The sequence below is a fragment of the Anolis sagrei genome, chromosome Y (assembly GCF_037176765.1).
Source record: "Anolis sagrei isolate rAnoSag1 chromosome Y, rAnoSag1.mat, whole genome shotgun sequence".
In the NCBI taxonomy this organism is placed as follows: domain Eukaryota; kingdom Metazoa; phylum Chordata; class Lepidosauria; order Squamata; family Dactyloidae; genus Anolis; species Anolis sagrei.
In genome coordinates, this window is record NC_090035.1 from 71,706,557 (window position 1) to 71,776,266 (window position 69,710).

Consider the following 69,710-nt stretch of genomic DNA (forward strand, 5'->3'; position numbering starts at 1 on the left):
CTCAGTTGCAGTAAGTTGCCAAAGAAAGGCAAGGGCATTGGCCCAGGTGGAAACCTCCCCTCCTTGTGCCTCCACTTCCATGCAGCAATGATGGCCAGGCAAATGCCCAACAAGATGGTCAGCACACCTTCGAGCTCCATACTAAATGGTCTGGGTGTTCAACTGGATGCTGGTATTGACACACGTGTAGCTTTCCTTGAACTGAACTAGTCAGCTTGACTTCTAATGTGCAAGAAAAACTAGTTCTTTGGTATCTTCACCCTTAAGGTAGCAAGAACAAGCTCTTTTTTGTGTTAAAAATTGACATTGCGGAATCAGATTATTTCTTGCCTCATAACCCGAAGGCTCCAGATCCTGTCTGATCTTAAAAGGTAATATTTGTGGAATTGATGAGATTACCGTAAGTCAACAAGAGACTTGAAGACAAAGCCAGACATGCATACATCTAATACAAATATATAAGGGTCAGGTCGAATTGGTACTTGGATGGGGAAAACAAAGAAAACTAGGAGCAGTAGGTTATATTCAGAGGAAGGCAATGGCAAAACCACCTCTGAGTATTCCTTGCATAAGAAAATCCTTTAATATTTATGGGAGCACCATGGGTTGACAGGCAATTTGAAGGCTCACACACTCAAACCCACACAAAAAAGATCTCAACCTGGCCCATTAACCCCAAATGTGGCAGGATAGACCTTCTAGAGCAAATAGTGGAAATGTAGGCTCCATTTCAGAGCCTACATTTTGTACATTACCTGTACAAAAATAGCACAAAAAGGTACAAAAGAGAACTCTTACAAAGGTTCATATGAAAAATCTACAATGCTGATCTGAAGTCACCAGACACCATTGCTGACCAATGTTTTGCATTTACCTTTATGGCATCACTACTATTAATCTTTTATTGCCTTGAGAAATTGAGGTCTAGGATTATTAAGACAGACACTACTCTTGCTAAAATGACATGGTAAGGAATTGGGATTACTCTATCTCAATTACTGTTTTTCAAAGTAGTATCTTGTATTTCCATCTTTATTTTCAGTGTTCTTCTTACAATCCAATGTCCTACAATTATTTTTTAAAGTTTTTTCAGAGTTCTCCATTTATTCATCCAGGTACCTTCTTATTTTTCTTGTACAGCAGGCCATCTAACTGTCAGGACAAAAGTTTAAAAATAAATGGGTAGATTTGCCATATACTGTATAGAGAAATCAGAATGGCACTCCATAAGTTGCAACCTTTCTTTTCCAGCAAGCTTTGGACACTGATTTTAATAAAAATGACTTTTACACTACTGTCTTATTTTTTAATCTGTTTGAAGTCATTATTTTTAATTCAGCTGTTATTTGATACCGTTTTAATTTGGATTAGGTATCTTTTAATTTTCTGGCAATCTAGCAGTTCGAAAACATGAAAATGTGAGTAGATCAATAGGTACCACTCTGGCGGGAAGGTAATGGCACTCCATGCAGTCATGCTGGCCACATGACCTTGGAGGTTATATGGATAATGCCGGCTCTTTGGTTTAGAAAAGGAGATGATCACCAACCCCCAGAGTCAGACATGACTGGACTTAATGTCAGGCAAATACCTTACCTTTTAATTACAGTACAATCTTTATTTCTGGAAGGGACTGATCCCCAAATTTTATGTGGATATGCAAAATTGTGAATTATAATGAATTCTTTTGAAATGAAGGACTTCTGGTCCAAGGATACCATAAAATTGTGCTGGAGGATGTGGAAAATGCCAAAAGGGGACATATTTTATCTTATGTGGATGAATGAGACCATAGATACTGGTCCCATAGATGCAGGTCTCATTGATATGGAGCTCATACTGGAATCATGTAGTTTTGCAAGGTCTTTAGTATTCTCTGCCAAAGAGTGTTCTGTGATCCAAGCAACAAATCCCTAGCTCTAAGCCATGGAAAGTAAATTCAAGTAACCCATGGCTAAACACTGGGACATCCTAAATACTGTTAACATTTCTAATAGGCTTGTGTATAGATTCGGAGTGGTTGGTTCCCTTTGGCCAATCTGGCTTGTTCGGCTTGGCTGTTACAATAAGGGTCCAGTCGTCACATTTTTTCCGTCCATTGTGATAACATATGGTTTATTCCACACCATCACTCAAACAATCATATAAAGTATAATCTTTCTTGTAGTCAACATTTTTCACCTGGTTTTTTCTGAAATAGTTACAATGACTTTGGTATTGATTGAGAAGTATCTGATCAATTATCAAATTTCCAGATAAAGTAGACGTCTGAAAGTAAATTCCATTTATTATTCCTTCCCATTTGTGCTCCATTCTTAAATTTGCTATAAATGTATGTTCATTCAGTATTTAAAAGGTTTTTCCCACACCTGTATCTAAACTGTCTTTCAGTAGACACGAGAGACAGTCATTGGTTCTAATGTGAGTTGCTGCTTTGAACAGCAAAACCAACCAGGTCATTTTCCAGATTATTTTGGGAAAAGATCACCTGAAGAATTAGAATCAGGGAATTGTAGAGCTGGAAAAGATCCCAATTGATGCAGCACAATCTGCAGTGCAGGAAGACACAATCTAACCCAGTGTTTCTCGACCTGGGGTTTGGGACCCCTGAGGCGGTCATGAGGGGGTTTCAGAGGGGTCGCCAAAGAGCATAAGAGAACACATATTTCTGATGGTCTTAAGAATCCCTTTGGCAGAGAAAGCTGAAGATCTCTCCACCTGTCCTTCTCTTCCTTTTTGGAAACAGACAGCAAATCCTCCCATCAAAAGCCCTCTTCCTCCTCTCTGGATGTAGGTGAACTACAACTCCAAAACTCAAGGTCAATGCCCACCAAACCCTTCCAGTATTTTCTGTTTATCATGGGGGTCCTGTGTAGGAAGTTTGGCCCAATTCTATTGTTGGTGGGGTTCAGAATGCTCTTTGATTGTGCCAGAACTATAAATTCCAGCAACTACAACTCCCAAATGTCAAGGTCTATTTTCCCCAAATTCCACCAGTGTCCACATTTGGGCATATTGAGTATCCATGTCAAGTTTGATCCATCATGGTTTGACTCCACAGTCCCTGGATGTAGGTGAACTACAACTCCAAAACTCAAGGTCAATGCCCAGCAAACCCTTGGTGGTCATGGGACTTCTGTGTGCCAAGTTTGGTTCAATTCCATCATTGATGGAGTTCAGAGTGGTCTTTGATTGTATGTGAACTATACATCTCAGCAACTACAACTCCCAAATGACAAAATCAATCCCAACAACTCAAGTAGTATTCAAATTTGGGCGTATTGGGTATTTGTGCCAAATTTGGTCCAGTGAATGAAAATACATCCTGCATATCAGATATTTACATGAAGATTCATAACAGTGGCAAAATCACAGTTATGAAGTAGCAACAAAAATAATTTTATGTTTGGGGGTCATCACATCATCAGGAAATGTATTAAGGGGTCGCAACATTAGGAAGGTTGAGAAACACCGATCTAACCAGTCTAGGTTAATGGCCATTCATCCTCTATTTAGAAACCTCTAAATAATAGGACTCTACCATACTAAAAGGATAGATCATGAGAACTATCCAATTGAGCCATGTTTAGCAGGACAATTGAAACCGCAGTTCCATTTACTACAGTGCATAGCCTGCAGTAGAGGGAGATAAGGCACAACCCAGAAGGTTTTGTAATGCTTAAAACAATGTGAAAACACTGGTTGTGAATAGTTCTCAAGAAAAATGGCCAGGGGATAGGTTACTACCAACGTTGTTGAAAGACCTTTCCTGCCATAAACCTCAAGATGGAAAATGGCAGTAAATAAATAAATAAATATCAGCGCGGCACCAAACACAACTGGTAGACAGGAGGAATTTTTGAGAAGCCACTGAGTTGTGGAGAGATGTCAATGTCCTTTGGGTCCAGAGACGATTTCACAAAGAAGTTTTGCAGGATGGTAGTGAAATACAAAAAGAGCTCCATGCGGGCCATGGATTCTGCTACGCAGACACGTTTTCCTGGGGACAGGACAAAAAAAAAAAAGACAAAGGTTTAAAGGTCAGTAAAAAGACCACCAGGTCAGGAAAATGGCTGTTATGCAGAATGAATGGGAAAGCATCAGCAGTTATGGGTCATGCAAAAAGAAGGACCTCCCATTAAACTGCTTTTGAATTTGTAAAATGTTTGCAATCAGACTTCAGAGTCAAGCTGTTGAGGAGCAAAAAGCAAATAGAACATGGCAAAGAATCCTACCTGAGGAGAATGGCACAAAGGCATCATTCTTCTTAAAGTGTCCTTCTTCATCCAGAAAGTGCTGAGGGTTGAATATCTCAGGGTCATTGAAATATTTGGGGTCATGCAAAGCTGAGCCAAGAAAGGTAATGATGTTGGTGTCCTGGAAAAACAGAAGACAGAGAAGTGAATTGTCCATGATGGGGTGAGGGATGAAAGTGATGAAGATCTCATATAAACCACTTGAGTCTACCTTGGGAAGGAGGTAGCCCCGGAACTCTGTGTCTTCAGTCACTTTGCGAGGCAATGCTACAGGGAGGATATCTACCAGCCTTTGGATCTCATGGATGACAGCATTTGTGTAGGGCATGTTCATCCTGTCTTTGACAGCAGGGACACGGTTGTGACCGACAACACAATCAATTTCTTGGTGGACCTTCTCTGTGAAGATGTTGAGAAAATATGTCCAGGAGAATAATCAGTGGAATAGATGATATATAAGCCAGAGAAGGGTGTTATATTATTGGAAGTTTGCTTTAGGACTGGCCTGCAAAACTTATGGCTCTCTAGGTGTTTGAGACTCAAACTCTCAGAAGCTCAGGATCAGATCCCTGTACTTTTTTTTCACATTCATTGGAACCCAGAAAACTGCACTATACAGCCATCATCTGCTTTTTTCAACAACCTGCTAGACAACCAAAAGAACCTGTTCCTTTCATAGAATTATAAAATCATAGAGTTAGAAGAGACCTCATGGGCCATCCAGTCCAAACCCCTGCCAAGAAGCCAGAATATTGCATTCAAAGCACCCCTGACAGATGGCCATCCAGCCTCTGTTTAAAAGTTTCCAAAGAAGGAGCCTCCACCACACTCCAGGGCAGAGAGTTCCACTGTTGAATGGCTCTCACAGTCATGAAGTTTTTCTTCATATTCAGATGCAACCATGTTTGCCTCTCAACTGACACTGTAAAATTCAACATCATTTTTTCAATTCAGTATATATTCAGTCATTTGTGGTGCATCTTGAAAAACCTGCCTTGAGTCGCCGTATGGTTGTGGGCAGTGTATCTCTGCTACAGGAGTGTACAGTATCATGCTTATAATACAGTAAAGATATAGTACTTCTGTTTATGCTTATAATATATATGTGTTACTATATATATATATATATATATATATATATATGCTCTGTGCATAATGAGTACCTTAAAAACAAAAGAACCAATGAACGAAATCACACCAAATTTGGCAACAAAACATCTCAGTACACAAGGAGTGACCATCACTCAAAAATTATGATTTTGTCATTTGGGAGTTGTAGTTACTGGGATTTATAGTTCACCTATAATCAAAGAGCATTCTGAACCCCACCAAAGACGGAATTGGGACAAACTTCTCACACAGAACCCCCATGGCCATCAGAAAATACTTAAGGCCACCCAGTCCAACTCCCTTCACCAGGGCAAGAAAACGTACTCAAAGCTCTCCTGACAAAGCCATCCAGCCATAGATATAGATAGATAAATATTCACACACACACACACACACACAATATGATAGATGTAAAAGGGACCCCTAAACAAGGTCAATTATAGGTTGCATGTTCCAGAGTAGGCCAACCGGACAATCTCTACATCAACACAAGCATAAAGAAATTAAATATATTAGAAACCAACACTTTCTCTTTACTTTATTTTTCAGATCACCAGACTGGGCCACAGCAACTCGTGGCAGGGGACAGCTAGTATATTATAATACATGTATGGGTGCAATATATGAGTGTGGATAGAGATATAATATGAAACAATTACTTGGGCTAGGGCTGCACAACACCTCTCCTATAGAAATGTCTAGATCCTGCAGCCCACTTCTATAGCCACCTTCTTCCAAAACTTGACCATAGAGAAAAACAAAAGAATCTAGAGAAAACATGATATGCAAACCCATGAGTAATCAAATGCACAAAAATAAAACCTGGAAAGGTTGAGGATAATTTGTATAAGAATATATTGAATATCAACCCTCCATTGTTTTCCGAGGACAAGCAATACTGTATATTCAGGGTGACATGATGAAGGAAGAGATCCTGGTAACTTTCATGTGTGAGTTGCTGGAAAGAATGCACTAACTGTGGCACGGTTGACTAGAAGTCAGCTGCATTAAATCACCACTGACCGAACGGTCATAAGTTTGAAGCCACCCCGGGTTGGTGTAAGCTCCTGACCATTTGTCTAGCTTGCTGTTGACCTTTGCAACGTGAAAGACAGTTGCAGCTGTCAAGTAGGAAATTTAGACACCGCTTATGTGGGGAGGCTAATTTAACCAATTTATGATGCCATTAAAAAAATCTCCAGAAGCAGGCAAAAGAATGAGGAAGTGGACTGTGAAACGACAAATCCCCCGGTGGCCAAAATTCAATCATACCCTCATAGGCTTAAATTGCCTATGTGTTTGTCTATATATGTTGTGTGTCTATGGCATTGAATGCTTGCCAGGTATTTGTGCACTGTAATCCACCCTGAGTCCCCTGTGGGGTGAGAAGGGCAGAAAATAAATACGGTAAATAAATACTACAAATACTAAAAATAAATAAATAAATTTTATACTGTTGTTATTTGCCATTAGCTATTTCTATACATGCTAAACTATTATTGCAACATCAAAATGCAGGCAGGGTTTGATTTGGGTTAAAATGTGTATTGCCCTTGAATTTGCACACTTTCATACCTTCTACTTCTGGGTATTTCATCATCAAGAGGAATCCATATCTCAGGGTAGAGCTGACAGTCTCTGTCCCAGCAATGAACAAGTTGAGAGTTATGAGGATCAAGTTACTCATTGTGAAGTCAGTGGAAGAGTTTCCCTTTTCCTTCAAGGGAATAAAGAAAGAACTTATGTTCAATTAGCAAATAGATGGCAGAAGATATTTTTTCTGGGGGCCCATCCACACTGCGTATTAAAAATGCGCGTGCTTTCTGGGGTGAGTGTCCAGACGTTCTCCCGAGACTAGCTCGGGAGAATGTCTGGAGGCCCTACCTCCAGGCCCGTAGCCAGGATTTCGTTTCGGGGGGGGGGGGGGTGTGAATTTTTTTTAGGGAGGGTTCGGGGGGGGGGTGAGTTTTGGGAAGGGGGGGCTGAGTCTGAGTGAAAGAGGGTCTAGCCTAGCAAACCTTTTGTATTATTACCCCAATACCCCCATGCATATGGGATATATTGAGTATAGTGATCAGATCATGATATGAATAAACATAACAGTTTAAATAATGCATCAGTAGGCCTTTTCACGAACCACCATGAGAATTTCGGGGGGGGGGGGGCTGAAGCCCTTCAAGCCCCCCCTGGCTACATGCCTGCCTACCTCCCTCCCCCAAAGCCCCCAGACCCCTTAGAGAAGTAAGTAATAAAAACCTCCATTACAGGCTTATTCAGCCAGTAAACTGTGGGAATGGTGTCTGGACTGTAGTCCAGACACCGGAAATAGTGGGTTTATCCCGCGCCTTCCAAGAAGGTGCAGAATAAATACACTAATTAATTCACTACAAACCAGGGTTTTCCTGGTTTGTAGCAAATTAATTTGGGACTGTCCAGAACATTGTCTGGACAGCCCCTCCTTTATTGTCATAGATACTGAAATAAAGGTACTGTCTGGACAGGCCCTAGTTAACTTCCACTTTAACGTTACATCTTATTTCCTTCAGTGTCAGAAAATACCTTCTCCATCTCAATAAGGAAGTAATCAATAAAATCTCTTGGGTTCTTGGGATCTAAGGTCTCTTGATTGACTTTGATTCTCTCAGCAATGAAGGTATTCAGCTCCTCCAAGAGGTTGTAGATACGCTTGTGTCCTCCAGGCAAGTATTGCATGATGCCAGAATACATATCATACAGCTAGAATGAAGAACAACAGTTACTGCTTTTATCATCCATTAACAGCATAAAAATGATGATGATGATAATAAAAATAAAAAATAAAAATAATAACTTTATTTTTATACCCTGCCTCCATTTTCCTGAAGGGACTCAAGGCGGCTTACAAAGGGACATGCCCAACAAAACAGGTTAAAATAAGCATCAAAGAACAATCAGTATCAAGCATCAATAAACATAAAAACAGACAACATTATAAAAACAATTAAAAGCAATATCATAGCTGAGCAAAAAATGATGGGTTTGGCTCATAATTTCTAAGTGCAATGAATCCTATGTAGTGTCAGGGAAAGTGCGACGATCGGAAGGCTGGGCTAGGAGGCTAATGTCCTTAGACTATTAAAGTGTTAGAAGTGCCAGAAAGGGACCATGTAAAAGTGCAGGAGCTGGATAGGTCAGGAAATTCTGTGGTGAACTGCCTAATCAAAGGCACAACGGAACAGTCAAGTTTTTAATTCCTTGCGGAAAACAGAGAGAGTGGGAGCCTATCGGATCTCCTTGGGCAGAGTGCTGACCTGAGGCAAATAAAGTGAGTGAGAGATCTCCAGAGAAGGCCCTGCCAGAAACTCACTTTCCCAGCAGCACTTTGTGTGGTGCGGGCATTGAAGTAGCCTTTGCGCTTCCTCTTGGGGCATGATGGAAGTTGAGGTTTCTCTCTCTCTGTGTTTCTCACACTTCTTTCTCAGCCAATCAGAGGCCTGGTTGACTGTGTCCATTCTTCTCACCTCTCATGGTACGCTCAGGTTGGGACTTCAATTCCCAGACCCCCCCCCCCCCTTTGTGTGTGTTTTAAAAAATGCTATGGTAAAAACTTAAAAAGATTCTCAAAAATCAGTGGATTGGGGAAATGTTCTGAAACTTATTTATTTATTATTTATACATAAAATACATTAAAATACAATCATATAATTACATAAGGCCAAGTCATCAGAATGAAATCACAATTCATCACTATCTGTCCATGTGGTCAAGAGTTATTGACTCACTCATCGAATGCTAAATTCCAGAGCCAAGTTTTCACCAGCTTTCTAAAAGTCAGGAGAGAAGGGGCAGTTCTAATCTCCAGTGGGAGATAGTTCCAGAGCCGAGAGGCCACCACCGAGAAGGCCCTGTCCCTCGTCCCCACCAGACGCGATTGCGAGGGTGGTGGGACTAAGAGCAGGGCCCCTCCAGAAGATCTTAATAACCTTGATGGTTCATAGGGGAGAATCTGTTCGGACAGGTAAATTGGGCCGGAGCCGTTTAGGGCTTTATAGGTCAGGACCAGCACTTTGAATTGTGCTCGGAAACTGACTGGCAGCCAGTGGAGCTGATGTAACAGAGGAGTAGTATGCTCCCTGTACTCCGCTCCTGTTAGTAGTCTGGCTGCCACTCGTTGAACTAGTTGTAGCTTCCGGGCAGTCTTCAAAGGCAACCCCACGTAGAGAGCGTTGCAATAGTCTATATGGGATGTAACCAGAGCGTGGACCACCGTGGCCAGATCTTGACAGGCTTGCAATCGTAAATGTGTCCTACAACTGACACAAGTTTCATCCTGATAGGCCTAAAATGATGGAGAAAAAAACTCTAAAATTTCTCCATTGTTACCAATGGGCCGAATCCTACTGGACTGAAAACAGTACCCTCCTTTTGATTTTGGGAATTGATTTTGGAACAGGGGGCAGCCAAAAATGGGACTGAAAACAGCACCTTTTTGTTGAGTCGCAGTGACCATTTTGTTGAGACATGTTCTCAATATGTTGCCATAACTTTTCTCGTCATGTATGAGAAAAGATATTTTGTTTATCGTCCTCTGTAGAAGCAGAGCTTTTCATTGTGGGACACCTTGCTCCAGTATTTCAAAGGAGTGATTCCTTCTTTAAGGTGTGCCTTTTTACCTGTGCCCAGGGGGTGCTCATCTCATAATAGATTTTGTTCATCGTCCTCAACATGGAGAGAAAGGTCTTGTCTTCATACTCAAAACGTCTGCCAAAGACAATGGAGCAAGCAATGTTGGAAGTTGTGCAGCTGAGAAGGAAGGTGGGGTCAAAGGGCAGACCTAAAAAAGCACAAAAGAGAGAGCCATCACTGGCTGTCACCTTTGCTGGCCAGATCCTGGCTAGAAAGCCACCAATATTATTTTCTCAAGTGAATGGGAAAAGCCAGACAAGTTTAATACCAACTTTGGGTTTTTCTTAACTTCTCCAGCAGGTACTGCGCTTCTTCCTGGATCCGCTCTTCAATGGAGCACTTCCCCATCCCCAAATTCTTCAATGTGATGAGAGAGAAGTGACGGAGCTTCTTCCAGGACTCCCCATTGGAGAAAGTCATTCCTGGAGGCAGAGATATTGACATTTTTTTAAAGGATACGGTCCTCCCTGCAAGGCAAGAACCTCCCCAGATAGAATAGTAAAGCAGTGTTGATGGAGGTGGGATAGGGTCCCTCCCACTGAGTCCCATAAATTTTAGTCCCAATTGTTGTTGAGCCACTGCATCTTCCTCCCTTATTAACATGTGAAATCCTCTAAGGATTTACTGTGATAGCATTCCTCAGCCACTCCATTGCTGGCATACAACACCACCTACAGGGATGGCCCTTTAAAAACAAATGATGATGGAAATGATGATAGTTGTAGTAATGGAAAGTCATATGCAGTCTAATGATTTCATCCATTAGATGTCCAGAAGATCTGAGAAGATTTGGGTAGAAGATGTTCTTATTTCTCATACAGCTCTGGAAACACAACCGGATCCTTATCTGACATTCCCTCTCCCTCATTTTGCCCTATGGGAAGGGTACTATCACAGCACAACAATGAGACCTGGAGTGTGACAGGGGACCATAGCCTGACAATGAAGGGTCTTGGCCTTTTTTAGGAAGTCACAAGAGATCCAGTTGACTCACCTGAACCTTTGAAGGTCTGGTCTAAGATTGCCACCTCTCCCCTCCCACAGAACTGTTCACCATGGTCCACCAGAGCTTCCTTCAGTACCTCATGTCCACAAAGAACCACAACTCGGCGGGGACCCAGGTACAATGTGAATATTGGGCCATATTTGTCCTTCAGCTGCAGGAGATGGACAATACCAGAAAAATGATAAATGTGAGATGGGTGAGAAATAAGCAGAATTTTATATAAATCACACACAGTGATAACAGCACGGATTAAGTGGATGGAGAAACCAGAGGTGTACCCAAGGCAAAGGCAAAGGCAAAGGCAAAGGCAAAGGCAAAGGCAAAGGCAAAGGCAAAGGCAAAGGCAAAGGCAAAGGCAAAGGCAAAGGCAAAGGCAAAGGCAAAGGCAAAGGCAAAGGCAAAGGCAAAGGTAAAGGTTTTCCCCTGATATTAAGTCCAGTCCTGTCTGACTCTGAGGGTTGGTGCTTATCTCCATTTCTAAGCCGAAGAGCCGGCATTGTCCGTAGACACCTCCAAGGTCATGTGGCTGGCATGACTGCATGGAGTGCCATTACCTTTCCACCGGAATGGTACCTATTGATCTACTCACATTGCATGTTTTCAAACTGCTAGGTTGACAGAAGCTGGGGCTGACAGCGAGAGCTCACGCCGCTCCCCGGATTTGAACCTGCAACCTTTCGGTCAACAAGTTCAGCAGTTCAAGTGAACTATGGGAGGAAAAACTGGGAATAAAAATAGGAGAAAGGAATCTGGAAAAATTATGGAGAGCAAGACAACTCAAGAATTTATCAATTAGGATAAAAGAAAACTACTACAAGATGGTATGGAAATGGTACCTGACAAAAATACGCAATATGGATAAGGGTTGTTCAGAAAAATGTTGGAGGGGTTGCCAAGAATGGGGTACCTATGTGGCAATGCAAATATGCACATAGGTTCTGGGGAAAAGTTATAGTAGAAATAGAAAGTATTATAAAGGAAAAAGTTAATATAAATCCATCAACTACATTGTTATCTATTTATAATTCAGATGAATGGAAGGAAAATGAAAAGGATCTGATAATGATGTTATTAATGGCTGCAAGGCTACTAATAGCAAAATATTGGAAAGGAGAGGTGGAAATTAAGATAGCAAAATGGTATAAGGAAATTTGGAAATTAGCAATAAATGATAAATTAACATGCAATCTAAAGGTTAAAAAGGCCTAAGGAAGGATAATAATTTTGAAAATATATGGAAAATATTTATTGGGGAAAACATCAAGGAAAGAAGATGGAAACCTACCCACACCAGAGGAAATGAGGTTATGCTTTTATAAAGAAAAGAAGAACTCCGGAGATGGGGAGCACAAGGGATAGTACAACTGGGGAAAGGAGAAGAAGTAATTATATGAATTATAGAGATTTTTTTTGGTAATGAAATGAATATAAATGCAATAAAAATTACAACCCCCCCCCCCCCCCAAGTTCAGCAGCTCAGTGCTTTAACCCACTGCATCACCGAGGGCTCCTTGGGTACCCAAACTGTATGTTTAAAAGATTGGACAAAGTTTTAAAATGCTGAAATTCTTTCTGATGACTGAAGAAAAAAATTAGTTGAGAGAATAGGATTCTTACAGGGAGGGGGCAAGATCCTCATTTTGCCTCTTGTAGCTACACCACCTGAGACAGCCTATCTATCTCCTTAATAATAATATCACTTGGGGTTCTCCAGTAACAGGTTGAGAATCCAGGACAAGCAAAGAGAAATTCTGATCCACACGTAAGTTTTTAGGGCTTCTGTAGAGCAAATAAGGCTAGAGGGAGAAAAGAATAGATTTCAACCGAAGCTGTGGACTTCCCAGAGGAATCCAATTAACCATTGGACACTGGACTAGATGTGCTCTTGGGTTTTCTCAAAGTATTCTAATAGTGAAGCCATATCAAGAAGTAAACTGAAGAATGGGAACTCTCAAAAACTAAACATGCAGATTCTCCAATCCCACTTTTTCTCAGCAGAAATGATACAACTCACCGCTATGAACGACTTGGGAAGATCCTTGGGGTTCAGTTGTAGTAAGTTGCCAAAGAAAGGCAGGGGCATTGGCCCAGGTGGAAACCTCCCCTCCTTGTACCTCCACTTCCATGCAGAGACGAGGACCAGGCAAATGCCCAACAAGATGCTCAGCACCCATCCAAGCTCCATGCTGAATAGTCTGGGAGTTCAACTGGATGCCTGTCTTGGCGCACACATGGAGCTCCTACAACCAAAACCAGTCTGCTTGACCTCTTGTGTAGAAGTAAAACTAGTTTTTTGATATCTTCACCCTTAGGCTGACCGGAATACACTTGACTCTGTGTTGAAAATGAATGTTGCAGAGTCAAAGAGATTTTTTTCTGCCTCAGGTCTAAACACCTAAAAGGTCCTGTCTGATTTTGAAAGCTAATAGAAAACCCTATGGAATTTGTGAGGTCACCATAAGTCAACAGGAGACTTGAAGGCACAGTCTCTCTCTCTCTCTCTCACACACATAGAACTGATGCAAATACAAGGCCTTTCCCCACAGCCATATAACTCAGAATATCAAGGCAGAAAATTCCACAATATCTGCTTTTCTGTTTGCCATAATGATAGAAGTATTTGCAAATGTCATTAGAATAACAGAATCATAGAGTTGGAAGAGACCTCATGGGCCATCCAGTCCAACCCCCGGCCAAGAAACAGGAAAATTGCATTCACAGCACCCCTGACAGAAGTCCATCCAGTCTCTGTTTAAAAGCCTTCAAAGAAGGAGCCTCCACCACACTCTGGGACAGAGAGTTCCACTGCTGAACAGCTCTCACAGTCAGGAAGTTCTTCCTAATGTTCACATGGCATCTCCTTTCTTGTAGTTTGAAGCCATTGTTCCGCATCCTAGTCTCCAGGGCAAACAAGCTAAACAAGCTTGCTCCCTCTTCCCTATTACCTCCTCTCACATATTATACATGGCTGTCATGTCTCCTCTCAGCCTTCTCTTCTGAAGGCTAAACATGCCCAGCTCCTTAAGCCGCTCCTCATAGGGCTTGTTCTCCAGACCCTTGATCATTTTAGTCACCCTTCTCTGGACACATTCCAGGTTGTCAACATTTCCCAGAGATAAGAACTTAGAATGGGTAGGAATAAAGGAAAAGCAGAAGGTGAGCTTATTTGCAGATGATACATTGTTATGTATTGAAAATATGGTAGGTAATATGGATAGGATAAAGCAGGGGTCCTCAAACTGTTGGGGGGCCGGATTATAATTTGAAAAAATCATGAATGAATTCCTATATCTTATTTGTAGTGCAAAAAGCACTTAAAATAATACAATAATTAAAATGAAGAACAATTTAAACAAATATAAACTTATTAGTATTTAAATGGGAACTGTGGGCCTGCTTTTGGCTGATGAGATGGGATTGTTGTTGTTGTGTGCTTTCAAGTAGTTTCAGACTTAGGTTGACCCTGAGCGAGGGCCGAGTAAATGACCTTGGAGGGCCGTATCTGGCCCCCGGGCCTTAGTTTGAGGACCCCTGGGATAAAGGATCATTTAGAGATATTTGGGGAAACAACTGGTTTACAAGTAAATTGGAATAAATAAAAATGATGTTATTTAATTATACAAAGAAAGGAGAAAATACTTTATAGAACACAGTAATATGGAAATTAGTATTAAGAATAAATTAAAATACCTGGGATTAATTATAACAAAGGGCTTAAAAGAAATGGAAGAGGTAAAAGTAGTAGCACTGAGGAAAGTAATTAAAAAAATGAAAAAAATGAGTATGAAAATATACATTTATCTTGGTTTGGAAAAATAGCATTACTAAAAATGTAAATACTTCTGAGGATAAATTTCATATTTAGGATGCATATTTAGCTCTTCTTCAGATTACAGAAGAAGAGCTAAATGGATGGCAACAAATGATAAATTAATACTGTAATGGTAGTAAAAGAAATACTAGGTTGTTGTAGGTTTTTTGGACTGTATGGCCATGTTCTAGAAGCATTCTCTCCTGACGTTTCTGAGGATGCATGCCATAGATGCAGGCGAAACATCAGGCGAGAATGCTTCTAGAACATGGCCATACAGCCCGAAAAACCTACAACAACCCAATGACTCTGGCCATGAACGCCTTCAACAATACAATAAATATAACCAGAATATCAAGGCAAGAAATCCTACAATATCTGCATTGAACTGGAATGTATGGCAGTGTGGACTCAGATAACTCACTTCAAAGCAGATGTTGTGGGATTTCCTACCTTGATATTCTAGGTTATATGACTGTGTGGTAGGGCCCTTAGAAGCTAAGATGGATCTGGTCAGGTCAGTACTTATAGGGTAGACTACCAAGGAATACCAGGTGATGTAGGCTCTATTTCAGAGGAAGGAATTGATAAAACCATCTCAGTATTAACAAAAGCATACAGAATTCCATTTGCAGGCAGAAGGTGATCAATAGCTAGCTTCACAACACAATAATAATAATAATAATAATAATAATAATAATAATAATAATACTTTATTTATATTCTGCCCTTCTTACCTCGAAGGGGACTCAGGACGAATCATAGTGCACATACACAGTGAACATTCAATGCCATGTTATATAGACAATATAGAGACAGACAAAACAGAAGGAGATGTGTTGTTGTTTCATCACAATGCCCAGCTTTTTGGTGGCATGGAAGGTTGGGCTTGAATCCAGCCACAAGGGGTGCTGTTGCTCCATCCTCTATGATGAAGAGCCACCAGGACTTCCTCCTTCCTTTTGGTTGCTGGGCATTTTCTGATCTTCTTTCTTTGTGGCATTGTAAAACATCTCCCCCGCTTTTAGCGGTCCCTAATTTATCTAATTACAGCTAAAGCTGTTTTTGAACTGCTTAGGTAAACAGTAAGTTGGGCTGACAGTCGGCAGCTTATGCTAACTCTTCCTCCTCTCTAGATGTAGGTGAACTACAACTCCAAAACTCAAGGTCAATGCCCACTAAACCATTCCAGTATTTTCTGTTCATCGTGGGGGTCCTGTGTGGGAAGTTTGGCCCAATTCTATTGTTGATGGGGTTCAGAATGCTCTTTGATTATACATGAACTATAAATTCCAGCAACTACAACTCTCAAATGTCAAGGTTTATTTTCCCCAAATTCCACCAGTGTTCACATGTGGGCATATTGAGTATGGAAGTGTGGACTTAGGGCCCTTCCACACAACCCTATATCCCAGAATATCAAGGCTGAAAATCCCACATTATCTGAGTGTGGACTCAGATAACCCAGTTCAAAGCAGATATTGTGGGATTTTCTGCCTTGGTATTCTGGGATATAGGGCTGTGTGGAAGGGCCCTCAGATAACCAAGTTCAAAGTAGATGTTGTGGATTGTCTGCCTTGATGTTCTGGGTTATATGGCTGTGTGGAAGGGCCTACAGGATACAACCGATAGCAAGGTTTATTTTCCCCAAATTACACCAGTGTTCACATTTGGGCATATTGAGTATCCATGCCAAGTTTGATCCATCATGGTTTGAGTCCACAGTGCCCTCTGGATGTAGGTGAACTACAACTCCAAAACTCAAGGTCAAAGCCCATCAAACCCTTCGCGGTCATGGGACTTCTGTGTGCCAAGTTTGGTTCAATGCCATCATTGATGGAGTTCAGAGTGCTCTTTGATTGTATGTGAACTATACATCTCAGCAACTACAACTCCCAAATGACAAAATCAACCCCCCAAACTCCACTATTATTCAAATTTGAGTGTATCGGGTATTTGTGCCAAATTTGGTTCAGTGAATGAAAATACATCCTGCATATTAGATATTTACATGAAGATTCATAACAGTGGCAAAATTACAGTTATGAAGTAGCAACGAAAATAATTTTATAATGGGGGTCACCACAACATGAGGAACTGTATTAAGAGGTCGCAACATTAGGAAGGTTGAGAAACACTAATCTAACCAGTCTAGGCTAATGGCCATTCATCCTCTATTTAAAAACCTCTAAATAATAGGACTCTACAATACTAAAAGGATAGATCATGAGAACTATCCAATTGAGCCATGTTTAGCAGGACAATTGAAACCGCAGTTCCATTTACTACAGTGCATAGCCTGCAGTAGAGGGAGATAAGGCACAACCCAGAAGGTTTTGTAATGCTTAAAACAATGCTAAACGCTGTGGTTGTGAATAGTTCTCAAGAAAAATGGCCAGGGGATAGATTACTACCAAAGTTCTTGAAAGACCTTTCCTGCCACAAATCTCAAGATGGAAAATGGCAGTAAATAAATAAATAAATATCAGCGCGGCACCAAACACAACTGGTAGACAGGAGGAATTTTTGAGAAGCCACTGAGTTGTGGAGAGATGTCAATGTCCTTTGGGTCCAGAGACGATTTCACAAAGAAGTTTTGCAGGATAGTAGTGAAATACAAAAAGAGCTCCATGCGGGCCATGGATTCTGCTACGCAGACACGTTTTCCTGGGGAGAGGACAAAAAAAAAGACAAAGGTTTAAAGGTCAGTAAAAAGACCACCAGGTCAGGAAAATGGCTGTTATGCAGAATGGATGGGAAAGCATCAGCAGTTATGGGTCATGCAAAAAGAAGGACCTCCCATTAAACTGCTTTTGAATTTGAAAAATGTTTGCAATCAGACTTCAGAGTCAAGCTGTTGAGGAGCAAAAAGCAAATAGAACATGGCAAAGAATCCTACCTGAGGAGAATGGCACAAAGGCATCATTCTTCTTAAAGTGTCCTTCTTCATCCAGAAAGTGCTGAGGGTTGAATATCTCAGGGTCATTGAAATATTTGGGGTCATGTAAAGCTGAGCCAAGAAAGGTAATGATGTTGGTGTCCTGGAAAAACAGAAGACAGAGAAGTGAATTGTCCATGATGGGGTGAGGGATGAAAGTGATGAAGATCTCATATAAACCACTTGAGTCTACCTTGGGAAGGAGGTAGCCCCGGAACTCAGTGTCTTCAGTCACTTTGCGAGGCAATGCTACAGGGAGGATATCTACCAGCCTTTGGATCTCATGGATGACAGCATTTGTGTAGGGCATGTTCATCCTGTCTTTGACAGCAGGGACGCGGTTGCGACCGACAACACGATCAATTTCTTGGTGGACCTTCTCTGTGAAGATGTTGAGAAAATATGTCCAGGAGAACAATCAGTGGAATAGATGATATATAAGCCAGAGAAGGGTGTTATATTATTGGAAGTTTGCTTTAGGACTGCCCTGGAAAACTTATGGCTCTCCAGGTGTTTGAGACTCGAACTCTCAGAAGCTCAGGATCAGATACCTGTACTTTTCTTCGCATTCATTGGAATCCAGAAAATTGCACTATACAGCCATCATCTGCTTTTTCAACAACCTGCTAGACAACCAAAATAACCTGTCCTTTGGTTGTTTTTCATAGAATCATAGAATCAAAGAGTTGGAAGAGACCTCATGGGCCACCCAGTCCAACCCCCTGCCAAGAAGCAGGAATATTGCATTCAAAGCACTGACAGATGGCCATCCAGCCTCTGTTTAAAAGCTCCCTCCACCACACTCCAGGGTAGAGAGTTCCACTGTTGAACGGCTCTCACAGTCAGGAAGTTCTTGCTCATATTCAGATGGAACCATTTTTGCCTCTCAACTGACACTGCAAAATTCAGCATCATATTTTCAATTCAGTCTATATGGAGTCATTTGTGGTGCATCTTGAAAAACCTGCCTTGAGTCACCGTATGGTTGTGGGCAGTGTATCTCTGCTACAGTAGTGTAAAGCATAATGCTTATAATACAGTAGAGATATAGTACTTCTGTTTATGCTTATAATATATATGCTTTACAATATACATTATAATATATGCATGCAATATATGCGTGTGGATAGAGATATAATATGAAACAATTACTTAGGTTAGGGCTGCAAAACACCTCTCCTATAGAAATGTCTAGATCCTGCAGCCCACTTCTATGGCCAACTTCTGCCAGAATCTGACTATAGAGAAAAACAAAAGAATCTAGAGAAAACATGATACCCAAACCCATGAGTTATCAAATGCACAAAAATAAAACCTGGAAAGGTTGATGGTTATTCACATAAGAATATAAGGTAAAGGTAAAGGTTTCCCCCTGACATTAAGTCCAGTAGTGTCTGACTCAGGGGGTTGGTGCTCATCTCCACTTTTAAGTCGAAGAGCCGGCGTTGTCCATAGAAGCCTCCAAGGTCATGTGACTGGCATGACTGCATGGAGTGCCGTTAACTTCCTGCCGGAGCGGTACCTATTGATCTACTCACATTTGCATGTTTTCAAATGGCTAGGTTGGCAGAAGCTGGAGCTGATAGCGGGAGCTTGTGTTGCTCCTCGGATTCGAACCTGCAATCTTTCGATCAGCAAGTTCAGCAGCCCAGCGGTTTAACCCACTGCGCCACCAGGGGCTCCTGTATAGGAATATATTGAATATCAAACCTCCATTGTTTTCCGAGGCCAAGCAATATTGTACATTCAGAGTGACAGGATGAAGGAAGAGATCCTGGTGTGAGTGGCTGGCAGGAATGTGTGTTTTTATACTGCCATATACAATACAAGTCTACATCGGGACCACCAAACGCAGCATTGCCCAAACATGAATCAAGGAATATGAAAGGCACTGCAGACTAATTCATCCAGAGAAGTCAGCCATAGCAGATCACCAGATGAACCAACCTGGACATGGCATATTATTTGAGAACACAGAAATGCTGGACCACTCTAACAATTACCATGTCAGGCACACAGAGAAGTAATTGAAATCCTCAAGCATGTGTTCAATTTCAACAGAAAGGAGGAAATCATGAAAATGAACAAAATATGGCTACCAGTATAAAAAAAAAACCTCTAAAATTATAACAGTAAATAAAGAACAAAACTCAAACACAGGGAAACTCCAGACAAGAAACAATCAGAGACAACTAATCACCTCTCAACAAAGGATTCATTCAGGCAGTAACAAGTCACACCTAAAAATTGTCAGGCCATCAAATGCTAATCAAGGTGGCCAGTTGAAACATTCACACCTAGCTCCAACAGACAAAGTTCTTTCTTCCACCCAGGACTTATAAACTCAATTTTCCTAGTTTCCAACAGACCTCACAACCTCTGAGGATACCTGCCATAGATGCAGGCGAAATGACAGGAGAGAATGCTTCAAGAACATACAGCCCAAATAACCTACAACAACCATATATTGCTCTTATTTGGCATTAGCTATTTCTATGCATGCTAAACTATTATCGCAACATCCAAATTCAGGCAGGGCTTGATTTGGGTTAAAATGTGTATTGCCCTTGAATTTGCCCACCTCCATACCTTCTACTTCTGGGTATTTCATCATCAAGAGGAATCCATATCTCAGGGTAGAGCTGACAGTTTCTGTCCCACCAATGAACAAATTGAGAGTTACGAGGATCAAGTTACTCATTGTGAAGTCAGTGGAGGAGTTTCCCTTTTCCTTCACAGAAATAAAAAAAGAACCAGTGTTCAATTAGCAAATATATGGCAGAAGATATTTTTACAGATTATTATTATTATTATTATTATTATTATTATTATTATGTAACCATCATACCTAAGGGAGCTCAAAGGTAGAATTCTGTCCATGACTTGTTGTACAAGAAGGTATTCAGTACTCCTTTCCACAATGCCTTTGCTCCATCTGCAGAATGGTAGCTGGATATCGTCTGGGCATAACTATTAGGGCTGTCCAACCACGGAAAAATTTGTTTCTAAATTTGATTCGTTTTTTGGGGGTTTTTGTGTTTTGTTATTTAAAAGAATTCCGAATTTTTTCTTTAAAAAAGTTCAATATTTACGAAATTTCGGAAATCACAAAACAATTACGAAACAATTACGAATCGATTCGTTAATGGCGGCCGCGATCGCGCAATACGCTAAAAAAAACTTCTGAAGCTTCCCTCTCCCTCTGTTGTTGACTGTTGGTGTGATAATTATATTTTTTTTTCACTGAGAAAACAAACAGCAACCCTAAAACTTGCACCAGACATGCGGAAATAATAATGAATCAATAACGAATCGATAACGAATCAATAACGAATCAATAACGAATCAATTACGAAACGAATTGGAAAAATTCGTTTCGTTTTTTAGTTGCTCCTGAATGGTTCGTTATCGCTTCGTTATAAAAAAAAATGAATTTTTATCGAATTACGAAATTACGAAACGAAACTGCCCAGCCCTAATAACTATGTCTCTGGGTTTGACTCACTGTGAGGTTTTACCTGGATGCCTTCCAGCAGCCAGAGAAGAAGGAGAAGCTTTCATATTTTTCTAGTGGGCAAAGGTTTCTCCTTCTTTCACTGCTGTGCCCCCAAAACTGACTGAGGCTTCAAAGCCTCCAGTAGTCAATTAGGAATAGAAGTTATTTATTTATTTATTTATTTAATTATTTATTTACTCTATTTCTGTCCCACCCATATCAGCCCAAAGGCAACTTAGGGCGGTGTACAGAGTCAGCACAATTCGATGCCATATATAAAATACATACATTGATAAAAAGCAAAAAAGAAACATTACAGTACATTTAAAATCATAAAAACAATGAACAATATATTTTTTTTAAAACGATGTCCTCTCGTTCAAATCCTCATCATTTTGATCGTCTTGGCTGTTCCCGGGTCATTTTCCAATTCAAGTTTGTCTGTTTATCCTGAGGTTCTGAATGCTTGCTTGAAGAGCCAAGTTTTCACTCTTTTTGGAAAGGTCAGGAAGCAGCTGGCTGATCAATTATCCCTAGGCAAGGAGTTCCACAGCTGAGGGGCCGCCACAGAGGAAGGCCCTGTGTCTCGTCCCCGCCAAATGTGCTTGCGAAGCAGGGGGGAATGAGAGCAGGGCCTCCTCCAACGATCTCAAGTTCCTGCTCATAGGAAGAGATGCGTTCAGATAGATAAGCTGGGCTGGAACTGTTTAGGGCTTTATAGGCTAAATTGTGCCCGGTAGCAAACTGGCAGCCAGTGGAGCTGATGCAACAGAGGAGTTGTGTGCTCCCTGAGCGCCGCTCCTGTTAGCAACCTGGCTGCCACACGCTGGACCATTTGGAGCTTCTGAGCTGTTTTCAAAGGCAACCCCATGTAGAACATGGGTTGGTGATGGGCTGGTGCCTGGGACTGGATCTCCACTGGCTTTGTACCAGGATCTGGTCCCAGATTATCTTCTTATCTCAGATTATCTGACAGTGTAGACCAGTGGTTCTCAACCTGTGGGTCCCCAGATGTTTTGGCCTTCAAATTCCAGAAATCCTAACAGCTGGTAAACTAGTTGGGATTTCTGGGAGTTGTAGGCCAAAACAACTGGGGACCCATAGGTTGAGAAACACTGGTGTAGATTCATATAATTCAGTTCAACGCAGATAATCTGGGATCAGATCCTAGGATATAAGGCAGTGTAGGTCCAGCCTGGATGGTCGGCGTCTGTTGCATAGTAGGAGAAGAAGCAGGGACAGCTGTCTTGATTTTTATCCCATATCAGATGTGTAAATAGGATGTTGGAGGTAGATGACTCCCAACAGCCCAATCTGATTATAAACCAAGCCTGTTTCAATGTCTGGGTGCCTACAAAATTAGAATTCACCACTAGAGAAGCCCACTGTAGGGTCATAGAAACCTCGGCTGCATGTCTCTAAACCAGTGGATCCCAATCTTTGGTTCTCCAAGTGTTTTGGAATTCAACTCCTAGAAGCTCCAGCCAGCTTGGAAAAATGTCAGACAATCCAAAGCTGAAGTCCAATACACCTGGAGTACTAAATGTTTGGAATCATTGCCCTAAATGGTTATAAGGATCATTCTGTTGCTCTTCAAACTGTGCAGGGAGCCCTTCACATTTCCTGGGGTTAGGGATGCTGGGCCCCATGAAAGTGGAAAAACCATACATTAAAGCATGTCTCTATGTTCAACTCCTAGCTACCAATGCCTAGAGAAGTGTCAGTTCTAGGAGTCTCTAGGTCCTCTACTCTAAGCAATGGGAGTCTGAGAGATTCCAGAGAAAACATATTAACCAAACTCGTGGAGGCCAATTGTACACCAATTATTTGTATCAACTGGGAGTATTCCACTTTCCTTTTAGTCATTCTTCCCAGTTTCCAGAACTCAAAGAATAGACCTAGTTAACTTCCACTTTAACATTACATCTTATTTCCTTCAGTGTCAGAAAATACCTTCTCCATCTCAATAAGGAAGTAATCAATAAAATCTCTTGGGTTCTTGGGATCTAAGGTGTCTTGATTGACTTTGATTCTCTCAGCAATGAAGGTGTTCAGCTCCTCCAAGAGGTTGTAGATACGCTTGTGTCCTCCAGGCAAGTATTGCATGATGCCAGAATACATATCATACAGCTAGAATGAAGAGCAACAGTTACTGCTTTTATCTTTCATTAACAGCATAAAAATGATAATAATAATAACAATAATAATAACAACAACAACTTTATTTTCATATCCCGCCTCCATTTCCCAGAAGGGACTCAGGGCGGCTTACAAAGGGACATGCCCAACAAAACAGGTTAAAATAAATGAAAATCAATATCAAACATCAATAAACATAAAATAAGACAACATGATAAAAACAATTAAAAGCTATATCATGGCTGAGCAAAAAGTGCTGGGTTTGGTTCATAATTAATAAATGCAATGAATCCTAAGTAGAGCCAGGGAAAGTGCAACAATTGGAAGGCTGGGCTAGGAGGCTAATGTCCTTAGACTATTAAAGTGTTAGACATCCAGAAAGGGACCATGTTAAAGTGCAGGAGCTGGATAGGTCAGGAAATTCTGCGGTGACCTGCCTAATCAAATGCACAATGGAACATCCCTTGCAGAAAATTGAGAGAATGGGAGCCTGTCTGATCCCCCTGGGGAGGGAGTTCCAGAGCCGAGGGGCCACCACAGAGAAGGCCCTTTCCCACATTCCCACCAACCGGATGGTCTTAAAGTATTTGCTGGCTCATAGGGGAAGATGCGATCATGAAGAAAGGCAGGTCCTGAACCATTTAGAGCTTTGTATTGTGATTGGAAACTTGTTGGAAGCCAGTGGAGCTGTTTGAACAGGGGGGTTGACCACTCCCTATAGCTAGCTCCCGTTAGTAATCTGGCTGCAGATCTTTGAACCAGCTGTAGTTTCCGGACTAGCTTCAAAGGAATAATGCTACATAATGTGAACCATGTTATGGGATTCCAGACATTACTTATATTCAGCCTTTCTTCTTGCACAAGACTCAAGGTATGGTTAAAGACAATTAGTACTCATATTTTAAAAATGCAAACAATTTTATTTATTAAATATTTTAAAGACATTTAGCATAGTGGTTCTCAACCTGTGTGTTCCCAGATGTTTTGGCCTTCAACTCCCTGAAATCCTAACACCTGTTAAACTGGCTGGGATTTCTGGGAGGGGTAGGCCAAAACATCTGGGGACACACAGGTTGAGAACCACTGATTTAGCATGTAGTGTACGAGACAGTAGACAACTGTGGTGTAGTGATTTGAGTGTTGGACTAGCACTCAGGAAGACCAGATTTTGAATCCCTACTCAGCCATGGAAACCTACTAAATGGCCTTTGGGCAAAGCACACACTCTCTGCCTGAAAAGAGAACAATTGCAAACCTAATCTAAACAAATCTGGCAAATCAACTTTCCATGATCATAAGTCAGAAACAACAAGAAAGCACACAAAAACTAAATGTTTGGTAGTCTTCCCACCACTGTTCAAAAGAGGTATTTTTAATCTGCAAAAGTGTTTTTCATTGAAATATTTTTGTCAAAAAATCATCTAGTGATTACTAGGGGTGTGCATGATTCCATTTGGAGATTTTGGAAAATTTGGTGATCCAGCAGCAGGATTGCTGAAAACGGACTGGACAGGACCCAACCAAAGACTTAACCAGAATGGATCACAAGCAGCCGGATTTTTCAGCTGTTGGGGAAGATGGGGCTGAGTGTCACTGTACCCAAGCTGGAGGATGCAACTTGTGCACAGCCTTGCAAATCATACAAGAGCAGGCGTCTGGCAGCAGCGCCTCTTCTTCCTTCTTCCCCGGCAGCCTCCTCCATTAAATCCCCTGTTAGCAGTGTGCTCACTTGAGGCAAATAAGGCGAGAGAGAGAGAAAGAGAGAGAGAGAGGAAGGAAAGGCTTCCCTAGGCCTCTCCTCCAGAGAAAGCCCCACCAGGAACTCTCTTTCCCAGCAGCACTTTGTGTGGCATTGAAGTAGCTTCTGTGCACCCTCTTGGGGTATGATGGGAGTTGAGGTTTCACTCTCTGTTTCTCACATCCCTTTCTCAGCCAATCAAAGGCCAAGTTGATTGTGTTCATTCTCCTCTCCTCTTGTGGTGCGCGCAGATTGGGACTTCAATTCCCAGACTCCCCTCCCCCCTTGTGTTTGTTTTTAAAAATGTTATGGTAAGGGGTCTAGGATGCATGGGGTACGCCTCATTCCTCCAAGTATCTTGTCCACATCCTCAGGTTTCACCAATTGAAACGAATCCATCAAAATCAGACAAGCAGACACTCTAGTTACATCCACAGAGACTGCCGTTAACATGGTGTCCAGGCCAGAGTGGATCAAAGCGATTTTGTCTGCAAAGAATTGAGCAAAGGCTTCACAGTGAGCTGCTGAGCTGTCAGGGCTCCCATCCTGAGAGGTGGAATTTAAAAGGCCTCTGACAACTCGAAACAGTTCAGCCGGATGGTTCTTTGCAGATGCAATAGTGGCCGCAAAGAAAGATTTCTTTGCGGCCTTTATTGCCACGGCGTATGCCCTTAGAAAGGACACAAACCGTGTTCGATTTGGCTTGCCCGACTCCGAATGCCACTTGCTCTCTAGTTCCCTCTTCCTTCGCTTCATCGCTGCCAACTCCTCATTGAACCAAGAAACTGGTTTAGCTCGGCTACTTGAGGGAATGTTCTGGAGCGATCATGTCTATTGCCCTAGTCATCTCCCCGTTCCAGAGAGTGACCAAGGCATCAACAGGATCACCTACCGAGGTGGCGGGAAACTCCCCAAGAGCCATCAGAAATCCATCTGGATCCATAAGCCTTAAGTTGGGGCGGACCAACTTAATGAGTCCTCCACCCCTGCAGAGGTTAGGGGGTGCAGTGAGTCTAAATCTGACCAGGTAGTGGTTGGTCCATGGCAACGGAGAGATGGTCAACTCCTCAACACCACCACCATCCTCCCATCCCTGGCAGAAAACCAAATCCAACGTGTGTCCCGCACTGTGAGTGGGGCCAGATACCCCTTGGGGCAGCCCCATGGTTGCCATGGAAGACATGAAGTCCTGAGCTGCTCCTAATAGGGAAGCCTCGGCGTGTACATTGGAGTCCCCCAGCACAAGAAGCCGTTGGGACTCCAATGACAGGCTTGAGACCACCCCCACTAGCTCAGGTAGGGAGACCGTAGTGCAGCGAGGTGGACGGTACACTAACAGAATCCCTAGCATGAGTAGTAGTTGTCAACACAGTATTGCTGGGATTTCTCAAAGTGCAAGCAGGTAGAAATTAAAGTGCAAGTAGATATTGACTTTGTCAACTTCCAATAGATATCAATAAAGTGCAGCATATAACAACTTTAAAGTGCTAAGATGGTATGAGGCTATTAAAGTGCAGCAGATACAACTTTAAGTGCTAGGATGGTATAAAGCTATTTAAAGTGCAATGAGTTTACTGGCTTTACATATCTTGTCTTGTCATGTATGATAATATTTGTGGATATTTGTTATATCCCCATTTTGTTTATCATCCCCTGTAGAAGCAGAGCTTCTCATTGTGGGACACTTTGCTCCAGTATTTGAAAGGAATGATTCCTTCTTTAAGGTGTTCCTTTTTACCTGTGCCCAGGGGGTGCTCATCTCATAAAAGGTTTTGTTCACCCTATCCAACATAGAGAGAAAGGCCTTGTCTTCATACTCAAAACATCTCCCAAAGACAATGGAGCAAACAATGTTGGAAGTTGTGCAGCTGAGAAGGAAGGTGGGGTCAAAGGGCAGACCTGGAAAAGCACAAAAGAGAGAACCATCACTGGCTGCCACTTTTGATGGCTAGATGGTGGCAAAAAAAGCCACCAATATTCTTTTCTCAAGTGAATGGGAAGAGCTAGACAAGTTTAATACCAACTTTGGGTTTTTTTTAATTTCTCCAGCAGGTACTGCACTTCTTCCTGGATCCGCTCTTCAATGGAGCCCTTCCCCATCCCCAAATTCTTCAATGTGACGAGAGTGAAGTGACGGAGCTTCTTCCAGGACTTCCCATTAGAGAAAGACATTCCTGGAGACAGAGATATGGACATTTCCTTTGAAAGTTACAGTCCTCCCTGCAAGGCAAGAACCTCCCCAGATGGAATAGTAAAGCAGTGTTGACAGAGGTGGGATAGTGTCCCTCTCACAGAGTCCCCTAAATTTTAGTCTAAATTGTTGCTGAGTCTTCCTCCCTTATTAACATATGAAATCCCCTAAGGATTTACTGTAATAGCATTCCTCAACCACTCCATTTTTGGCATACAACACTACCTACAGTGATGGCCCTTTATAAACAAATGATGATGGAAATGGTGATGGCTGTAGTAATGGAAAGTCATATGCAATCTAATGATTTCATCCATTAGATGTCCAGAAGATCTGAGAAGATTTAGGTAAAAGATGTTCTTATTTCTCATACCACTCTGGAAACACAACCGGATCCTTCTCTGACATTCCCTCCCCCTCCCTTGCCATATGGGACTAGGGGACTATCACAGCACAATGATGAGACCTGGATTGCGACAGGGGCCCATAGCCTGACAATGAAGGGTCTTGGCCTTCAGTTGACTCACCTGAACCTTTGAAGGTCTGGTCAAGGATTGCCACCTCTCCCCTCCCACAGAACTGGTCAGCATGGTCCACCAGAGCTTCCTTCAGTGCCTCATGTCCACAAAGAACCACAACTCGGCGGGGGCCCAGGTACAATGTGAATATTGGGCCATATTTGTCCTTCAACTTCAAGAGATGGACAATACCAGAAAAATAATAAATGTGAGGTGGGTGAGAAATAAGCAGAATTTTATATAAATCACGCACAGTGATAACAGCATGGAGTAAGTGCATGGATAAACCAGAGGCGTAAATATGGGGTGGATTGAAGGCATTGTTCTACAAATGAATCCCCTTCCCCTCATGAAATTTTCCTTTATAGTCTGCCTTCCACAGTTGTAGGTTTAGCTTCTGTGAACCTCTAGTTCCTCCAATGTGAATTTTCATCATAGAGTTGCACTGGAAAATCCTGAAATTCTTACAGAGGTTTTATTTTTCACATTTATTCAGTTCTAACTCCAATGAATATGGAGGGTGCACTATAGTCTCAAGATTTCTTATACTGCAGAATTGAGATGTCTCTCTTATATTCCCTTGTGTTCTCCTTCCCTTGGTCACTTTGCCTGCTCCTTTTATTTGGGTTCCCAAGGTAAAGGAAAAGATTTTCCCCTGACATTGAGTCCAGTTATGTCCGACTTTGCGGGTTGGTGCTTATCTCCATTTCTAAGCCGAAGAGCCAGCGCTGTTTATAGACACCTCCAAGGTCATGTGGCCGGCATGACTGCATGGAGCGTTGTTACCTTCCAACCGGAGCGGTATCTATTGATCTGCTCACGTTGCATGTTTTCGAGTTGCTAGGTTGGCAGAAGCTGGGCTGACAGCAGGACCTCATGCCGCTCCTTGGATTTGAACCTGCGACCATTCGGTCAACAAGTTCAGCAGCTCAATGCTTTAACCCACTGCACCACCGAGGGCTCCTTGGGTACCCAAATTGTATGTTCAAAAGACTGGACAAAGTTTTAAAATGCTGCAATCATTTCTGATGACTGAAGGAAAAAAAGTTGGGAAAATAGGATTCTTACAAGGAGGGGGAAAGATCCTAATTTTGCCTCTTGTAGCTACACCACCTGAGACAGCCTATCCATTTCCTTAATAATAATATCACTTGGGGTTCTCCAGTAACAGGTTGAGAATTCAGGGCAAGCAAAGAAAAACTCTGATCCATGCATAGGTTTTTTAGGGATTCTGTAGAGCAAATAAGGATAGAAGGAGAAAAGAATAGACTTCAACCTAAGCTGTGGACTTCCCAGAGGAATCCAATTAACCATTGGACACTGGATTAGATGTGCCGTTGAGTTTTCAATATAATACAATAATACAATAAGCCTTTATTGGCATATACATATCAAAGAGGTATAAAATACAGTGCAAATAATAGAAAAAGGAACTTCACATTTGCTACACATTCAGTTTACAGACTTCATTCATTAATCTTGCCACTGAAAGGCAGCAGCTAAAATCTTGACAATTTAAAAACATAATTACTTTGTCTGAGTCACTCTAGTTTTTCAAGGAAACGATAACATGTGGTAGTAAGCTAGATCTTAGATCCTGGTAAAGTGGGCAGTGCAGAAGAATATGCGGGATGGAATCCAGCTGTCCTGTGCTACAGGGACAAAGCCTCTTATTGCTTGGTAGACCATTGAGTCTTCCTCTACGGAGCGGAGATGGCATGATGTTAAATCTAGCCAGCATGTAGACTGATAGCTGCCTTGAGGAGATAACTGAAGACAAGGGGAAAATGGACGCTGACAGTAGCCCTTGAGTTTTCTCAAAGTGTTCTAATAGTGAAGCCATACTATCAAGATGTAAACTGAAGAATGGAAACTCTCAAAAAATAAATGTACAAACTCTCCAATCCCACTTTTTCTCATGGCATAAGTATTACAACTCACCGCTATGAAGGACTTGGGAAGATCCTTAGGGTTCAGTTGCAGTAAGTTGCCAAAGAAGGGCAGGGGCATTGGCCCGGGTGGAAATCTCCCCTCCCTGTACATCCACTTCCATGTAGAGATGAGGACCAGGCAAATGCCCAGCAAGATGCTCAGCACCCATTCAAGCTCCATGGGGAATAGTCTGGGAGTTTAACTAGATGCCTGTCTTGGCGCGCACATGGAGCTCCTACAACTGAAACCAGTCTTCTTGACCTCTGATGTAGAAGAAAAACTAGTTTTTTGATATCTTCACCCTTAGGCTGACTGGAATACACTCTGTGTTGAAACTGAATGTTGCAAAGTCAAAGAGATTTTTTTCTGCCTCAGGTCTAAACACCTAAAAGCTCCTATCTGATTTTGAAAGCTAATAGAAAACCCTATGGAATTTGTGAGGTCACCATACGTCAACAGGAGACTTGAAGACACACGCACACAGAACTGATGCAAATACAGGGCCTTTCCACACAGCCATATAACTCAGATAAATAAATGAATAGTAAATAAATAGTAAAGAGTAGAGACATCACACTGGCAACAAAGATCCGCATAGTCAAAGCAATGGTATTCCCTGTAGTAGACTAAGGATGTGAGAGCTGGACCTTGGGGATGGCTGAGCGAAGGAAGATAGATGCTTTTGAGCTGTGGTGTTGGAGGAAAGTTCTGAGAGTGCCTTGGACTGCGAGAAGATTCAACCAGTCCATCCTCCAGGAAATAAAGCCCGACTGCTTACTGGAGGGAAGGATACTAGAGACAAAGTTGAAGTACTTTGGCCACATCATGAAAAGACAGCAAAGCTTAGAGAAGACAATTATGCTGGGGAAAGTGGAAGGTAAAAGGAAGAGGGGCCGACCAAGGGCAAGATGGATGGATGGCATCTTTGAAGTGACTGGACTGACTTTGAAGGAGACGGCTGACAGGGAGCTCTGGCGTGGGCTGGCCCATGAGGTCACGAAGAGTCGGAGACGATTGAACAAATGAACAACAAATATAACTCAGAATATCAAGGCAGAAAATCCCACAATATCTGCTTTTCTGTTTGCCGTAGTGATAGAATTATTTGCAAATGCCATTAGAATCATAGTGACCTTGTGGGCCATCCAGTCCAACTCCTTGCCAAGAAGCAGGAAAATTTCATTCAATGCACCCCCGACAGATGGCTATCCAATCTCTGTTTAAAAGCCTCAAAGTAGGAGCCTCCACCACACTCTGGGACAGAGAGTTCCACTGCTGAACAGCTCTCACAGTCAGGAAGTTCTTCCTAATTATTTGCAAATGCCATCAGAATCACAGAATCATAGAATCATAGATTTGGAAGAAACCTCATGGGCCATCCAGTTCAACCTCCTGCCAAGAAACAGGAAAATTGCATTCAAAGCACTCCCAACAGATAACCATCCTGCCTCTGTTTAAAAGCCTCCAAAGAAGGAGCCTCCATAACATTCCGGGGCAGACAGTTCCACTGCTGAACAGCTCTCTCTCTCAAAGTCAGGAAGTTCTTCCTAATGTTAATGTGGAATCTCCTTTCTTTTAGTTTGAAGCCATTGTTCCACGTCCTAGTCTCCAGGGCAGCAGAAAACAAACTTGCTCTCTCCTCCCTATAACTTCCTCTCACATATTATACATGGCTGTCATGTCTCCTCTCAGTCTTCTCTTCTGAAAGCTAAACATGCCCAGCTCCTTAAGTTGCTTCTCATAGGGCTTGTTCTCCAGACCCTTGATCATTTTAGTCACCCTTCTCTGGACACATTTCAGCTTGTCAACATTTCCCAAAGATAAGAACTTAGAATGGGTAGGAATAAACGAAAAGCAGAAGGTGAGCTTATTTGCAGATGATACATTGTTATGTATTGAAAATATGGTAGGTAAAATGGATAGGATAAAGCAGGGGTCCTCAAACTTTTTAAACAGAGGGCCAGGTCACAGTCTCTCAAACTGTTGAAGGGCCGGATTATAATTTGAAAAAATTATGAATGAATTCCTATATCTTATTTGTAGTGCAAAAACACTTAAAATAATACAATAATAAAAATGAAGAACAATTTAAACAAATATAAACTTGTTAGTATTTAAATGGAAAGTGTGGGCCTGCTTTTGGCTGATGAGATAGGATTGTTGTTGTTGTTGTTGTTGTTGTGTGCTTTCAAGTCGTTTCAGACTTAGGTTGACCCTGAGCGAGGGCTGAATATCTGGCCCCCGGGCCTTCGTTTGAGGACCCCTGGGATAAAGGATCATTTAGAGATATTTGGGAAAACAACGGGTTTACAAATAAATTGGAATAAATAAACATCATGTTATTTAATTATACAAAGAAAGGAGAAAATATAGAATACAGTAATATGGGAATTAGTATTAAGAATAAATTAAAATACCTAGGAGTATTCCAGGGAGTGGTATGAGCTTCCGCTGTCAGCCCTAGCTTCTGCCAACCTAGCAGTTCGAAAACATGCAAATGTGAGTAGATAAATAGGTACCGCTCCGGCGGGAAGGTAACGGCGCTACATGCGGTCATGCTGGCCACATGACCTTGGAGGTGTCTATGGACAACGCTGGCTCTTTGGCTTAGAAATGGAGATGAGCACTACATCCCAGAGTCAGACATGACTGGACTTAATGTCAGGGGACAACCGTTACCTTTACCTACCTAGGAGTAATTATAACAAAGGGCTTAAAAGAAATGGAAGAGGTAAAAGTAGTAGCATTGATGAAAGTAGTTTAAAAAATTGGAAAAAATGAGTATGAAAATATACATTTCTCTTGGTTTGGAAAAATAGCATTAGTAAAAATGAAAATACTTCTGAGGATAAATTTCATATTTAGGATGCTGCCACTTCAGATTACAGAAGAAGAGCTAAATGGATGACAACAAATGATAAATAAAGTCTGTAATGGTTGTAAAAGAAATACTGGGTTGTTTTAGGTTTTTCAAGCTGTATGGCCATGCTATAGAAGCATTCTCTCCTGACGTTTCTGAGGATGCCCGCCATAGATGCAGGCGAAACGTCAGGAGAGAATGCTTCTAGAACATGGCCATACAGTCCAAAAAACTTACAACAACCCAGTGATTCCAGCCATGAAAGCCTTCAAGAATACAGTAAAATAAATAGATTAAACAAACCGTTATGGTACAGATCGCAAAAAGAAGGCGGATTAGCACTTCCTAATATTAAAAAAAATATTATGAAGCAAACAGCTTAATATTAGTTATAGAAGAAATGATAAAAAGGAGGATGTAGAATGGCTAAAAAGGGATTAGGAAAAAGTGGAGGAAGAAATCTGGAATATTTTTAAAGCTATTTTTAAAGTTGTGGGATTTCCTGCCTTGATATTGTGGGTTATATGGCTGTGTGGAATGGCCCTTAGAAGCTAAGATGGATCTGGTCAGATCAATACTTATAGGGGAGATTACCAAGGAATACCAGGTGATGTAGGCTCTATTTCAGGGGAAGGAATTGGTAAAGCCATCTCTGAGTATTAGTAAAAGCTTGCAGGATTCCATTTGCAAGCAGAAGGTGATCAATAGATAGCTTCACAACACAACAACAACAACAACAACAACAACATACTTTAATTATATTTTGTCCTTCTTACCCCAAAGGGGACTCAGGGGGGATCACAGTACACATACATGGTGAACATTCAATGCCGTTTTGTATAGACAATATAGAGACAGACAGAACAGAAGGAGGTGTGTTGTTGTTTCGTCTCAATGTCCAGCTTTTTGGTGCCATGGAAGGTTGGGCTCGAATCCAGCCACAAGGGGTGATGTTGCTCCATGCTCTATGACGAAGAGCCATCAGGACTTCCTCCTTCCTTTTGGTCGCTGGGCATTTTCTGATCTTCTTCCTTTGTGGTGTCGTAAAACACCTCCTCCGCTTTTAGCAATCCCTAATTTCTCTAATTACAGCTAAAGCTGTTTTTGAACTGCTTAGGTAAACAGTAAGCTGGGCTGACAGTCGGCAGCTTATGGCAACTCGGGGCTTCGAACTTGCAACCTTTCGGTTGATAGATCTTATAATTGCTGGTGACTTACCAGCTGTAGTAAAGCCCTGGCTCAGGAGGTTTAACAGGCCCAGGAGAGAAATAAACCCAATTTAATCTTAAATAAAACCAATTTAATCTTAAACAATAAGGCCAGGAGAGAAATAAACCCAATTTAATCTTCTTTGAAAAACATTTTCTTTGCAAAAACGCATGAAGAGACCTTCTAAACAACTTGCTAAACTATTCTGGCTGTCAAGGAAATGGCCCCTGACACAGACATTGTGTACCCTACCCTGGTATGGTGCAAAATTGAGACTTTCCAGCCTATGATGGCTGCCTTTCTAGGTTTTACTTTTTTAAAAATGTTTTCCATATGATTGTTTTTGTCCCACTGACTAGGAGCAAAGGTCTATTATGCAACAAGCAGATGAAGTTTGAAAGAAACTGTATACACAATGAAAGCAGCAACTGAGCCTTTCAGAGCGGTGGAAGACTGCCCTCACTTGCCCAATGATAGGTAAGGCAAATATCCCAGATGGGAAACCTCATCCTCAACAAAAAAAGTCTACAACTACTCAACAAAAAAGACAGAAAAAATGGTCACCTAGCAGTGACAGAGTGGCATTTCGTACATACACAGGCACATTCTAAAGCTGAGAATTAATTCAGCAAAATGTATTTGGGGGCCCCTTTGGAATACTACTGATAGATTATGAAGCACAAAGATATAGCAGAGGCAGGCTTGCAGGGCTGCAGCAATTCCAGCTTTTTATTTTGCAGTGACACAGAGGACATCCACAACTACAACCAGTGTGAGTGTCTGTGTGCCCTTCCACACACCCATGTAACTTAGAATATCAAGGCAGAAAATCACACAATATCTGCTTTGAACTGGGTTATCTGAGTCCACACTTGTTGCCGATAAGTTTCAGGTCCCAATACAAGGTGCATGTCATCACGTATAAAGCCCTAAACGGTTCTCCTCCATTCTCCTGCGTGAGTGTTAAGATCTGATGGGGAGTCCCTCCTTGCGGTCCCACCACTGTTACAAGCGCGGTTGGTGGGGATGAGGGAGAGGGCCTTCAAAGTGGTGGCCCCCTGGCTTTGGAACAACCTCCCCAGGGAGATTAGGCAAGCCCCCACACTGTCCTCCTTTCAGAAGGAATTGAAGACTTGGATGTTTGTACAAGCCTTTGAGAATGTCTAACCCCAATGGTCCACAATTAATGACAGCACTGCACTTTCATCCCATTCCCTAGTTCACGAGATACAACTTGCACTATCCCATTCCCCTGTTCCTGTTTATGTTTGGCCATGTTTTATGATCGTTCTCACCATAGGTCATTGGGCACTGTTTTAAGTGTAAATAATTGTTTTATATGTTGCGGTTTTATCTTTTATTGTATTGTATGTTTATGTCTTGTGTTGTTCCATGCACATTGTGCTGTATGTAAACCGCTCCGAGTCCCTTCGGGGAGATGGAGGAAGAGTACAAAAATAAAGTTGTTGTTTTAGTTGTTGTTGTTAATGTTGTTAATAACAACAACAACAACAATAATAAATAATACATAAACGAGGGGGAGCTGGTGCTTTGCTTCTACATTGTTGCTTAAGTTCTGGTGGTGAAAATTTCAGAACTCTAACAAACTTTTCAAAATTTTATTATTATTTCGTTATTGGCGATTTTTATGACAAAACCAATTAGGAACTGCCATTTATAATGAAATTTTGAAACTTTTGTTAGAGTTCTGAAATTTTCACCACCAGAACTTTAGCAACACTTTAGATGCAAAGCACCAGCACCCCCTAGTTTTGTAAGTACTTTAGAATAATTTAGAACCATGTTTTACTCATGCCTACTGGCCAGCATTCCTTCAAAATGGAGCCAGAGAGGTTATTACACTGTCCAACACACATTTTGGTGACACAAATGTTGGCCCTTTTTCTGGGTATATTCACCTGCCGGTTCCAAAAATGGGACTGTTTTCCCCCATCAGCTCCAGTTTTTGAGATACAGAACATACGACATCTACCAGTTTTCATCTGCTTGCCCTAAGAAAACTATGATAACTGTATCTAAGAAAGTAGAGCTGATGAAGTCTATCCAATGCAATGTTATGAACCAATGCCCCAAATAATTCCAGGAGCACTCCCAACAAATGACCATCCTGTCTCTGTTTAAAAGCCTCCAAAGAAGAAGTCTCCACCAGACTCCGGGGCAGACAGTTCCACTGCTGAACAGCGCTCTCTCACAGTCAGGAAGTTCTTCCTAATGTTCAGGTGGAATCTCCTTTCTTGTAGTTTGAAGCCATTGTTCCACATCCTAGTCTCCAGGGCAGCAGAAAACAAGCCTGCTCCCTCCTCCCTATGACTTCCTCTCACATATTTATACATGGCTATTATGTCTCCTCTCAGCCTTCTCTTCTTCAGGCTAAACATACCCAGCTCTTGAAGCCACTCCTCATAGGGCTTGTTCTCCAGACTCTTGATAATTTTATTTGCCCTCTTCTGGACACATTTCAGCTTGTCAACATCTCCCTTCAATTGTGGTGTGGTCTGACCAAGATAGAATAGAGGGGTAGCATGACTTCCCTGGATCTAGGCACTAAACTCCTATTTATGCAGGCCAATATCCCATTGGCTTTTTTTTGCTGCTGCATCACATTGTTGACTCATGTTTAACTTGTTGTCCATGAGGACTCCAAGATCTTTTTCGCATGTACTGCTGTCGAGCCAGGCAACCCCCATTCTGAATCTTTGCATTTCATTTTTAATGCCTAAATGGAGTATCTTGAGTTAGAAACCTTTGCATGTCTACACTCACCAATGGTTAGTAACATTGCTCTGAAGGCATTGGATTCCGTCAATTGCATGGAAGACCACCAGGTACCTTAGGCTATATTTTGGAGGAGGAAACTGAGAAAACTATCTCTGGGGATTCATTGTCTAAGAAAACCCTATGATATTTTTGGGATCACCATAAGTCAAGAGGTGACTTGAAGGTACACACATATGCATTCCAGTTTAAGGCACAGCATATCTGGATGGCACAGTCCTAAGTGTTAGTTTTCCCACACCTAATCTCATGTTGCATTTCTCTAACCCACAGTCATTTGTTTTCTTTCATCTGTTTCTTTATTTAATTAGGAATGAGTCATTTGTGAGCAAAGCTACTTGTTGCATTTTAGAAAGAAAGTTAAGCTTACTTCTTTCTCTGCTAGACCCAGTGGGTGTGGCACTGGCACTTGTTGTTGTTCCACTTCTGACTTGGTAACACGATCAGTCGACCAGAAAGATCTACCACTATCTCTCATACATTTCTCAACAGTATTTTGCAAAACAAGTTAGGAAAGATAAACAAAAGCTGTGCAAATTAGTCAGTGGATAATTCAACAATAGGAAATGTCACCCATTGGCTCATAGCTAGACCAATGGAGTATACGCCACAGCAGGTGGAGATTCTGCTAAATCAGTAGGATGAACTTTCTAAAAGGAAGAACTTTTTGACAGTAAAATAGTTTGTCTTTGAGGGTGGTGGACTCTCTTACTTGGGAGGTCTTTAAAAAAATTATTGGAGGACCAAGGTTTAATTCACCCTCACCCTTATTGATTGCGCTCTTGGTCCTATATGTCTTAGGGTGGTTCCAGGCAGCCCTTTAATCCGGGAGCATTCACGTTTGTTAAATATGATTGCTTCCAGGTTCAAGTCTACACTACCCCAGAAAGCACATGCTTTTCTGGTTGGGGGGGGGGTCTAGATGACCTCCCAGAAGGTGGGAGGACAAAGAGACAGCCCTCAGCCCCTCCCAAAATCCCTTTAAAATGCATTTAAAAATAAAATAAATTACCCAGCCTCCATTAAAGTGCTGCTAGAGCTCTTTATAGCGGCGTTTCACATGTCATTGAGTATTTTTCCCCTTCTCAACTAGCAAAAGTATTTTTCAACTTCTAAGTCAATATGTGCAGGAGAATCAAGACAACAAATCAAAATTTGACAGGAGTCCTCCAGAAATAGGCAAGCTGTTGAAGGAGTGTTTTTGATTTTCCAATTATGTAAAAAGAGATTGAATTTCCTGTTGGATTAGAAGAGATTATGCAACTGTACGATAGAGAACTCTCGCTCTAGTCTCCTTTCTAACATTAAACTTTGCACTTTTATCTAGTTCTTTATTTATTCACCCCCTGGTCCCTTGCAAGCAGATGCCAAGTGGGAAGAACGTTAAATGATGGCTCATCAGATATGCACTGCCTTCGCTGTCTAATATTTATCAGGGCACGAGCAAGTCTTAAGACAAATTTAGAGAGGTGGGCATCTAGGTCAGCATCTAGGAGGCTCTTTTGGGATGATTGCTGGAACAGTTGTTATTGTTCGCAGATGTTTATGATGTTTCACAATATTCTTATGTTGGCTTCTATAAGACTCACATTCCTTTGCTGATATTGCCTTGCCTGCTTATTTCCAGGAAAAATCCTCCTTGAATTTTTGGCAACATTTATCTTTTTTTTAAAACTCATTCTTTTTTTTCCTCCTTTCCAAAGACAACTTAATTCAGCGTTGGGTATAGGTGCATAATATTTCACAGGAGAAAAGCGGGACACATCTAGCCAAGCAACACCAGAGAGTGGTCAGGATGGCCAAAGTTATTAGTGAGGAAGTACTCTCAAAATAGGCTGCAGCAGTTTGGTTTTGCCTGATCCTACTGAGAAGGGCAAGATTTCATGCCCAGCTCTCCTTCCCCACTTGCAGAATTAATTGAGTGCAAACTACTTTTGTCTTTTGAGCTCAGTTGGCTCCAACTAAAGTATGCAGAGGAATGAGAAAAGGAGAAAAGAACTGGGGCATTTTAAAAGTAACTGAAAAAAAAGTAAAGCAACAGAGAATTAACTGGGGCTTCCCTACCAAATCAGGACAATTAGAGAATATATTCCATCTAGAAGACCAAGGGCCCTTCCACATAGGCCTATATCCCAGAATATCAAGACAGAACAATCCCACATTATCTGAGTGTGGACTCAGATAACCCAGTTCAAAGCAGATATTGTGGGATTTTCTGCCTGGATATTCTGGATATACTTACTTACTTACTTAGGTGATTCGTCATTGTCCAAATAAGATTGTCCTCCAAGTGTGGAGTCCTGGCGGTGGGTCCATAGGTGACCGTGGAGCCCCATTCTTGACCTGCATGTTCTCCTGTAGTGAGAGCATTGGTTTCCAGGTGGAAGGCGGTTCCGGTCGGGGTTGGCTTGATGCGCCTTCCTCTTGGCACATTTCTCTCTTTCACCCTCCATTCTTGCTTCTTCAAATTCTACAGCACTGCTGGTCACAGCTGACCTCCAGCTAGAGCGCTCAAGGGCCAGGGCTTCTTAGTCACAGTGTCTATACCACAGTTTTTAAGGTTGGCTTTGAGCCCATCTTTAAAACTCTTTTCCTGTCCACCAACATCCTGTTTTCCATTTTTGAGTTCGGAGAAGAGTAAATACTTTGGTAGACGGTGATCGGGCATTCGGACAATGTAGCCGGTCCAGCAGAGTTGATGGTGGAGGACCATCGCTTCAGTGCTGGTGGTCTTTGCTTCTTCCAGCACACTGACATTTGTCTCCCTATCTTCCCAGGAGATTTGCAGGATTTTTGGAGGCAATGTTAATGGAATCATTCCAGGACTCATATGTGACATCTGTAGATAGTCCATGTTTCACAGGCATATAGCAGGCTTGGGAGGAGAATAGCTGTATAAACAAGCACCTTGGCATCCCTATGGATATCCTGGTCCTCAAACACTCTGTGCTTCATTTGGAAAAATGTTGCACTTGCAGAGCTCAGGCGGTGTTGTATTTCAGTGTCAATGTTTGTGGAGAGGTGGCTGCTAAGGTAGCAGAAATGGTCAGCATTTTCTAATGTTATACCATTAAGCTGTATTTCTGGCATTGGAGAGGGATTGGCTGGTGCCTGCTGGAAGAGCACTTTGTTTTTCTTGATGTTCAATGACAGGCCGAATTTCTGGGATATAGGGCTGTGTGGAAGGGCCCTAAGTGTTCAAAATGCACTGGGAAGACAAAAGACAAACTTAGAGTATAAGATATTTGGTGGAAGGCATGTCAGATACCACTTGTGGAAGACATCTTCACCAGCTTTGAAACTTTGGCTTTAATTCTTGAGATTTCTAGCATTACGTTCTCAGATTACTTGTCTCTCCATCGGGTCTGTTTTACTTGGACTGGCTTTATCAGCTCTTGGCTTTTTTGATGCATGATAGTTGAATTCCTCAGGCTCTCTTGTGTCACATGCTTGGAAAAGCAGCTTCCCCCCTCTTTTCCAAAGTACCCTTTCCTCAGAGTGGCCTAACTGTTATGTGCTATCCAGTTGATTTTCACTTAAAGCTCAAATGTCAGTCCTCCAGACGTTTTGGACCTCTACCAAAATTCTTGATGACTGGCTAAGTTGGGAGCTGAAGTGCAAAACAACTGGGAGGATCGAAGTTAAAAACTGATTTAGGGAAACCTAGTGAATGAGAGACCTCCAAACGATCTAAGTCAGATCTTAACCCAGATCTAACTCAGATTTAACAACAACCCAGATCTAACTCAGATCTTGAAAACTCAGAGCCAAGGCTATCTCAACTGCGTCTATCCATGTATGATATAGTCTTCCTCTTTTTGGATTGCCATCAACTTTACTGAGGAAATTCAGACCGCCCTTACATTAAGTGAGATTTTTGGTTAAATGACAGGGGCAGATATGACTATTATAAATAAAATTAGACCATTGCATAGATGATAATTTATTAGTAAGAGGACTGACAAGGAAGTATTTTGCAAATGGCTATGATCTGGAGAGGAAGTTCGGATGAGATAAAAGCAAAGTTTTAAATTATTATTTATTGCTGTACTGTAATATTGTATATATTGTAAAACTAGCCGTCCTCTGCCATGAGTTGCTGTGGCCCAGTCTGTCTATATATGTTTTGTGTGTATATATATGTGTGTGTTTGCATATATATATATATATATAGTTTTGCACATGCATTGTAATATAATTTTTTGGGGTTTTTTTTGGCTTTTTAAGTCTCTTCTACTGTGTGTGTTTTTTTTAGTTTTTTATGAGTGATGATCACTTGTTGGCCTGATAGGTGTATTGTGTCCAAATTTAGTGTCAATTTGTCCAGTGGTTTTTGAGTTATGTTAATCCCACAAATTGACATAACATATATATATGTGTGTGTGTGTATATGTATGTGCATGTGTGTGTGTGTATATATATATATGTGTGTGTGTGTGTGTGTGTGTGTGTGTGTGTTTATATATATATATATATTAGGGCTGGGCGGTTTCGTTTCGTTAATTCGTAATTCGTTAATAATTCGTTAATTTTTTCAATTACAAAACGATAACGAACCATTCTGGAGCAATTATTTAAAAAAACGAATTTTCAAAAACGTTTTGTAAATGCTTCGTATTTCGATATTGTATGTTTCGTTATTGTTTTGAGGTCGTTTCGTTATTATTTCCGCATGTCTGGGCCAGTTTTATGGTTTAATTAGTGAAAAAAAATTATAATATCACACCAACAGTCAACAACAGAGGGAGAGGGAAGCTTCAGAAGGTTTTGGAGGTTTTTTAGCGTATTTCGTGGTCGCGTCAGCCATTAACAAATCAATTCGTTATTGTTTCGGAAATCGATTCGTTAATTTTTTACCATTTACGAAATTTCGTAAATATCGAACTTTTTAAAAGGAAAATTTTGTAATTATTTTAAATATCGAAACAAAAAAACCCCCCAAATACAAATCGATTTTAGAAACAAATTTTTCTGTTGTTACCCAGGCCTAATATATATAATCATTGAGCATTGTTATACTTTTAACTAGTCATGACCCTTCTTGATTTGTCAATAATTCCATGTTTTTGTTTATTCATTCAGTTGCTTCAGATGCTTCGTGACCTCATGGACCAGCCCATGCCTATCAGTGACCTCATAGACCAGCTCCCTATCAGCTGTGGCCACCCCCAACTCCTTCAAAGTCAAGCCAGTAACTTCAAGGTTATCATCCATTTATCGTGCCCTTGGTCGGTCCCTCTTCCCTTTTCCTTCCATTTTCCCCAGCATCATTATCTTCTCCAAGCTTTCCTGTCTTCTCATTATGTGGCCAAAGTACTTCATCTTTGCCTGTCATATCCTTCCCTCCAATTAGCAGTCGGGATTTGTTTCCTGGAAGATGGGCTGGATGGATCTTCTTGCAGTCCACGGCACTCTCAGAATTTTCGTCCAGCACCACAGTTCAAAAGCGTCTATCTTCCTTCACTCATTCTTCCTTATAGACTAGCTTTCACATCTATAGATTATGGATAATACCACAATACAATAGCTGCTGTTTATTTATGTTTAGAGTGAGACTTCAGGCTTGATCTGCTCTAGGATCTTCTTAGTTCTCTTTTTTGGTGTTTCAGAGTATTCATAGAAGCAAGATGATATGTTCCTTATCCCAGGTGAGAATGGATAATGTTTTTATTTCATCTTGACCTGGATACAGTCATATTTGTAGCTAAGATTTCAATCTTAATTTCTGAACGGGGGCATACACACACAAACATACACACACTTTGCAATTGAATGACCAAGTGTGGACAACAGTGTTTGGTCCTTAATGCTTTACACTTAAGGATGTTACCCCCAGCTCTCAGTTTGAGGTTCATAAACCTGAGATGATTCTGATAAAGTCAGCCTATCTAGGAATGTGAATCTTGCAAGGAGTCCAAGGGGCAATGAAGAGCCAGTTTCATGGAGTAAAAATGACAATGAAGACATGAACCCTTCCAAACTAAAATCTGTGTGCCCACATACTTTCAAGTAATGTGTACATATGTCACTAAGAGGACTATGACCTGCATTTTCAAACGTTGTGCAAAAATGTTGCTATGCCTATCCAAGATGAGTTGTATAACATGTGTTCATAGTACACTTGGCAACTGACAAAGTTTCCCTGAAAGGCCATCCAAGAACTCCACTCCTTGTAAAAGCAAGTAAATGAGTAAGCATTTGCAAGCAAAGGACAGACGAAGAACAAAAGCCTATGTAAAGATAGGAGTATCCGACCTGAGAATGGCAAGTAATCCTATACCTCTTTGCGGAGTTGGTTCAAGCCAACACCCCATTGTGCCATTGAAAAAAGTGGCTTAAATAGATTATGCAAAATGTGGCATGACCCTTCCATAATTGACAATCCTGAGCCACAAGAGACCATGGTTTGGTGGGGACTGCCAACCAAGAATAGGGAAGGTTAAGGAACTTCTGGAATGATTTCTGGGAAACTACTGTAGCTAGTAGATGGGAACAGAAGTTGCTTTTGGAATTCTATGATATCAAAATTCCTGGGAAGAAATGAGCTGAACAACACCATAAAATAAACACATTCTTTTCACCTGCTTCTGTTTACCTTTCCTTGATCTTCTCTTCACCAGCCTGAACATGCCCAGGACCTTCAACCTTTTCTCATTGGTTTGTTCTCTGGGCCTCTTATTATTGTTGCCGCCTGTCCTTGAATCTATTACTATTTGTTTATGCCCTTCCTAAAATGAAGGCCCAAGCCTTTATAAGATGTTGTTTGGTCATAGTGTTTATTTCAAAGACAAGCACACCCAGGAATGTTGGTACAATACAGAATCGCCATACATGTTGAAAAGAATAGCAGAGATATTACATCAGGAGAAGTACATATGTCACAATAGCTACATTTTTGGGATTAATATATATATTTAGTTTCAATTTACATATTCATAAAAACAGTGAAACAAATTTATATACATGTATATATGCAGTCATGCTGGCCACATGACCCTGGAGGTCTCTATGGACAACGTCAGCTCTTTGGCTTAGAAATGGAGATGAACGCCACCCCTCAGAGTTGGACACGACTAGACTTAATGTCAAGGGGAAACCTTTACCTTTGCCTTATATATGTATGAACAAATACAATACTTCCTAACACCTATACAATATTTGTATTTGGTTATACTCTCCCCTCCTCCTACTCCTCCCAATTTAGTGACTTCCCGTCCCTTGAGTTGAAGACATTCATATATAATTCCATTCTTCCTTCCTATTACATTGTTGTTCTATTCTTCCTTCTGACCTGATGCTTATTATTTATCAGTTCTCTAAACTGAGTTTAACAGGTTAAATTATGAAGCTACATTTTTATCGCTATGCCTTTCTAACCCTAACCCCAACCCACCCTTAAGCAGCACAGCCCCTCAACATGACATTGCAACAGCAGGCATCTGAAGGGACTCTGGAAGTGACTCCTTATGCTTAGCAGCTTGGGGATCCTGCTAGACTCAGCGCTAACGCTTGATGCTCAGGTGTTGACAGTGGCTGGGAGGGCCTTTGCACAATTAAAGCTTGTGCGCCAGCTGTGACCATACCTCCTGAAGTCTGACTTGGCCATGGTGGTCCACACCTATGTTACCTCTAGACTAGGCTATTGCAGTGCACGCTATGTGGGGCTACCCTTCAAGATGGCCTGGAAACTTCAATTGGTCCAACGATCGGCAGCCAGACTCCTAACTGGAGTGAATTACAGTGAGCGGTCTACCCCCTGTTTAAGGAGCTCCATTGGCTGCTGTTTATTTTCCAGTCCCAATTCAAGGTGCAGGTTCTTACCTACAAAGCCCTGAATGGTTTGGAACCCACCTACCTCTGCGACCGCATTTCCTCCTATTTATTTTTTTACTGTATTTATACCCCACTCTTCTCAACCCCGAAGGGGACTCAGAGCGGCTTACAGATTATGGCAACATTCAATGCTGCATTGAACCTACACGAGCCTTTCCTACGAACCAACACGAGCCCTTCGCTCTTCTGGAGAGGCCCTTCTCTCGCCCCCGCCCCCGTCGCAAGCGCAACTTGTGGGGAAGAGGGAGAGGGACTTCTCTCTGGTGGCCCCTCGGCTCTGGAATTTGCTCCCGGGATAAATTAGGCAAGCCCCCACCCTGGCAGTCTTCAGGAAGAGCTTAAAAACTTGGCTTTCCAGTGTGCCTTAAATGAATGAACAATAACCTTGACTAAACCTTGCATAAAAGGCCCTCGGATGCACATTATTTCACTCTCTAGTACAATTAAATCCCATTGCTTTGTCCCACCTGAACCTCCGCCCAGATACATTACATTGCTCCTCACACCCAGTGTTTTTAAACCTTTTAATCTTTGCAACTGGCCCTGCCCATTGTGTCCAATTATTGTGATTTTATGCTGCATTGTGTGTTTACCTTGCATTGTCTTTTGTATTATTATTTTCATTACATATTATTGCTGTATTTTTATGTTGTATATTTGCTTGTTGTAATTGTTGGGCTTGGCCTCATGAAAGCTGCCCAAGTCCCCTTGAGGAGGTGGCGGCGGGGTATAAATAGAAGTTTTACTATTATTGTTATGTCTAGCTATAAAAAAAATGAACACATTGGCCTCTATCATCAGGAAACAGCTTTTGGCTTTGAGCAGCACCTTTGGCTGAGTCCTTTCTTATTTAAATCCTAGTAGTTTCAATGGACTCTAAGTATGGCTAATTTTGAAAGTAATCCACTGCTCAACTTTATTTCATGGCATCTATCCAAGTGCATGCATCATCCTGATTGCATTTTGCTTTAGGGCATAAGCCATAGTATTTGCTTACATTTCGCCTACTCTTTGAAAATGACTGGAGATAGGGTGCAATCTGAGCTGATGAAATGATGGATGACTCATTAATAAAACACAAGTCAAAAAGCAAATGTGAATGTGTGTTATAAACTGAATGCTACCTTAGCTTGCTTGCTTGCTTGCTCACTCTATCTATCTATCTATCTATCTATCTATCTATCTATCCATCTATCTATAAAACAGAGAATAGCATATACATTAGTGGTTCCCAACCTGTGGTCCATGGACCACCAGTGGTCCCCAAGAAGTAAAATAGCTCGCTTGCTTGCTCACTCTATCTATCTATCTATCTATCTATCTATCTATCTATCTATCTATCTGCCTATCTATCTGCCTATCTATCTGCCTATCTATCCATCCATCCATCCATCAAAACAGAGAATAGCATATACATCAGTGGTTCCCAACCTGTGGTCCATGGACCACCAGTGGTCCCCAAGAGGTAAAATATGGTCTGCAGCCTCAACGTTACTACACCTTTGCCATAAGAGAGACTGGGCTCACAAAACCTTCTTGTAGTGCTGAAGCAACAGGGATGTCGGGAGGAGAAATTCTGACTTGCTCCTCCCTCCTCCTGAGGGGAGGTGTTCAATGTGACCCCTGGAAGTGGGAGCGTCTTGATATCTTCATTTTTACATCTGTTCCTTGGGTTATTTGGGATGCTCATTCAAAAAATTGCATTGGATAGACTACATCAGCTCTAGATTATTAAATGTGGTTTTATTTGGGTGAGCAGATGGTGAATACTGGATGGCATATGTTCTGTATCAGAAACTAGAGCTGATGTGGTGTATCCAATGCAATTTTTCTGAATCAGCATATTCTAATTTAAAGTTGACCAAAAACAGAGGTAGAAGATATCACATATGTATTGTTTAGTTGTTACTTGTATAAGAAAGAGAGAAACCAATCCCTTGGGCCATACATTATTGAATCACACACATTGGAATCCGTATATTAAAACTACATTTTTATTGGCCGGCCATAATGCTAAAATAAAATACAGAATGGCCCTTTTCCTATTTAAAGCAGCACAGCTAAGAACTGAATATTTAGAGTGGATTGGAGTAAACTGTAGGGAGTGGTGCAGATATTTGATCTGGATTGGAACCTTTTTAACATCTTGTCTATTTAAATTTATGTTGTACTGTATGTGTATGTGTTTGTCAAATGTTTTTGATACGGCTAATGGGCTAATCAATAAAAGGTACTTACTTACAAAGTTGACCAAAAACAGATTTGTAACCCTTTTGGTACTAACATTGGAGAGTGGTCCCTGGTCAAAAAAAGGTTGGGAATCACTGATATACACAAACAAGACCAACAGACAGATCAGGCCCTACAAATATTGATGGACTGTATTTCCCAGCATATATCATACATAGATATGCTGACTAGAGCTTTAGGGAGTTGTTGTGAAACAGAATCTTGCTATCTGCATGTTTCCCTCTATAATCTAGGCAGAGATAAAGTTCAAGAGATATTGAATTCTCTAGATGAAGGAGGACATAGGAAAAGCTGCAACAGGTTGGCAATGGAATGCTAAGAATGCTGATAACTCTCCTACTTTCCTACCAGGGCATCCAATGGGCATCCAAGTCTAAATAGGCCAGGTTTGGGGTGAAATGGCAAAAGCAATTTCAAAGGAGAGAAAATCATAGCCCGACCCATAACAGAAAATTAGGGGACAACATACATGCATTCTAAACAACTGGGAAGCAAATATAGGCCATACTCAGCCAATTTTAACTATGAATTTTAAACTCACAATTTTTTACTCTGTATTTTGTGTATTTTAATATATGTATTTTGTAGGAATAGATTTTAATATGTGTACTTTATATTATGATTATGTGTTTTTGTATGTTGTAACCTGCCTAGAGCCACTAGGAGAGGCAAGTAAAAAATACAGTTGTTGTTGTTGTTGTTGCTTCTGCTGCTGTTGTTGCAAGACGACATACGTATTCTGGGTTTGGTCTACTTCTGTTTCTTCCCCTCAGCGTGGGATGATGGACAACTGGTAGAGGGGTGGGATTTTGGCAAAGCCGTTCTCCCTGGGGGTGATGTCAATGTCCTCAGGAGGGATAATGGACTTCAGGTGGAAGCTCTGCAGGATGGTGGTGAAGAAGAGGAAAAGCTCCATACGGGCCAAGGTTTCACCCAGGCATACCCGTTTCCCTGAAAGAGCAAACAAACCAACAGAATCAACAACAGGGGAGGACAGGCAAGAAGAGATTTTTATATGGACATCTCCTGGGAAGTGACTGTAGACAGTATTTATTGTACACTAGCCGTTCCCTGCCATGCGTTGCTGTGGCCAAGCCTGTATATATGTATTTGTGTGTGTATATACTGTATTTGTGTATATGTGTATGGTTTTGTGCATGCGCTATAATTTTTTTTGTTTTTTGGCTTTTTTGGCTCTCTAATTTTGGCTTTTTGGCTCTCTTCTGCTGTGTTTTCAGTGTTTTTATGAGTGATGGTGACTTGTTGGCCTGAGAGGTATATTGTGTCCAAATTTGGTGTCAATTCGTCCTGTGGTTTTTGAGCTATGTTAATCCCACAAACAAACATTACATTTTTATTTATATAGATATTACATTTGCTTGATGTCATGGAATCTTAGGGGGCACCCAGACACTGTCTCCCATTTTTAATCCGTCCATACACTGGTTCCCAAACCCCACCTTTTCATTCTTTTTTTTGTAGAAGAATAAAATTTCATGGAAAGAAATCCCATTGGTATCTAATAAGTGAGATAGCAACCAGTCCAAGCTATGATTCTGCAGATGGCAAGATAATTATTCACACATAAAACAAAACAACTATGCAGGCACATATCTGAAACTTGTCTAGAAAGTGGACAGAAGACATTTCCTCCTTCTATCATAATATTGGTATTTGGAAGTCATCTAATGAAATAGAGATTTGGAGATTTCCCCCTTTTCATGTTTGTATGTTATTAATTTTGTTTCCTCTAGATTAGTGGATCCCAACCTGTGGTCTGTGGAACAACAGTGGTCCGCAAGAACAAAAATATGGTCTGTGGCCTCATCATTAGTACTGTAGCCTCAAAACCACACTGCAACGAGAGTGACTGGTATCCTGAAACCCTCTTTATAGCGCTGAGGCAATGAGGATCTTGGGAGGGGAGAGGCTGACTACCCACAAAACATTACTACTACTACATTAGCTCTAGAATACTAAATATGGTTTTCTGTGGGCGAGCAGATGGCAACTACTGGATGGGATATGTTCTGTTTCAGAAACTAGAGTAGATGTGGTCTATCCAATGCAGTTTTCTGAATCAGCACCCCAAATAACCAAAATGAATCTAAGTTGACCAAAAACTGATTTGTAAACCTTTTAGTACTAATGTTTAAGAGTGGTCCTTGGTCAAATGGATCCTGGTCAGAAAAAGGTTGGGAACCACTGCTCTAGATACTGTGATGGCCATCACCTAAGATAACTTTCAGAGTAGATTGTACCAGTTGATAGAGGAGGAGATGGTCTATGAAGGGCTTCTAATGATGGTAGCAACATGGTAGCAACACTCCCAAGGTTAGTGGGAGATGGATACTGAACATACAGGTTTTCAGGATTACCATCTGTGAGATTGTGTGCAGTGATAGCGGTATTCTTCTGTGTTATATTCTCAGTTCAAGAAAGGTGGGTAGGAAACAGTTGTCAGTGGCCTTGTGTGACATAATTTCTCAATTTGCACATACTATTCCTTACAATTAGAAAAAAACATCCCTAGATTCTGTTAGGGATTAGATACATCCATGGCAGGGAAGAGGTGCATCAGTATACTCCGAGAATCACAACAGTAGTTCTGGAACATGGCTGTACAGCCCAAAAAACTTACAACAACCCAATCACAACAGTGATTGGTTATTCAGAACTTAGGTTCAGAGGTAGGATACCACCCACCCCTTGCTTAGGAAAGCTATACCTGAGGAGAATGGAATAAAGGCATCGTTCTTCTTGAAGCACCCATTCTCATCCAAGAAGTTCTCTGGGTTGAAAACATGAGGGGTTTTAAACTTAGTGGGGTCATGCAGAACTGTGCTCAGCAACGGGTGGACCTCTGTTCCCTGGGGCAGAAGAGAGAAAAAAATATTGAGATTAGAACTGCAATGACTCAGGAAAAACGCTATTAGGTTTCAGAGCAGAAGGTCTCAGATGCTCTTCCAATTGTTGGCAGTCTGTGATCTCCATTTAAGCAGACATGTAAACATACCAGAACTCTTACGATTATTGCTATTTGATGCAGCGTGTTATTGATTTTTCCTGATTTCAGAGGTTGAGGTGATGTTGAACTGTACGAATATGACCCAACAGACTAAGTGACCTATGAAATGTCATTCTTATGATTCACGATTCTGCAATCTGTTCAATGATTTCTTATCACCAAGCTGGTCTAGAACTTATGGTTTCATAACTCGCCCTAGTTTTGATTATGATGTCACAAAAAGTTTTTAAAAATTGAAACATTATTTACTAGGATATTTACCTACGAATGCTCTGACTGAGGTTCATAATACTAGATCACTAGGTTGTATTATTATCCTTAAAGTAAATTCTATCTGAAACATAATAATACTTGATTGGTAAACCTACAATCTGTAAAATATGTTCCAAAACCACTCATTTTCTGAAAAACAAAACAAAAATAACCCTGAAATTTGCTTCTCTCATCCTGCTTTTTCAGGATCTCTTTGTAGGTTGGCCAATCACCTCAGCTTAATTCTCTTCTTTGGGTTGCTTTGGATGAAGATATCCAAAATGATTTTTTTAAAGTCTCTTGAGACTTGACTTAAGGGCTGATGTATTATTCCACTTGCAGGTTTGTTTAAGTTGTGTCTGGCTATCTCCATCAGGTCTAGTAAACAGTCAAATGACACTTAAGACTTTGAACAGATCACAGCCACACATCCCCAGGTCCACATCGAGGGGTCATCTGAGGGCCAAGTACTCAGTGCAGGAAGGGATGAAGGGGGGTCCAAGTGCAGGTCAAGCCCAAGGGTTGGAGGACAGCTCTGTTGTATACCACAATGTCCAGCAACGAGGAACAGCTCATAAAATTTATGGGCTGCATGAAGAAATATTTCATTGAGGGATAATGCCTGCAGGTCACTGACATTCCCCCCCCCCACCAAACACTATAATGTCCTATTAAAACTGCTCACTGTTCCAAAAGTGTGCATCCCACCCCCCCCCCCCCCCCGCTTCATCCTTCTCGTTCTCACTGCCATCTCTACCTTAGGGATGAGGTATCCTCTGAATTCAGTGTCACGGGTGACCACATGGATCAGGTTCATAGGGATGAGATCAGAGCATCTCTGCACTTCATGGATGACAGCATCCGTGTATGGCATCCGGTTGCGGTCTGCCATGTTTGGGATGCAATTCGGTCCAATCACTCGGTCAATTTCCTCATGCACTTTCACTGTTGAACATATTAATGGAATTATTTCCCAAAGCATGTTAATGTAATTTTCACAATATCTGTAATTTCACAGGATAGCAATAAAACATAATTTAACATCTTGCTTTTATGTCCAGAGAAGGGCAACTGAAGTGATCAAGGGTCTGGAGAACAAGTCCTAAGAGGAGCGGCTTAAAGAGCTGGGCATGTTTAGCCTGAAGAAGAGAAGGCTGAGAGGAGACATGATAGCCATGTATACATATGTGAGGGGAGGTCATAGGGAGGAGGGAGCAAACTTCCTTTCCGCTGCCCTGGAGACTAGGATGCGGAACTACAGGAAAGGAGATTCCACCTGAACATGAGGAAGAACTTCCTAACTGTGAGAGCTGTTCAGCAGTAGAACTCTCTGCTTCAGAGTGTAGTAGAGGCTCCTTCTTAGAATCATAGAATCATAGAATCAAAGAGTTGGAAGAGACCTCATGGGCCATCCAGTCCAACTCCCTGCCAAGAAGCAGGAATATTGCATTCAAACCACCCCTGACAAATGGCCATCCAGCCTCTGCTTAAAAGCTTCCAAAGAAGGAGCCTCCACCACACTCCGGGACAGAGAGTTCCACTGCTGAACGGCTCTCACAGTCAGGAAGTTCTTCCTAATGTTCAGATGGAATCTCCTCTCTTGTAGTTTGAAGCCATTGTTCCGCGTCCTAGTCTCCAAGGAAGCAGAAAACAAGCTTGTTCTCTCCTCCCTGTGGCTTCCTCTCACATATTTATACATGGCTATCATATCTCCTCTCAGCCTTCTCTTCTTCAGGCTAAACATGCCCAGTTCCCTAAGCCGCTCCTCATAGGGCTTGTTTTCCAGACCCTTGATCATTTTAGTCGCCCTCCTCTGGACGCATTCCAGCTTGTCAATATCTCTCTTGAATTGTGGTGCCCAGAATTGGACACAATATTCCAGTTGTGGTCTAACCAAAGCAGAATAGAGGGGTAGCATTACTTCCTTAGATCTAGACACTAGGCTCCTCTTGATGCAGGCCAAAATCCCATTGGCTTTTTTTGCCGCCACATCACATTGTTGGCTCATGTTTAACTTGTTGTCCACGGGGACTCCAAGATCTTTTTCACACGTACTGCTCTCAAGCCAGGCGTCACCCATTCTGTATTTTTGCATTTCATTTTTTCTGCCAAAGTGGAGTATCTTGCATTTGTTACTGTTGAACTTCATTTTGTTAGTTTTGGCCCATCTCTCTAATCTGTCAAGATCGTTTTGAATTCTGCTCCTGTCCTCTGGACTATTGGCTATCCCTCCCAATTTGGTGTCGTCTGCAAACTTGATGATCATGCCTTCTAGCCCTTCATCTAAGTCATTAAACCTAAGTCTTTGGAGGCTTTTAAACAGAGGCTGGATGGCCATCTGTCGGGGGTGGTTTGAATGCGATTTTCTTGCTTCTTGGCAGAATGGGGTTGGACTGGATGGCTGACGAGGTCTCTTCCAACTCTTATGATTCTATCTCCTCCACCCTCCCCCATTTTCCCCAGGATATAGACATTTACAAACTACTTCCTTTCCACTCTTCTTACTAAAACGTTATTCTCAACTCAGTTGCCTGATTTTATTAATCATACCTTCAACATAGCCATTTATCTAAAATCTCATCTGATTTAAAGGTGATTTAAAGGTTTCCATAGATATGCTCAAACAGAAAGATTGAATATTATCCAATCTCCCTTATGTCCTGTTTTTACACTAGTCTCAATCCAACTCTTTTAATTTACCTAGACCCATTTTTGACATTCTTTCCTTAAGAGTAATTTTTGCATGAAGAATTGGGTGGGATTGGTTTTTAATGTATTTGTATTGTTGTGACAATTCTATGCTTATGTTTTGCGTATTCTGTATGTTGGTGGTTTGCTCTTTGGAAACTGCCCTGAGTCCCCTAGGGGAGATAGAGCGGTATATAATAATAATAATAATAATAATAATAATAATAATAATAATAATAATAGTCATCATCATCCTCATCATCCAATCACTGATTTGTTTCCAAAAGATAAACCTATACAAAATAAAGCCATCATGGCTGCATCTAGAGCATTTGAAAATCTATGCAACGTTAACCCTTTCCTACCTTGCACCTCAGGATATTTCAACAGAAGCAGAAACCCATATCTCAGGGTGGAGCTGACTGTTTCTGTCCCAGCAAGGAATAGGTTCAGGACAGTACACTCCAAGTTTCTCAAATAAAATTCAGTAGAGGGATTGTCCTTTTCCTGAAAGTAGAAAAGAACAAAACATCAGAACATTTCAGGAAGGCCGGTTGGGCTGTCAGGATGGGAAAGGCTGTCGTATTCAGAGAGTTACCAGAAACAAGGATTTGGTTGCATTGTCACTTCATCCCTGTTGTATTTCAGTTGCAGCTGAACACAAACTAGGGGAAATATATCTTTAATGGGTCAATGTAATCTGATGAAGTAGTCTGCTAAATGCCTGCATTTTGCAAAACTTTGTGTAGTTGGATGAAATTTCCTACGTACAGGCGAGTCTCAAGTTCCGTTGTTGGGTTTCATCCCTGACTGCACAAGTCTCCAGCCTTCAATGAGTAGTTAGCCTAGATAGAATTAGAGTGAGGGATTCCTTTCCCACATTTCCATGTATGCCTATCTCAGAAGGGGCTTTGTCTTACTCTTCCTGCATGCCACTATCTCCTCCTCCTTTGAATACTTAGCAATGTGATATCTGTGAGAGATGAGGTATTTATTTATTGTGTCAAGAGCGAACCAAACAGTTGTATTGTATTTAAAACACACACACACATACAAAGTTTGCAAACTTGGCATTCTATTAAATGTCCTTTGACCAGTAGCTGGCCACTTGGAGTGCCCCTGGTGTTGCTATAAGAAGATCCTCCATTGTGCATGTGGTTTGCTCTTCTTCCACACTCGCATGTCATGGACTCCACTTTGTAGCCCCATTTCTTAAGGTTGGCTCTGCATCTCGTGGTGCCAGAGCGCAGTCTGTTCAGCACCTTCCAAGTTGCCCAGTTTTCTGTGTGCCCAGGAGGGAGTCTTTTATTTGGTATCAGCCACTGATTGAAGTTCTGGGTTTTAGCCTGCCACTTTTGGACTCTTGCTTGCTGAGGTGTTCCAGCGAGTGTTTCTGTGTGATGGGGAAAGCGACAATGCGGGTGATGTGGGGTGCTGGGCAACAGTTTCCACCGCTGGTACCACAGATTCAATCAGCATAGCCCTATCAGCATTTCAAATAAATCACAGTAGCCAGACCAGGGAGGACAAAAGTGGAAGGACAGGGAGGGAAGAAGGTGCGAACTCAATAAAAGTCAAGATCCACCTATACATCTCAGATAATCTAGCTAAGTTGATGGGAAACTGAAAAATCATATGGTTCCTCCCCCCAATAGACTGAAACTAATGGTGCAGTCTTAACAATACTCAGGCTGGTTACTAAATTTGAAAACATTGCTCTTGATCATTCAGAAAACATTCAGCACAAATGTTGACAGATCTACATAGTGCAGCTCCGAGTAATTTTGAATTAAGACATTGGTTCTACTCGTTTTCCCCAGGACTATGTGTTTATGGTACCTTTTCCATCTGGATGAGGAAGCTGTCAATGAAGTCCCGGGGAACGTTGAGGTCCAAAGTCTCTTGGTTCTGCTTTGTTCTCTTGCAAATAAAGAGTCTAATGACTTTCAGAAGCTTATAGTTCCTGGTCTGGGGCCCTGGGAAGTACTTCATAAAGCTGTCATAAAGGTCGTAGAACTGCAAGGAGAAAAAAGTAATGTCAACCAAGTGACTTGCAACAATCCTCTGTGATACGCATAGCTTTGTTTTTATTTGCCGGAGGAGGATTTCTGGAGATGGTGGCAAGTGGGCAACAAAGACTGCATTATTCTTCAGAGTAGACTTCACTTACACATACAACCTTGCAGGTCTAATATCTGGGTGAATAGTCTAATGCATAAGTATTGCAGGTGACTACTTTTGACAGAGAATGCAACTTTGGCATAAGAATAGAGAGTGGTCAAGGGATCCCTGACAGCAGAGATCCTTGAACAAGTCAATAATGTCCTAAATGGTTCCAGCCCAGGTTATCTGTCCGAATGTATCTCCCTCTATGAACCGTCTTGGAAATTAAGATAATCTGGGGAAGTCCTGCTCTCGGTCCCACCTCCTTTGCAGGTGTGGTTGGTGGGGATGAAGGACAGGGCCTTCTCAGTCCCTCCCCAGTGAAATCAGGTCACCCCCCTCCCTCCTGACCTTCAGGAAGCAAGTAAAAACATGGTTCTGGAACCAGCTTTTGGCCAATAGTGTGTGCAATAAGTGAAGCAGACTTATGTGCAGTAACGACTGTAACGGCCTTTGACTATGTCCTCAGATTACGGGATTTTAAAATTGTGTGTAATGTTTTACAGTGTTCCTTCGCTACTTCCCAGTTCACTTTTCGTGGACTCGCTGTTTTGTGTGTTTTTGCCTCCCAGAGTGGCGTTCCAATCCCGCCTTCTGACAATGATGGAGTGTGGAAGGGGGTCTCCCCCTCCCCCTCGGGAGAGAGGCAGCCAGTCAAGAGAGATTTCAAAGCAAAGCAGAGATAGCTAGCAAAAAATAAAAATGTGTGAGGTGCCTTTAAATCTCTCCTCACTTCTGCTTCACCCTCAAAATGGGATATGCATATATAGTGTCTCTACTTCGCGGATTTTCACTTTTTGCAGGTGGTCCTGGAACGTAACCCCACAATTAGTGAGGAAATACCTTACTGTTTTTAATTTGTTTTAATGTACATGTTTATTCTCTGTTATCTGTTGATGGTATCAAATTGCTGCTGATTGTAAGGTCGCTCTGAGTTCCCTTCAGGGTTACGAAGAGTGGGATATAATATAGTAAATCAATAAATAATCAAACAAACTTTTCTGGTGAGACATGGAGACAAATGTGGTTTGGTTCTATGACCCCATGATTGCCAAAATCTGTGGATGCTCAAGTCCCTTCATATACAGTGGCAAAATCAAATCAAGGTTTGGCTACTGGAATAATAATAATTATTATTACTTTGGAGGGAGATATTTTCAGAATGTAGCTGGCTGGATCCATGGATATAGATATGAAAGCTAACTGTAAATACATATATGAATTGCACAAATATGTGTAGTCAAAAAGGAAATCCTGGAGGTTTCGATACTAGTGTTATTGTGAGCTGCAAATAAGAGAAACTGGAGCTGAACAATATGGAAATTTTGTAAGAGTGTGTGAAAGAGAATGTTTCCCAAAGGGAAAAGAGGAGCAATAGTAGATGGAAATGTAAGGAAAATAGGAAGTTGGGTGAAGGAATGCTCAAAGGAACAGGAAGAGCACCTAGATGAATAAGCTCTGATGATTACATAGCACTGAGTCATGTTGCCAAAGTGGTGTGAAACTGCATTGATTCTAGAGTGTAGTTGGCTAGGTGCACTCTTGGATTTATAAGAATGTGATGCAAGCTTGTAGCTATTAGGAGAGCACTCGCGACCTATCTATAGCCGTGTCTTTATATGTCAAGTCAAGGTTAGGTCTGTTGTCCTTAATATCCATTTTAGTACAAGATTTCTGCAAAGGAAAGCCATTCCCCAGACAATACATTCCTACTAGCAGATCACCTTTTTATACTTGGTAGAGGAAGGGGAATTTGGGGTACCTGCGCCTGAGCTGTGCTTATTTCTCGAAAGCTGCTGTTCACAATCTCCACGAGGTTTTGGAAATCCTTGTCCTCATAGTCAAAGCGATTACCAAAGACGATCGAGCAAATAACATTGGAGACAGCCCGGCTGAGGAAAAAGGTGACATCAAAAGGCTTCTCTGAAACACAAGAAGAGATAAACAGGGTGAGAAATTCCTCCACTCAAGGTGTTGAAAGCACATCTTGGTTTAAGTCAGTGGATCTCAACTTTCTTAATGCCGTGACCCCTTAATGCAGTTCCTCATGTTGTGGTGACCCCCAACCATAAAATTATTTTGTTGCTATTTAATAACAGTAATTTTGCTACTGTTATGAATCATAATGTAAATATTTGATATGCAGGATGGACCAAATTTGGCACAAATACTCATACGCCCAAATTTGAGTACTGGTGGGGATGGGGAATTGATTTTGTCATTTGGGAGTTGTAGTTGCTGGGATTCATAGTTCACCTACAATCAAAGAGCATTCCGAACTCCACCAATGATGGAATTGAACCAAACTTGGTACGCACAACTTCCATAATCAATAGAAAATACTGGAATGGTTTGGTGGGCAGTTTGGGAGTTGTAGTTCACCTACATCCAGAGAGCACTGTGGACTCAAACAATGATGGATCTGCACCCAACTTGAAACAAATACTCAATATGCCCAAATTGGTGGAGTTTGGGAAAAATAGACCTTGACATTTGGGAGTTGTAGTTGCTGCGATTTATAATTCACCTACAATCAAAGAGCATTCTGAACCTCACTAACAATAGAATTGGGCTAAACTTCCCACACAGAATCCCCCCCATGACCAACATAAAATACTGTGTTTTCTGATGGTGTTTGGTGACCCCTCTGACACCCCATCATGACCCCAGGTTGAGAAATGCTGGTTTATATGCTTGGGGTGCTGTAGACTAGAACATCCTCATTCAAACTTGTTCCCACAATGTAACTGGATATTGTGGTATATGTAGTCCAACACATCTGGAGAGCAAGCATCAGAATTAGGAAAAGCTGGCTTAGAAGATGCCTCACAATACATGAGGAAATGTGGAATAATGGGCAAATACTGTCAGAGTTTTATATTGTTTAGGTCATTTCTAAAGTGAAAAATGGGTAAGTGATTGTAAGAATCATGTCCAATCATTGTATCGCCAGAAACAATCAAGCCACCTGTGGGAGTTTACTCCTAATAGAGACTAAGTACATTGTGTTACTCGAGGCTGGAAATAGGTTGGAAAAAGGTTGAAGATTGGAGAGAAAGTTTGGAGCCCAAGGCTGGAGCTGGAATTGCTAGAGGTGTATTATTGGTACAACGTCTGAAGAGCAAGACTGTGGCGTCTTATCTAGAGATAAGGACTTTGTGTTTACAAGCCATTGTGTGGAAGCAGCTGGATATTCCAAGGACTCTGCTTTATTTGTAAACACCTTCATATAAATATTTCTTTGCTAATAGACAGTTTGTTTTTGTTGGGTTTCTCCTCCTTGGACGAAGGGCGCAACTTCCGCAGAAGGGGTTGGATGCTTGGAACCCCAGTTTGATAGCTGCGTCAAATACGCCCACCTTAATCCATCATCTGATGTACAGACTTTCATCTATTGTCTACATTACACAGGTGACCACTTTTTTTGGATAGCAGAAATGATATTCCTCCTCTGTGTTTTTCCACTCATTTAGAAATGAGGAAATGCTTCACATTTTATTCATGTCCCATATCCATTTTCATTACTCTTTTCACCTCTGTCGCATGTTGGGTCAATATGCCTCAAATCTCCATTGCATCCTAGTTTTCTTTTATCTTTCTTGAGTCCCAAAAGTTATCATAGGCATTTGGACCCCTGAGCTGTCTTGTTTTTAGGGGGTTTTCACTGTAGAAATGCAAAACAACTCCAGCTTAACAACTTCATTTACTCACCCTTGGTTTGCCTAAAATCTTCTAGCAAGAACTGGGCTTCCTCTTGGATTCGCTCTTCGATGGTTCTTTTTCCCATTCCAAAGTCCCTCAGGACACAGAGAGTGAACCGACGCAATTTCTTCCAACGCTCCCCATTGGAAAATGCTTCCCCTGAAGGAATCAAGACAAGAATGGCATGACAGCCAGGAAGTATAAGGACTATTATCATAAGACTTAGGGCCCATCCAGGCAGGACCTTTATTGTGCTATCTACCGCAATAAAGGAAGGGCTGTCCAGAAATTGTTCTGGACAGTCCCAAATTTATTCGCTACAAACCAGGAAAACCCTGGTTTGTAGTGAATTAATTAATTTGATAGTGGATTTATTCTGTGCCTTCTTGGAAGGCAGGGGATAAATCCACTATTTTCGGTGTCTGGATTACAGTCCAGACACCATTCCTACAGTTTACTGGGCTAAATAAGCCCGGTGAACTGTGGGAATACACACCCGTCCCCTCAAGGCCCCGGACCCCTTAGAAAAGTAATAATAACTTACCCGTCCTCCATTACAAGCCTTGGCTGGCTCTCCTGGTGTGTAGAAATGACGTGCCAGGAGAGGGGGGGGAAGAGGAAAAATGCTCCCCCGCTCTCCTGGTGCGTCATTTCTACATGCCGGGAGAGCCGGCCAAGGCTTGTGATAGAGGACGGGTAAGTTTTATTACTTTTCTAAGGGGTCTGGGGGCTTGGGGAAAGGGGGAAGGGCCTCCAGACATTCTCTAGGGCTAGTCCTGAGAGAACGTCTGGACACCCATCCCAGAAAGCTTGCACTTTCTGGGGTGGGTGTGGACAGGCGCCCAGAAACATCCATTTTTTTTTTATGTGAATGCTTTTGGGATAAAGGTCTGTTTTGATCTGGCCTAAGTTGGGATGATGATGTTGCAGATGATGATGGTGATGATGATTCAGGACACAAAGTGACTTATGAAAGTTAATCAGTTCCACCTAAATTTCATATCACATAAAACTTTTTTAAACTATTGTTAGATTAAAAGGGGCTAAAATATACAATCAGCCCTCCAAATTCCATGGTGAAGAACCATGAAAAAATAGGATTAAAATACTGCTATTTTTTTTACACAAGAGAACACCTCTCTCAAGGTCCTATAGTGTGATTCTGTGGTCAATGTTTATGGAAAGTTAGCCACAGAGCTGTGCTATATCTTAGATCCTGGAATCTTTAGGTCTTCTAGCACGACTCTGGTAGAAGTTGACTGCAGAGTCCCATGGGATTTGATTATTTTGTCATGGATTTGGTGTCTCTGAGGGCCTTGTCAAAAAGGACAGGTGAAGCATCCCGCTTTGCTTAGTCTCTGCAACAAAAGAGAGGGGCAGTGGGGTGAATCAGTCACATTGCATGCACGTCTCTCTTGGTGACACTTTCCCCATCACATGGGAAAAGTGTCACCCTTGTGAAGAGGCCCCATGCTGGCTGTATTGGAGCCAACACAACATGGGAAGCCTCCTGTGTTCTGGGGGAAGCGTCCAATGGCGCTTCTATCACAGTTGGGAGCATAGCCTCTGCTGGAAGTCCCATGACATCATGCGATGTCCGATGTGGCTCCGTCCTGAAGATGACGTGGAAGCGTCCTAGGATGCTGGTGAGATCCTAAGACACCAGAGCATACCTGTGCCATGACTTCCACCCAAGTTGAATGCAAAACATCTGAAGGCCCACCATGGCAAAGAGACTGATAATTTGGGCCTAGCCTCAGAACAGGCTAATAATGTGAACCAGCTCATACTGGAACTGGAGGCTGCCTGAAAAAAATTAGTGAACTGATGGGGTGAGGTTTTAGGGAAGTATTGTCCATGTTGTCCATGTATAAGTAACCTGGCATTAAAGGTATTTCCAAGATTATCTTGTGAGTGCCTTTGACTGCTATCAAGGTCCTGCCAACATCACATGTTCATGGATTAATCCAATCCATGAATAATCTGCAAATCTGCAAATGTAAAATTCACAAATAGTGCAATTCTAAAAACTGCACTTTCTGTAAGCAGTATAGCATTTTCCGAAAGGATCTTTTTTTCTGAGGAATCAGCCGTCAAAGGATTGCCTGATGAGAGATCTTCATTTGGTTTCAGAAAGACAGCAAGGAACATGCCAGTCCAACCTCTCTAAAAAAAAGGAGTTCCAGAGCCTGGACAAATGTGAGAGAAGGTCCTCTCTCACATTCCCACTAAATGCTCCTGTGAAAGTGATGAAACTGAAAGAAGAGTCTACCTAGATCAAAGATTCTCAACCTGGGCTCCTCCAGATGTTTTGGACTTCAGCTCCCACAATTCCAAAACACCTGGAGGAGCACAGTTTGAGAAACACTGACCTAGATGATCTCACGATATGAAGATAGTCCTCACCATATCCTTGGAACGTTGTTTCCAGGGTAAGATTAGTTTTCCTTCCACTGAATTCTTCAGCCTTGTCTACCAGGGCCTCCTTCACAGCATCATGTCCACATAAGATCACAGCTGGCCGCATCCCAAAGTAGACAGTGAACACAGGTCCATATTTTTCACTCAGCTGCATAGGAAAAGCAGAAACCTTTTTGCTTTACTTTTTACTTTCTTGAATAGCATGATGGCTGTCTGCTGGATTAAAGGATATTAAAGGAATTCCAATTGGTAAGAAACAAGGGCGTATTTGAGATGCTTCTTAGGATAAGACCACACTGGAGTTTGAAGACATAGAAGCAATGCACTTGTTATTATGATATGTGGACAACACAGAGCAGACAACTTTTTTTCCATCTTTTGATCTCAGATGCAGCTACTCCACCAAGATAGAATGGTATCTTGGTGGAATAGTATACAGGATGGATCTTTGTTTTGATTGTCTGATCCTTTCACCATAGAACAGTGTTTCTCAACCTTCCTAATGTCGTGACCCCTTAATACAGCTCCTCATGTTGTGGTGACTCCTAACCATAAAATTATTTTGGTTGCTACTTCATAACTGTAATTTTGCTACTGTCATATATCATCATATAAATATCTGGTATGCAGGATATATTTTCATTCACTGACCAAATTTGGCACAAATATCTGATACACCCAAATTTGAATACTAGTGGGGCTGAGGGGGGTGGGTGGGTGATTTTATCATTTGGGAGTTGTAGTTGCTGGGATTTATAGTTCACCTACAATCAAAGAGCATTCTGAACTTCACCAGTGATGGAATTGAACCAAACTTGGCACACAGAACTCCCATGACCAACAGAAAATACTGAGAGTATTTGGTGGACACTGACCTTGAGTTTTGGAGTTGTAGTTCACCTACATCCAGAGAGCACTGTGGATTCAAACAATGATGGATCTGCACCGAGCTTGGCACAGATACTCAATATGCCCAAATGTGAGCACTGGTGGAGTTTGGGGAAAATAGACCTTGACAATTGGGAGTTGTAGTTGCTAGGGTTTATAGTTCACGGGCAATCAAAGAGCATTCTGAACCTCACCAACAATAGAATTGGTCCAAACTTCCCATGACCAACAGAAAATTCTGTGTTTTCTGATTGTCTTTGGTGACCCCTCTGACAACCCCCTCCAGGGGTCCCAACATCCAGGTTGAGAAATGCTGCCATAGAAACTTTTCCTAATTAGTCACCTCATACATCGCTAGCTCCTTTTGTCCTTTCGGAGGAAAAAGATGCTGTAAGAATATCTGCTGCATCTCCAAAAGGAATAACCTGCAGCTACTTGAGGATCATGTTCTTGGAAGAGAAAGGCAGGATATAAACCTGTTAGTTAACAAATAACATGTGATTATGTTATGTGATTATGGTGCCTTTGGCTCAAAATTAGTAATCCCATACTTAGACTATATGAGTCACCTGAATAAGCCTTGCACAATTTAGTAAAATAAGCAAGTAATCGTTATGTTTCTTCACCTTTGGCTCATGCTCTAATTACTTCTTGTAATGCTTGTAATTGCCTTGCTTTTATTACTTTGAACTTGGAAAGGATTTTCCAGGTGCTTCCAGATAGGAATGCTAATCCTAGAATGTTTTGCCCATGCAAGTGAGGACAAGTATCTTCTACAGTCCTGGTTCCCAACACACACACACTACAGGTATGGTGTAAATTGAATTTCAAGGGGGGCAATTCAAGAATTAACTATTGACTGATTTATTTTGCACGTTTTATGGTTCTAGGGGCCTCATATTCAGTATACAAATATATGTTGTGACATACACATTTTAAAAATTAAAATAAGAATGTACTCAGCTGTCAGAGGGTGACAATGGAGAGGTGGAAACCCCACTGATAGAGAGGAGTGGTGAGCACATGGAATCAACTAGAGAGTGCAGGAACCTAGAATAGAGAGGCAATTTTCATTCCAAACACCCCACTCCTCTCAGTTATAAAGCAATACTTTTGGGTTAGTTACCTGGGAAAAAGCCCATAGTCACCTACAGATGTGAGAACTGGATGATAGGGAAGGCTGAGCAAAGGAAGATAGATGCTTTTGAACTGTGGTATTGGAGGAAAGTTCTGAGAGTGCCTTGGACCTGCAGAAACTTATTGGCAGTGCATAGGGTGCAGACCCAAAAACAGTAAGAACATCAGCCCTGGCCTTGTCTTACTGAACTGCTGAATATGCCTGCCCTGTTCGGCACAAGTCTGCCCATGTGAAGCAGGTGAATATAGCACTGAACGAAAAATGCAGAATAATCACAGGATGTCTCAAACCTACAACTGTTGATAGATTCTATAACAGGAGTCCTCAAACTTTCTAAATGGAGGGCCAGGTCACAGTCCCTTAAACTGTTGGAGAGCCGGATTATAATTTGAAAAAAAGTGAATGAATTCCTAGGCACACTGAACATATCTTAGTTGTAGTACAAAAAACCCACTTTAAAACAATTAAAATAGAGAACAATTTTAACAATGGGAAGTGTGGGCCTGCTTTTGGCTAATGATAGGATTGCTGTTGTTGTTGTTGTGTGTTTTCAAGTCGTTTCAGACTTAGGTTGACCTTAAGCGAGGGCCGGGTAAATGACCTTGGAGGTCCGTATCTGGCCCACGGGCCTTAGTTTGAGGACCCCTGCTCTATAGGTTAGCTGGCATCCCCCCCCCCCCCCCCCCAATATGCAAAGGGAATTTACTGCTAACTGTGGGAGAAATAAGGTTGAGCACTTTGAAAGCCACCCACTGCATGGCTATCAGCCGCCTCCCAGTAGACTTAAATCAAGGAAAAGCTTAATGAGAACCACCACTCCTCTTAATATTCACCGAGCAACAGGAAGAGTATCCCTCTGGGCAGCTCAACCAGGAAATCCCAACTGGATGCCCCCCAAGGATCTTTCTCCAGGGGCAAACCAAGATTGGGCAACTTGGAAATCCCTTAACAGAGTCAGAAGTGGAGTGGGCAGATCAAAAGACAACCTGGCAAAATGGCACCACCTAAAAGGATCCTCCACCTTGTGTGACTGCGGAGCAGAACAAACAACTCTACACCTGTATGCTTGGGCTTTAAACAATTCTGCCTTGTGTACAGAGGAAGAATTGTTTAAAGTTACAGACAACGCAGTTGCTGTTGCCTGTTTTTGGTTTTAAATTATTTAGCCACTTGTGCTCCTTTTATTTTATCAGTTTTATATTTGTTTATTTATGCAATGCTTTTGACATGAAATAAAAACTCCTCTCGGTGTGCTTTTAATATTATGAGCTATACTGTGTGTGTGTGTGTGTGTGTATGTGTATGTATTTTGTTCTGTACAAGAATGTGAACCACCCTGAGTCTGCTTCGGGTTTTTTTTTCCGTGTCAGGAGCAACATGAGAAACTGCAAGTCGCTTCTGATATGAGAGAATTTACACTTCGGGGTTGAGAAGGGCAGTATACAAATACGGCAAATAAACAAACAAATAAATAAATGTAGCAAGAAATCAGTGAAAAAAATCTAAAGCACATGTATTACTTTCATAGGAAAATCAATATTTTTGTATAAAAAAAAAAGATTATTAGCCACAAGAAAATAAGCATCAGGGGAGAGGATATTCACAGATATTATCACCAAACACATATAATGAAGTTGGACACTTAAGTTAGCCTGAATTCAATGCAGATTACTCAAAAAAATTCATTTTTTAATTTTTCTCTTTCATGATACTATGTTGTTTGGAAGCTTGTTTAGATCAAGTCAATGGCCTTTTAGGCTTCCTCCATGTGAGTAAATAGGAGTTCCTAGGAGTGGACAAAAAGGACCCCAGCTGTTGCAGTAAGAGCAGAACTGGGATTGTATACAGTTGATGGTTTATCCAAAATTGGAGCATACAGCTACTGGGTAAAACTGAATGCCATGGCAAATGATAGTCTACCAGACAAAAAAAAATCAGTATCAGACCTCCTCGCTAGTTCAATTGACAAAACATACTAGGAGTTGTGGACTTCTGACTCTATATCCAAATCTCCTAGAAGAACTAGATGCAAAAATGGTTGCACAAGGAATACTGGATATAGAAGTTCAGAAAGATATTACTGCCCTCAGTAAAGCTGGCTCATTGAAATAGCTAAGTCGTTTAAACATACTTTTCAAACAGCCCAATATCTAAAGACAGAAATGCCTAAACATCTCTGGAGGGTATTCACCAGAAATAGATTTGAATAGCTGGCTACAATGGGTCAAACAAGGAAGGTTTAACCAAGTTCCATATAATGCACAATTTTGTATCTGTAGAACATCAGAGGTAGAAGATATCACACATGTACAGTTTACTGGTAACTTGTACAAGAAAGAGAGAAACCAATACCATGGACCGTGCATTATATAAAAAACACACTTTGTAAGTTTTCCAGGCTGTATGGCCATGTTCCAGAAGCATTCTCTCCTGACATTTCACCCACATCTATGGCAGGCATCCTCCGAGGTTGTGAGGTGTGTTGGAAACTAGGCAAGTGAAGTTTATATATCTGTGGATATATAAACTATATATAAATGCATAGATGCAGGCAAAATGTCAGGAGAGAATGCTTCTGGAACATGGCCATACAGCCCGGAAAACTCACAACAACCCAGTGATTCTAGCCATGAAAGCCTTCAACAGATACATTACACACTGGGATTTTTACTGGCTGGCCAGAAGACTAAAATAACATACAAAACATTCCTTTATCTATTTAAAGCAACTCAGCTGAGAACTGCATATTTAGAGGCAATTGGCGTAAATTGTAGGGGTGATGCAGATATTTGATCTGATCAGGAGCTTGATCCCTTGTTAACAGCTTGTTTATTTTAACTTTGGTTGTAATGTGGGTGGTATGCTGTATGTGTATTTGTTTACTGTGTTTATTAAATGTTTTGATACAGCCAATGGACTAATGAATAAATTGCATGAGACTTTTTGAATAACAAGAATTATATGTCATTGGGGGAGGGGGCATCAGGATTTTAGAGATGCGGAAGTGAGACATGGCCAAATAAAGTGTCATCTTCCACACTTTTCGTAAAGAAAATGAATATATCTGCAATGAATGTTGAATGATGGCTCCAGAAACCAGAGTTTGATTCCCTAATCAGCCATGAAAACTCACTGGGTGGCTTTGGGTAAGTCACATAATCTCAACCCAAGAAAACCCTGATTGATTGTGTATTTGAAGAGGGTTGAACTGGATGGCCCTTGTTGGCCTTCCAATTCCCAAGACATTCATTCCAAGGGTTTGGACCTTGGAAAACTATGACTCCTATCTTAGCCCAAGAAAACCCTGAGATAGCCTTATTATTATTATTTTACTGACACAAAAACACAGTATGCAAACGAGATCTATATTTTGGATTTCGTATCTCAAAATCACAAGTCGAACACTTCCCAAGCGTCTAGGACTTATTATTATTATTGTTATTATTATTATAGAACTTTGTCTAGTTTTCTCCCATTATCTTAAATTTTTAGATTTCTTTCTGCCCAGAAATACATGCGGTTTTTATGAGACTTGTGGAGCTTGGCAGGGGAAAAAAGACAGGTTCCAAGCAGTTTTGCATAATCTTTGTGTACCGTTGCTCTTTTCCACCCAAGAAAAGCGTAATCTTACGTAATAAAAATTTTACAATAATGGTTTCGTTGTACAAGATTGCTGGGTATTTTTCTGCAGGGTATTAATTGTATTCTACAAAATTATTAGATGTGAGGTCTGGGTGGGGTGTGAGAGTTTGTGCATGTGTTTTGTATTGTTGTTGCATTCGAGTCATTTCCAGCTTATGGTGGCAATACAAAACACATGTACAAACTCACACCCCCCACCCAAACCTCATATCTAATAATTTTGTAGAACACAATTAATACCCTTTTCTTGGGTGGAAAAGAGCAATGGTACAAAAAAATTACGCAAAACTGCTTGGAACCTGTCTTTTTTTTCCCTGCCAAGCTCCACAATTCTCATAAAAAAAGCATGTATTTCTGGGCAGAAAGAAATCTAAAAATTTAAGATAATGGGAGAAAACTAGACAAAGTTCTATAATAATAATAATAATAATAATAATAAGTCCTAGACGCTTGGAAAGTGTTCAACTTGTGATTTTGAGATACGAAATCCAACATATAGATCTCGTTTGCTGTGACATACTGTGTTTTTGTGTCAGTAAAATAATAATAATAATAATAATAATAATAATTATTATTTGTTTATTTATATTCCACCCTTTCTCCTTGGAGGGACTCAGGGTAGATTCGAAACTTAACAGGCAAACATTCAACAACAATACATTCATAGCAACGAAATTTAGAAACCCAACATATAAACACAAATTATGACTTAAAAAAATTGTTTTATTGGTTTTATCCCACTCCCACCCTCCCCTCCTTGTACATGCAATTTATAAATCAAACTACAGAAGTTTCATTTGAAATATCAGCCTCAGTCTTAATTTTTCTACTCTACATCTTAACACATTTTCTAAGTAATTCCTAACTGGTTTTCCCATCCTCTTAATTATTGTGACCTTTTCAATTTTATCTATATTATTCCATTTGCAATTTTTTATTCCCACATTTAACTTATTAACTATATAGTTATACCAATTAATCAGTGTCCATTTTGTTTTATCTTTCCAACCCCTCACTAAAACAATTAACACAAATTATGTCCTGTGTCTGATATAACAGGCTGCGTTTTTTATTTAATTTTAGTTAACACAAATTATGACTTAACAACTAAAATTAAATTAAAAAAAACACAGCCTGTTATATCAGACATAAGACAAAACATCAAACATTGAACAGAAGCATCAATTTCCAAGTTCCTTGGGGGCAAATAGATTGATCATTGCTCAAGATCTCTATTGAGCTGGTGGGGCGAACATTACATTAGTCTCTCCACCGAAGAGCTCCAAAAAGTGAGAAAGTTTTATACATTTCCAAAGCCAATGCAAAATGATCTAGCTAAAAAGGACCATTGTACTAACTGCCTCTGATCCATTAGGGTGGATGCAGTGCATACTATCAATAAATTGACCGAAGGATTGGGGAGATGGATGAAAAACATTGGATGGAGGAAAGCTTGAGTAGGGATGTATTTTTGGTTACTTGGGGGGAACAGCAAGATGTAATTGAAGCAGAGTTGAATTTAGCAACTTTAAGCCCTTACTAGATTTTGTTGTCCTGTCTTCATATATATCTAATACAAAATATAGTAACACACTGTAAAATATAATGTTGGGTTGTTGTAGGTTTTTTGGGCTATATGGCCATGTTCTAGAAACATTCTCTCCTGAAATTTCACCTAGGCATCCTCCTATGTTGTGAGCCTGAAAAACCTACAACAACCCAGTGCTTCCAGCCACATTAAATATATTGTTATTTTTCAAAGTAATATTTGAAATGTTTCCTCATACTTTTTCTAATGGAAACCCTTTTACTTTGGGGTCTCCTTGATGTGGCATCTGATTCATTAACACCATTTGCTGTTTAGCACCACATCGTCAATGCTCAATCCCAAAATGAAAAATTTTCTGTGGTGCCCTCCCCGTTCCATGATGCCCTAGCAGGTCCATTTTGTTTAATGATTAATCCAATCCTGCATTGAGACTTTTTAAAGAGAAGACATGGAAGAGGAAGAGGAGTAAGGAGATAGCTTCAATGAATCTTGAGACTAGTCTCCTTAGCTTTGCCCTTATAGCCAAAATGCCAATGCTGTTTTCCAAGAGGCAATCACTCACCTTCACCAGAGATTTTAGGGTTTCAGATGACTTGATCTGTAGGAAATTCCCAATCAGAGGCAGGGGAGTGGGTCCTGGGGGAAGCCTCCCCTTGTTTGATATTTTTCTCTTAAATGATAAGAAGGCAATGCACAATAGACAAATGACAAGAAAGAGGGTGACTGGTTCAGATAGTTCCATGATGGTGTTTGCCACTCGTTGAACTCCCTTTGGATCCCCTCTTGCTTTTTATTAATTTTGACTAGATTCAGCCCCACCTTCTGCTTTGCATAACCATGCAAGGTAAGCACATGAAGACTGTAATGTCTAAAATTAGAGCCAATTTCATGTCTTTTTTCTGGTTAATCAGTATTGTGAATATGTGGAGCAGAGAAGTTGTGAGTTGGCACTTAGGTCTTCCCATGAATGAACGTTTTTGGCTTGCTTGGATAATAAGCCAGGTGGAGGGAAAAGGAAAGGGTTGAAGATTGAAAGAATTGGGTGAGGGACCCAAATGGAAGTAGAATTATAAAACACTAGCTGTGCCCTGCCATGCGTTGCTGTGGCCTATAGTAAAACTTATCAAAGTTGAGGTAGATATCTGGACTATTATGAAAGAGAGGTACCTACCTATTCCTTCCCCCTTTTCCTCCCCCTTTCTCTCCTTCCTTCCTTCTCTACCTCTTTCTTTCTTTCCTTCTTTCACTACTTGGTTTCATCCTTCTCTCTTTCCTTCATTCCCTCCCCCTTTCTTCCTTTGCCTTTCTTCCCTCCCTGTTTGCTTCCTTCTTTCTCTTTTTATTTCCTTTTATTTCACCACCATCATAACAATAATGCAATGCATTGCCTCTGGGACCTGACACCTCTCCCATTCCCCCTAAAAGGGTCTCATAGGAATAATAGCATAATAATAATCATAGAAATAACAACCTTTACCCGCCACGCGTTGC

The 69,710-nt window shown here is 41.2% G+C and overlaps 3 protein-coding genes across 3 annotated transcripts; all 3 read right to left on the minus strand.

Annotated features, from left to right (window-relative positions):
- Positions 1-3,395: 3,395 nt before the first annotated feature.
- On the minus strand, positions 3,396-13,370 carry LOC132780091 (cytochrome P450 2G1-like). Its single transcript, XM_067461240.1, has 9 exons — positions 13,052-13,370; positions 11,026-11,188; positions 10,304-10,453; positions 10,019-10,179; positions 7,926-8,102; positions 6,942-7,083; positions 4,468-4,655; positions 4,236-4,377; positions 3,396-4,000 (listed from the first exon to the last, which is right to left on the minus strand). The coding sequence occupies exons 1-9, from the start codon at positions 13,220-13,222 to the stop codon at positions 3,819-3,821; spliced, it is 1,476 nt and encodes a 491-aa protein (XP_067317341.1). The 5' UTR covers positions 13,223-13,370; the 3' UTR covers positions 3,396-3,818.
- A 3,955-nt stretch (positions 13,371-17,325) lies between these two features.
- Positions 17,326-30,036, minus strand: LOC137095054 (cytochrome P450 2G1-like). The gene is made up of 9 exons (XM_067461241.1): positions 29,810-30,036; positions 27,878-28,040; positions 27,184-27,333; positions 26,898-27,058; positions 23,236-23,412; positions 20,376-20,517; positions 17,980-18,167; positions 17,748-17,889; positions 17,326-17,515 (listed from the first exon to the last, which is right to left on the minus strand). The coding sequence occupies exons 1-9, from the start codon at positions 29,978-29,980 to the stop codon at positions 17,334-17,336; spliced, it is 1,476 nt and encodes a 491-aa protein (XP_067317342.1). The 5' UTR covers positions 29,981-30,036; the 3' UTR covers positions 17,326-17,333.
- A 13,396-nt stretch (positions 30,037-43,432) lies between these two features.
- On the minus strand, positions 43,433-68,976 carry LOC132780095 (cytochrome P450 2G1-like). Its single transcript, XM_067461239.1, has 9 exons — positions 68,782-68,976; positions 60,988-61,150; positions 58,591-58,740; positions 56,642-56,802; positions 54,556-54,732; positions 53,082-53,223; positions 50,786-50,973; positions 49,477-49,618; positions 43,433-47,699 (listed from the first exon to the last, which is right to left on the minus strand). The coding sequence occupies exons 1-9, from the start codon at positions 68,959-68,961 to the stop codon at positions 47,518-47,520; spliced, it is 1,485 nt and encodes a 494-aa protein (XP_067317340.1). The 5' UTR covers positions 68,962-68,976; the 3' UTR covers positions 43,433-47,517.
- Positions 68,977-69,710: the final 734 nt, after the last annotated feature.

Coding starts and splice junctions, on each gene's coding strand:
- LOC132780095 (XM_067461239.1), bottom strand. CDS start 68,961: ATGGAACTATCTGAACCAGTCACCCTCTTTCTTGTCATTTGTCTATTG. Junction 58,741..60,987: donor AACAACGTTCCAAGGATATG/GTGAGGACTATC, acceptor TGATTCCTTCAG/GGGAAGCATTTTCCAATGGG. Junction 54,733..56,641: donor TAAGCACAGCTCAGGCGCAG/GTACCCCAAATT, acceptor TTCTCCTTGCAG/TTCTACGACCTTTATGACAG.
- LOC132780091 (XM_067461240.1), bottom strand. CDS start 13,222: ATGGAGCTTGGATGGGTGCTGAGCATCTTGTTGGGCATTTGCCTGGTC. Junction 8,103..10,018: donor TGAGCACCCCCTGGGCACAG/GTAAAAAGGCAC, acceptor TCTTCATTCTAG/CTGTATGATATGTATTCTGG. Junction 4,001..4,235: donor CTTTGTGCCATTCTCCTCAG/GTAGGATTCTTT, acceptor TCCTGTCCCCAG/GAAAACGTGTCTGCGTAGCA.
- LOC137095054 (XM_067461241.1), bottom strand. CDS start 29,980: ATGGAGCTTGAATGGGTGCTGAGCATCTTGCTGGGCATTTGCCTGGTC. Junction 23,413..26,897: donor TGAGCACCCCCTGGGCACAG/GTAAAAAGGAAC, acceptor TCTTCATTCTAG/CTGTATGATATGTATTCTGG. Junction 20,518..23,235: donor TCCTTATTGAGATGGAGAAG/GTATTTTCTGAC, acceptor ATTTCTGTGAAG/GAAAAGGGAAACTCCTCCAC.